We start from the raw sequence: 72089 nt of genomic DNA on the forward strand, positions 1-72089 counted from the left end.
GATAGTGTTAAGTGCTTGGCAAAAGCTATTCAAGATGTGTTGTGCAATGGACAGGTAAGCCACGCTAATTTACAATCAAAGTTATGTCCACAATTTTAGTGCTAACAAAGATTGCATGCAGTTCTATCCAGTCACTACGTAGATTCTTAGGCTCTCTACTATCAGGAACAGGGCAAATGAGCCCCAGCTTGATATTGGGTGACGTAAGTTTGATGTACATGGCCTTTCCCTTACACACTAGGCCACATGCAGCTAGCACGGGTGGGGTTCCTTTATGGAACCAATGGGATAGTGAGCTTGTGGATGTTGCATTCCTTCTGGCAACCGAGTTTCTTTTGGTTGATGGTATGGTTGTGGCGACATGTTGTGCAGAACATCTGTCCATTGTCACTTCGAAGGCAGAGGAAGCTCGATTCCAGTTGTTGAGGATATTCTACATACGGCTGCCGGAGTCTAGTTGCACGATTGTTCAAGACTATGTAGAGGGGGGGGGGGGGGGGGGGGGGGGGGTATGTTATTTTTTGTTTTGATATTGAATAGTAACTTTGATGTTAGCATTTCAAAATAACAACGTTTTAATATTATTCGTAGGTTGGTACTTTGTTGCTGGTCATTTTTTCACCCCCTAGAACCGGTGGGTGTCGGCTTCCGAGGTATGATCGAGCGGATAGAGAGATTGCAGCAAATATATGTGGCTTCTCTCCAGATGACGACATGTTGTGGGAGAAGCTACCAGGTTCAGATTCGACACAGTGGACGCTTGATCATATGGGTAGGCCTTATTGTAGAGGTGTTGAGAGGAGTCCAGCGTTTGCCAGGTGGTAGAAACTTTTTGGAAGTTTTTCTTCATGTTCCTATAAAATTATAGGTATAACAAATCTAAAGATTACTTTATTTTTGTAGATGGCTACTCGGTACCTTCACAGACATGGGAGATACTGTGTTGGATTGTTTTGCAGGAGTGGGGACATTGGCAGCACAATGTTTACTACTACGCAGGCATTGCATCAGTTGTGAGAAGGATTGGTCAGTTTTCAGTACTTGTCTAGAGCCATCTCAACACCTACGTTCCAATTTAGGCTCGACATTGATGTTTCATAGGAGTGACAGAGCTCAGGTACCTGAGCAACCAAAGCAAGTGATAGAGAAGCTTCATCTGCTGGAGCCACCTTTCCCGACACCACTAAGCAGCAGTCAGGGCGGGGCAGTAGCAACTCCATATCCCACTTTCACAGCCCCAGTTTTGGCATGGCGTGCAATTGAACCATCTCCCAGTGCATTCATTGCCTCCACATCTGAGGCCCCGCCTGGAGTTGATCCATTGTCTCTTTCCCTACCTACAGCCCCCCCACATATAGTTCGTACCCTCTGCCATTTGGATGAGTTCCCCCAGCATTTGGTGCACTGCCCCCGTTGGCACGACCTTTGTTTCCTCCTAGAGCATATGGCCCCCCACCGACCTTCTTTCATCCACCTCACCCATGATGTATCCCCCCCCATATGTATTTACTTTTGATGCAATGGAACACATAGATTTGGGGTTTGCTATATGAAATAGACCATAATTGTTTGTAAGGAACTTCTGTTTGTCTTATTAATAGTGTATTGAATGCATCCATGGTGGTTTTTGTTTGAATGTAAGTTGGCCGTGAACCGACAATCGAATTTTAGAGAGAGAGAGAGAGAGAGAGAGAGAGAGAGAAATAGATGGGTAGATTATCCCTTCTTTTGGGAACCCGCTCGCCCGATTCTTAAAAAACGCTTGCCAGAAATTCCTCACCCAAAAATTGCGCCCGTGGTGATGATAGCTTAGGTCACTAGGTTCATTTCTTGAGGTTGACACCCTCAAAGAGTCTATGTGCCCCATCCGACTCACTTCTCTGAGTATTGACATTATGTTAATGCTGGTGAGCTATGCTGCAGACGTCCGATCGCGACGACCTCTAACACACTCTAGGTACTTCGTTTGCATAACATTGTCGTTCAATAATCTGGTTGCTCCTCCCATGTGGCACATGGCCATTTCTTTGCCCATGTTTTTGTATCCACGCCTTCAACGGTCTCACGTGCGCAATCAGCAGTCACCTGGTCCGACCTTCTATAGAGTCTCCACACCACATAAGTTGGCAATCTCTCCCTCTCCCTCTCTCTCTCTCTCTCTCTCTCTCTCTCTCTCTCTCTCTCTAGCATGTAGCTCTCTCGTCCTCATGTAAGAATTATTTGTATTGTGTCTACAAAATGGCAGCACATTCACTGACATAACCGAATGTAAAGAGAAGGCCTTGTCCAATTGCATTCACCTATGCTCCCATCTTCATCTAGGTGAGAGGAGTAACATGAGATACCTAGTGAACGGGCTATTGGAGAAATATGGCACCCTCAGAAGAGCACAAAAAGTCCTAGATGAGAGTTCTCTCTGAAACATCATCTCTTAGAGAGCGAGTGATTGCAACATGCCCATTATGGCCGTGGCAAGGAAGCATTGTGCTGCTTTCATTGGATGCCAAGGGAAGGCCTCTCTCCAGATGCAAATCACCTATGCCTGCACTTTGCAGGCTTGTGGCATTACATGAGATGAGAGAATTCATAGTGAGATTGCTAGTCAAGGGCTATATTATGCCAAATGTGGTGCCCTCACAAAAGCACTAGCCTTATGCAAAATCTTTACATGGGGTTGAAAATCCACGATGAGATTGCTAGTATGCCAGACGTGATACTCTCGCGCAAATGTGGTGCCGTTATAAAAAGACATAAAGGTCTTGAGTATCCCAGACGTGATACTCTCGCTGGTTCAACTTTTATTTTATTTGCTAGAATCTCCGGAGATTCTTCCCTTACACCTCGTCACAGCAACACACACTACAGCGTACAAAACCGTTACAAGATTCTAACTCTGGCAGCCGCGTGCGCTGTCAATGCCTTTGGAGCTAAGCCAAGCCGCATGAGCGATGTCACTGCTATAAAAAAAAAATGGCGCCAAAGAAGACGCTTCGCCTATGTTACTCTTCTTCCGACAGGTGGTCGTCTCCGGTCGCAGAGCTTCCTCGCCGCTTGGATTGCAACTCACTTCCATCCGGACTCTCGCCGACTGCCACTTGCTTGCCTCACATGGCTGCCCCTACCCCACCCAAAACCGCCCGCCAAAAAGCGAGCCTGTCCCTCGTGTACGCATCTCCAACAGATTCTCGTTTTTTGACGAAATTGGTACGACGTACTCGCGCAAGCGCAAAAAAAACCATGGATGGGTTTTCTCCTCCAGATGTTGTCTCCTGATGCGCATTCAACATGGATGTGCCAAGGAAGCTTGGGCGCTGTTTTAACCAGACATGAATGGAAGTCCTTTCTTCAAATGCAATCAGCTATGCTTGTACAAGGATGGCCTAAGGGCTAGTCAAGGGCAATGAGCATTTCATCTGAAACGTTGTGTCTTGGATATTTGTTATGGCTGTGGCAAGGAAACATTGTGCTGCTTTCATTCATGGATGCGTAGGGAAGGCCTCTCTCCAACTGCAAATCACCTATGCAAGATGTCACCTTGTGTCCTTACGCAAGATGTCAACATAATTCACGACGAGATCGCCAGTCAAGGGCTGTTGGAGAAAGATAGCATGCTTGGTGGTGCCGTCACGGAAGCACAAAAAAATTCTTGATTGGCATCCTCTCTGTAATCTCACTTGGCACGTGTTGATTGCAAGATATTGCCCGATATTGCTGTGGCAAGGAAACGTTATTTTAACCAGATGCAAAGGGAAGGCCTTTCTCCAAATGCATCCACCTATGCTTGCACCTTGAGGTCATGTGGCCTTACGCAACACCTTCATATTGGTGAGAGCATTCACGCTGAGATTTCACAGTCAGAGGGCTAGTGCTGTGGGCGATACATATCCCAAATGTGGTGCCCTCAAGAAAGCACGAAAAGTTCTTGATGGGCATCCCCTCTCGGATTTGGTCTCTTGGAGTGCACTAATTGCAGGATATGCCCAGCATGGCTGTAGCAAGCGAGCATGTGTTGTTTTCGCCGGATATGTGTTGATTGAAGGATATGCCCAACGTGGTGTGGCAAGGAAGCTCTGGGCTATTTTAACCGGATGCAAGGGGAAAGCTTTTCTCTAAATGCAAGTGCATGTGGCCTTCATATGGGTGAGAGATTTCACAATGAGATTGCCAGTGAGGGGCTGTTGGAGAGACATCTTGCGCTTGGCAATGCTTTGATCGCTATGTATGCCAAATACTAATGAAAAAGATTTCAATGGGCATCCTTTCTAATATGTCTTCTCTTTGAACGTGTTGATTGCAGCATAATGCTCACCATGGCTGTGGCAAGGAAGCTCTGGGCTATTTTTCAATATGGGCATCCTTTCCAATATGTCCTCTGGGAACGTGTTGAGGGCATCCTTTCCAATATGTCCTCTGGGAACGTGTTGAGGGCAGGATACGCCCAACGGGAAGAATTTAAGCACAGACAGGAAGAGAGTTACCAGCAACAAGTTATTCTTTTCTGACCTACCTATAAGCTTGCGCTCAGAAGAAGGAATACTTTTCTGACCTTCACATGGGTGAGAGAATTCGCTATGAGATTGCAAGTCAAGGACTATTGGAGAAACATGGTGTGCTTGGCAATGCTTTGATCGATATGTATGCCAAATGTGGTGCCCTTACGAAGGCACAAAAGGGACACTAAGAGATTGCAAGTCAGAGATTGTCGGGGAAACATGTTGTGCTCGGCATTGCTTTGGTCGATATGTGGTGCCCTTCCGAAGGCATAGAAAGCTCGTCAACACCATGGTCGTGAAACATGTTGTGCTTTGGTCGATATGTACGCCAAATGCATCAATGTGATTTCTTGGAGCGTGTTTGTTGATTGCAGGATATGCCAGTGCTCAGAACAAGGATCTGTACCAAGTCGGTGGGATAACACTGAGCTCGTGGGTTTCTTGAAAAAGACGCAGATCTAGGGAGCACAAATGTGGTACCCTGATGAAAGCTCACAAGTAAGTTCTTCAAGCATCATCCATACCCATGTATATATGGTTCTGTGAAGTGGATAAATGTTTTGGGGTAATGTTCTCAATGGTGCCATTGGTTTGGTTCAGGCATGCCAAGGCATCTGGCGGCCGCTGCTGTTGTTTCCTGCTGCGAATCGGGCGATGTTTCTGCTGGTGGTACATCCTAGAAGAAATGGTGGTTGATGGATAGATTCAAAAGCGAGCAAATTCTCATCATAGAAGTGCATGAAGTCAATAACAAAGATACTGAGTCAGGCAAGGGACGCAAAAGTGTTGTGTGTTTAGAGCCTAATTTGATTAGGACTGAAAGTTTTCAACAAGCGTTCGTAGTCCAACGGTCAGGATAATTGCCTTCCAAGCAATAGACCCGGGTTCGACTCCCGGCGGACGCATCTTGCTTAGATAGCAGGATTCGTTGGGATAAGAGCTTTGAAAGCTGATCTGCGCATTTCGAATCGCCCACTTTTTTTGTTGCGGTAAATCGAGCGACTTCTTTTTGGGTTTAGGATTCGTAAGCTCACTACAGTGCTGGCAGTGCAAGGGCTTTGACCACTCTATTGAGACTCGGTAACACGAGGCCTTCTCACACCAAGGCTTAGTAAAAAATTTGCACGTAAGTCCCTTTTATTCTTTGAGCTAGGCATCTAGGACACACACAGACGGTGACATCATAGATAAAGTAACAAGGTAGATATCGAGTACTTTTAATAGCAACTAGGCTTGCCACACAAGCGCTTTGTCCACCTAGACTCATGAAGTGGAAATGATGCGCTCTCTCTCTCTCTCTCTCTCTCTCTCTCTCACTCACACACACACACACACACACACACACACGTTTCCACAAAGATGAGCCTGAAAATTCCATCTAATGTCTCGTCTTAGGATGAATTCTAGTTGAAGTATATCATCCAATTCATACAATTGAGGCACGTCTTCTTGCATTGGTTTTTTGAAAGAAGAGCCCTTGAAGGATTTAGTAGGCTTACATGAAACGGAACTTGAGAAAAAAGCATTCATTTCTTCAAAAGTCAAAGAATGAGGATGCTTATCTGTCGCTAGATTCTACCTATGCATAGAGGAGAAATTGGTGATAGAAAAAGAGAGAAATATTAAAGACATCTATTCATATTGTATAGAAGAAAAACAATAATCATTATGGACAATCTACTAACAAAAAACTCTTAAGCCTAGCTGCTCTCAAGCACATTATGTACACAATATGTAGTGTCACCTCTTGTCAGGTAGTCACCTTTAAAAGGAGGGGATGACTACTGGTATACTTGCTATTTTAATGGACCCTTTCGCACCATTTGAACATCCTATGAGTGTCCATTTTTCACATTCCCATTTCTCTCATCCGTATTGGCTTGCAATGGCTTTCCAAGTCATATTGTACTCAAAACAAGACTTGCAACAATAGCTCTATTGATAAACAAGAATCGACTTGCCATTGGACTCAACAAAATGGTCATCCACAACATAAAAATTAAACTCGACTATCCCGATGTCAATGCTAGATCATTTATGTGACACTTTACCAAACTGATCAAGATCCTAATCAAGAATGAGATCAGTCATCAACACTTACCAAGTTAGCCATAGTTGACCAACCAAAGACTCTCGAATAATACTTTGAAGGTTTTGTTTAAAAAAAACCTCCAAGATTCTTCTAAAGTACAATCGTCTTGTGCCTTCACTAATGATCCCTTAATCACCCTTAACCACAATTTTCGAAACTTCAAACCAAAACTCATGTGAAAGTAAAACATAGTATCCATCACAAAAATAATCTCCATCGTTATTAGCCCTTCAGCACTTAAGCCTCTTGTTTGACTGTGTCCCAATCTATGAAATCCATTTTTTCGTGATACAAAGTGCATCATCCGTATGAGTTGATGGATATGCCCAAGCCTTACGAGTTGCATCTACTATGAAGGTGAAAAAGTAAGAACAACACCACCTAAGTGACTTAATAAGCATATGCACACACACATCCAATTTTAGCGACTCAAATTTCTCAAGCTTCTACTTGCCTACAAACAGTGTATAACTTACTCTGGCATGCTTACTATACAAAAAATGTTCACATAGTTCAATCTTAAGAAAATGAACACAAAGACATAACCCAAACAAGAAAGAGCGTTCATTTAACCGTTCCTCAAATTTTCAAACAGGCTATACCACGAAGGGGTTATCAATGTCTTAAGAACACACCAAACAACATACACAACAAAACATTACACTTTTCATACACAACTTGATGTCCATTGCAAAATGTTCTCGATGCAATATTACACCATTTGGATGATATGCATGTACCTAAATTAACAAAAACTCAATCATTTCTGCCAAAAAATTTTGCAAGTCTTGCAAAACAATTTTTCATGAAAATTTTCATAATTTTGATTGCACCAATGCATTCAAAGTAGATCTGAGTGCGTATGAGGGAGTTCTGACAACACCGAGTCAAAAACATCCTGTATGAGTCAACTTCTTCTATAACTAAAAAAACTAGAAAGAAAAAGGGAGATGAACTTGGCCTTATCGTTCCCTTCTCCAATAGCTCTTTGAGTTGTGCATAGGGGAGTCTTTGAGGAGGTTTGTTAGGAGGATAGTTCCTGGAACAACCTCAATTTAATGGCTATCTTCACCAAAAAAGAAGGGTGTTTTGTAAATAATGGAAGCGTGCTCATCGAGAAACAATTTTTAGAAATGAATCCTCTTTATCAATGTCTTAAGAACACACCAAACAACATACACAACAAAACATTACACTTTTCATACACAACTTGATGTCCATTGCAAAACGTTCTCGATGCAATATTACACCATTTGGATGATATGAATGTATCTAAATTAACAAAAACTCAATCATTTCTGCCAAAAAAATTTGCAAGTTTTGCAAAACAATTTTTCATGAAAATTTTCATAATTTTGATTGCACCAATGCATTCAAAGTAGATCTGAGTGCGTATGAGGGAGTTCTGACAACACCGAGTCAAAAACATCCTGTATGAGTCAACTTCTTCTATAACTAAAAAAACTAGAAAGAAAAAAGGAGATGAACTTGGCCTTATCGTTCCCTTCTCCAATAGCTCTTTGAGTTGTGCATGGGGGAGTCTTTGAGGAGGTTTGTTAGGAGGATAGTTCCTGGAACAACCTCAATTTAATGGCTATCTTCACCAAAAAAGAAGGGTGTTTTGTAAATAATGGAAGCGTGCTCATCGAGAAACAATTTTTAGAAATGAATCCTCTTTATCAATGTCTTAAGAACACACCAAACAACATACACAACAAAACATTACACTTTTCATACACAACTTGATGTCCATTGCAAAACGTTCTCGATGCAATATTACACCATTTGATATGAATGTATCTAAATTAACAAAAACTCAATCATTTCTGCCAAAAAAATTTGCAAGTCTTGCAAAACAATTTTTCATGAAAATTTTCATAATTTTGATTGCACCAATGCATTCAAAGTAGATCTGAGTGCGTATGAGGGAGTTCTGACAACACCGAGTCAAAAACATCCTGTATGAGTCAACTTCTTCTATAACTAAAAAAACTAGAAAGAAAAAAGGAGATGAACTTGGCCTTATCGTTCCCTTCTCCAATAGCTCTTTGAGTTGTGCATGGGGGAGTCTTTGAGGAGGTTTGTTAGGAGGATAGTTCCTGGAACAACCTCAATTTAATGGCTATCTTCAAAATTTAAATATAAAACGTATACACAAAAATAGACTCTCCTTTTTGGATGTATCAATAGCATCTTGTGATACAACTGTAATAGTTTAGTTTTTATCAATATGAACTATCATGTCTCTACCTTTATGTTGAAACTTAATGCCTCTATTGAGCTCAATAATACATCATGATTCAAGGGGGAAAGTTTAAGGAAATCCTCTTGATCTACATACCCTTAAACGTGACTTAGGGCTTTCCATTTTAAGGAGCAACCAGAACTTCTTTCCCTTCAAAGCTCCATTTCATCTAGTATTTTTGTTGGCAATCATTTTCAATGAGGGCTTTCTAGAATCTGATAAGTAGATTTCCAAAAGATTATCTTTTCTTGCTAATGCAAGGCTTAAAGAATTATGATTTCCTCTCCTCTATGCATATGTGCACCGTGCATGCATGCATGTGTGTGTGTGTGTGTGTGTGTGTGTGTGTGTGTGTGTGTGTGTGTGTGTGTGTGTGTGTGTGTGTGTGTGTGTGTGTGTGTGTGTGTGTGTGTGAGAGAGAGAGAGAGAGAGAGAGAGAGAGAGAGAGAGAGAGTGTCTGTGTGTGTGTGTGTGTGTGTGTGTGTGAGAGAGAGAGAGAGAGAGAGAGAGAGAGAGAGTGGGTGAGAGAGAGAGAGAGAGAAACAGGATTGAACATGAAACATTCACATCAAAATTTGATAGATCATAATTGAAAAGTACATCGGCATCAATCACACATAACGAAAAAATATAATCTTGAATACCTCATCATTCTAATTTGTTAGGATATATGGGTGGATGCCACAAGGTTCTATTCATATCACAAAGTGAGTGAGTGAGTGTGTGTGTGTGTGTGTGTGTGTGTGAGTGTGAGAGAGAGAGAGAGAGAAAGAGAGAGAGAGAGAGAGAGAGTCTCTAGGCTGATTCAACGTGATAACCTACTTGATTGGAAAGCTTAACTTGAAATGAAACTTAAAAATGTATTGCCTTTGTCCACTCTCATCTAGGGCTTAGATAATCTCAAAGAAGCTTCTAGTTTCTTGAACCTTAGGCATAAGCTTAGAGTAAGCCATGTACTTAGCAGCAAATACCCTAAGATTTCTAGTGACCATGCTATTGACTTAGAGCTACGTAGGAGTCAACCATTGGGGGATCCTGAGCCAAAGAGTACATTGACCACACATTCAAAGATTGATGTCATCCGTAGATCCATTAGTTGTGCTATAGATTCTACTATCCATATGGAGCTAAGTGCTAGCCAGATGATGACCATTATACAGAGAGCTAGGAGATTGCAAATTTTCTTCTTTGCAAGAAACTCTCTTATCCCTCCTAGTTACATTAGACCTTTTATTTGTGCAAATTGACTATGGTGCACTAGACACATGCACGTAAGGTGCAGTTGGCACATATGGGGTAGGCATAATTGACAAATTGAAATGTTGACTTGTCTTGACATAGAAGCTATGTCTAGTGTCAACCTGCGGTGTGATAGGTGGTTAGCTCTTTGATAGACAAATGATCAATGTCCATGGTGTCTCAATGAGTGTATGTCAAGCTCTCTTCACATATGATCATCATCTCTGTGATGCACCATCATGTGCTCTATGGCTTGCTACACACACAATTGTGTCATCACAAGACAAACATCTATCATGAAGGCCTTTTTGGGAAACATAAACCTGTTTAATCCTATGGTAATCTCTATGAGTCAATCTATGGCTAGAATTCCTTGTGTGCCCTGCTAAAGTGGAACTACATTGGGGTGTAGAGGTCAAACTAGGCTCCAATGGCTTTGATCTGTTGTGTGGCCTCTATTGTGGTCTCATCAATGTGATCTATAGGAACCTGATGTGGCAATGTCTCACAAGTTGTATATGCCTGCTCTATGATCAGGGAATGTGGTCATGTCAATGCACAAAAATATGGCTCTATGTAAATATCTATAATGGTGTGGCTACTCTATAGATGAATCACTCAATAATGTGTTTCTCTGCTGCATATCAAGGTGGTGAGCAACACATGTTGGGTCTATGTTGTCAGTCTCGTATTGATCTAACCTATGAAGATCACTCTATGGTATGCTAAACTCTAGAGCTACATACAAGGGTGGAATAGTCCTAGGAATCTCTCTTGGAGGATCGCAATCACTCACGGGTCTCGGAGGTGATCTATGAACTCACTGGGTTGGAGCTATCAAAGATAGTCTAGCTCTATAACGTGCTTAATTAATCAATGGTCTGGGTGTGTATCTCAATTCAATAGTCAACACATAGATGGCATAATCAGTGCCTCTATATAATTTCTCTCGAGGATCTCGATCCAACATAAGCATGACACTCACACTTGAAGCTAACTCTCTAGATGTGCTAGACTCTTGTGTGTACCAACATCTATAGTCGTCAACATATATCTGCATCTGCTCAAGTCTACACAACTCTACCAATGTCGGATGAGTATGTGTATCTAAAGACTCGTCATAAGATAAAGTCTCTATGGCTTGTAAGTCAATCTCAAACATCGGCAAGTACATCGCATCATATCTCTATCAAGAGATAGAGAAGAAGAGAGCTTGAGCTCTTGCAAGCGCGCGTGCACACACACATACACACAAAGATGGAGGTAAAATACTGTAATTCTTCTTCACAAACTTAAGATAAGAGGTCTACAAAACATTAAAAAAAATACAACTTAATGGGGGAACTATGGCATGATGGTCTAGTATAAACTGCTAGTGAATAAGGTGAATAGATAAGTGTGCCATCACTCTGGTAGGTAGACCAACTCGGAGTAGTACAATTGTAGTATCACTAGTGAAGATAAGCGTATCTACCAAGGCGTTCTAGTGATGATGACTATCGGTTGTAGTCATCTATGAGTCATATACATTGAGCTTGACATCTCAACAGTCCCCCTCAAGCTCAATGCCATCTCTTGTATGCTAAGCATCGCTTGAAATTGACGTAGATTCTCCGCTCCAAGGGCCTTCGTGAAGATATTTGCAACCTATGCATCCTTTGCCATGTACTCAAGGTTGATATCTCCTGTTAAGACCCTCTCTCTGATGAAGTGATAGTGCATCTCAATGTGATTTGTATTGGTATGAAACACTGGGTTTTGTGTCAATTGTGTTGGAGCTGTATATGGATTACTAGGTCTCACCTATATATTTGTATCTTGTCCTCAATATGAATCAGTCTTTGGTGTGTCTCTTGTCTCGTCTCTCCTCTCTCTCTCTCTCTCTCTCTCTCTCTCTCTCTCTCTCTCTCTCTCTCTCTCTCTCTCTCTCTCTCTCTACATCTCAACATGATATTAGAGCAGTAAAGATCACGCAACAATTCAATTCATGGTGACAAAACAGAGTATATATATACAATTCACAAATTGCTAAAAAAATTATTTTTGAGTATTGATTCTTGTTAAATGTGGTTGTTTTGTGTTAAGAAGAATATGATAGTGTTTTGTGTGATGTTTATTGCTAATCGATATGGTGAATTGTTGATTATGTTTGCTTGTGTTACCATATACATGTGGTAGTGATGTGTGTGAACACACTAGGACCGCCGGGGCATTTTTTCCCTCTTTAGGAGGTTTTTTCCCCCGTGCATTGTATATACGCCCATCACTCTAGGGCTATCCATCTTTTCATTGCACACTAAGTAACACACTCTCTATTGTGTGCCTTGAGCTTCCTTCGTCTTCTCCAAGCTGTGTGTGTTTCTCTGCAACCCTAATTCCAACAATTGGTATCAGAGCAGGTCACGTCCTCCCGGGCTTAGTCGCCAGCTGCTCCAGCACACGCCTGCTCACTTTCTACGATTTCTGCTCAGAATTTTGATTTGGGCTCATTTCGGCCTCCGTTTCCACTACGGGCAGTACTGCACAGGCTATTTCGTCATTTTGTGTAGATTTTCTGTCAGTGCCGTTTTCTGCATAACAGGTGCCTTATAGTCTTCTACGGTTTGTGCTATATAGCACAAGTTGTTCCCGCTCCATTTCTCCTATTTTCGGGCAGTTTTCACATCAGGTGCAGCATTTACCATGGCTGACAACAACAACACAGATGTGTTCAAGATGTTTGTTGCTGAGGACAGGTTGGATGGGGACAACTACCCTATGTGGGCTTATATGATGCAACATGTTCTTGTGTCAAAAGGTGTCTGGAACATTGTGCAGGGCATTGATGTACGTCCTGGTTCTGAAGATGTAGGCGATATTGAGGATGTTGCAGGTCTTGCTGCAAGGATTGCAGCTGTTAGAGTTGTTTTGCCTACGACAGAACAAGCTCGTTGGGATGTTAAGGATGCGCAGGCTCATGCATTGATTGCGTTGTCTGTGAAGCGCACCATTATTCCTCACATCCGTTCAGCAAAATCTGCAAAACAGGCTTGGGATATTCTAGCAGGTCTTTATGCAAGCCGCAATGAGGCTAAAATTGCTTTGCTGCGTAAAGAGCTAGAGTCGAAGATTATGCATGAAGAAGATGATATGGACACTTTCCTTGCTAGTGTCAAGGATATCAATGAGCAACTCATTTCTGCAGGTGAAGTCATTTCGGACAGTTCCCTTGTGCAGACTGTTCTTGATGCCTTACCAGATTCCTACCAGACTTTTGCTAGTACTTGGAGACTGATGACCCAAGGAAATCCTGAAGTTGTCAAGTTTGATGCATTATGCACATTGCTGTTGCAAGAGTCACTTTCTAGAAAAAACAGGACTAGGCAGCGTGCAGTTGAACAGGCTTTTATTGCTTCTCAAAGAAAGGGTGGTAACAGTAATGCAGCCACTTCTTATGGTTTTGCTGCGAGTGGCAAAAATTCTGTTCCTAATGCTTCTGCTGGCAGCACTTCGTCTGGCAATTCTGGTGATAAGGGCAAAAAGAAGATGCGTTGCCATTATTGTAAAGCCAATGATCACTTGATCAAGTCGTGTCCTAAGTTGAAGGCCAAAGAGGCTAAGAAGAAAGAGGGTGGTTCCACTGCAAATGTTGGTTCCACTACAAATGCAGCCATTGTTGAGTCTTCTGTGAAAGGAGATTGTGATGCTGATGTTGATGCAGAATGGGCTTTTAGCGCAGAGTGCACTTACAATCCTGCTGTCCATGATGCATGCTTGTCAGTTGCTGCAGATTCACATGTGTGGTATTTCGACAGTGGTGCTACAAAGCACATTACCTCACATCGTGAATTGTTTACCTCTCTCGAGTCTGTCCCTCATGGGAATTCAGTCACTTGTGCCAACAACGCCTCTTATCCAGTTCAGGGAGTTGGAAAGATTGTGCTCACTGCTGCTAATGGTAGTTCCTTCACACTTGTTGATGCACTTTATGTACCTGGAATCAAGAAGAATCTCTTGTCTGTATCCGCACTTGCTAGACTTGGACTTGTAGTCAAATTTGTGGATGACAGATGTACAGTTCATGATCTCAGTTTTGGTGATGAAATTGTTGCATGTGGGCTTTTGTGCCGTGGGCTGTATAAGCTCACTTTGTATGACAAGTGTGGACAAAAGTTTGCAAATGCTGTTGCAGATTCAAGGGCTATTTCAGATGCAAAACTTTGGCATGCACGTTTTGGTCATCTGAATTTTGCCAGTTTGCTGCGTTTGCAGAAATCTGATATGGTTGCTTCTTTGCCACCTCTTGAAGCACCTGTCAAACATGTTTGTGAAGGCTGTGTTTTGGGTAAAATGCAGTGTTCTAAGTTTCCTAAGGATGGTTCAGTTAGGGCCACATGCAGGTTGCAGCTTGTGCATAGTGATGTTTGTGGGCCCATGCAAACTCCGTCCTTGGGCAATTACCTGTACTTCGTGACTTTCATTGATGATTACTCCAGGCATGCATGGGTATTTCCGCTTAAAGCGAAGTCCGAAGTTTTTATGTGCTTCAAACAATTTTTGGCTATGGCTGAAAATGTCTCAAAATGTACTATGGGCACCCTCCGTTCCGATCGAGGGGGGGAGTATATGTCTCATGAATTTAATGCATTTCTGGCTAGTCGTGGGATAAAACACCAATTATAGTGCCATACACACCTCAGCAAAATGGTGTTGCTGAGAGGAAAAATAGGTCACTTACGGAAATGGCACAATGTATGGTCAAAATTCAAGCTTTGCCGCATTCTTTTTTGCTTGAGGCCATCATGTGTGCCACTTAAGTACTAAACAAGTGTCCTACAAAAAAGCTTTGCAGTCTATTACTCCATATGAAGCATGGCATGATAGAAAGCCTTCTATTGAGCACATGCGTGTTTTTGGATGTTTGGCATATGCTTTGGTGCCACAAGCACAGTGCAGAAAATTGGATGATAAGGCCGTCAAATGTATTTTTGTTGGTTATAGTGTTGAAAGCAAAGGTTACAGGTTGTATCATCCGCAAACAAAACGTATTCTATTTTCACGGGATGTACTGTTTGTGGAAGATTCTGTTCAACCCTTGCTGTCATGTACTAGAGATAGTAATGTAAGCTCATAGGACATTTATGACACTTTGTTGTTTCTTTTTAGTGGTACAAATACGAATGTAAGTTCCAATGAGGCAAATGTACAGCCTATGGGGGTTTCTGAAAATGTTTTAGAACAGCCTATTACTGATGCAGATGTACATGATGTACTTGATGAGGAAAGGGCTGAAAATGAGTAGGCTAGAGGTATGCCAAAATGGCTAGTGCACACTTTGCGTGACAGTAAATTGGATGCACCTTTATCTAGTCGTACTCGTTCAGGCTCTCGCCATGCATCTTATGCATCAGATTGTTATGCTTTGGCTGTGTCTAGTTTACATGATGTTGAGGAGCCTCTGTCTTTTGATGAAGCACAGAATTCAGAAAATTGGATTGCTGCCATGAAATCAGAATATGATGCACTTATAGAGAATAACACATGGACTTTATGTGATTTGCCTCCTGACAAAAAGGCCATTGGTACGAAGTGGGTTTACAAGTTGAAACGCAAGCCGGATGGTGAGATCGATCGCCATAAGGCTCGACTTGTTGCAAAGGGTTATGCACAACAAAAAGGCATAGATTATGAAGAGACTTTTGCTCCCACTTGTCGTATGACTACTGTGCGTTTTCTATGTGCATTGGCAGCTCATTTTGGTTGGGATGTACATCAATCAGACATTGTTACTGCTTTCTTGAATGGTGACATATTTGAGGAAGTTTATGTAACGCAGCCTCGCGGTTTTGTCATAAAAGGACAAGAGGACAAAGTGTGCAAATGTAAGAAGGCTTTGTATGGGTTGAAGCAATCTCCTCGTGCTTGGTATGAGAAAGCTGACACTCATTTGGTTAAATGAGGCTTTCGTAACAGTCCAACAGAAAGCACATTGTATGTAAAGCGTGAGGATGATGTATTTCTCATTGTGGTTCTTTATGTTGATGATTTGCTGATCACTGGACCAAATGAGAGACATATTGCTGAATTTAAGGCTGATTTGAATGCTACTTTCAAGATGAAAGATTTGGGGCTGTTGCATCATTACTTGGGTATACAGTTTAAGCAGTGTGATGGTGGTATTGCCTTGTGTCAGAAAAGTTACATAGAGACATTGCTATGTAAGTTTGGACTTGAGGATTGCAAACCTATTGCCACTCCCATGGAAACAGGTTTGAAGTTGAGTCTACATGATGCTGGCGATCTTGCTGATGTCACTCTTTACCAAACTGCTGTTGGCTGCCTCATTTATGTATGCAACACGAGGCCAGATATTCAGTTTGCAATCTCGCAGGTCAGCAGATTTATGCATAGCCCAGGGTCTAAGCATTGGCAGGCTGTCAAGAGGATTTTCCGCTACCTTAGTGGCACTTTACATCTTGGCTTGTTTTATCCCAAGGGGGGATCATTGCCGCCAGACTTACATGCTTTTTCGGACTCAGATTGGGCTGGTTGTTTTGACACGCGAGTGTCCACAAGTGGTTTTTGTTTCATGCTTGGCAGTTCATGTATATCATGGTTGAGCAAGAAGCAACCTACTGTGGCCACTTCGAGTTGTGAGGCTGAGTACAGGGCAGTCTTCACAGCTACGGTTGAGTGTGTATGGCTCAGACGCCTTATGGCTGACTTGGGTGTTGGACAGGACACTGCCAACACTATCTACACTGACAGTCAGAGCGCATTGGCAATTGCGAGGAACCCAGTTTTTCATGCTCGCACAAAGCACATTGAGGTGCATTACCACTATGTCAGGGAGAGGCTCTCAGCAGGAGAGATCAGCTTGGCTTATGTGCCAACACAGGACAACCTTGCAGATCTTTTCACAAAGGCATTGTCTCGTGAGAAGCTTGAAGCTTTCCGCAAAGCTTTGGGTTTACTCCCTTTTGTGGACTGATCCTGTCCTCAGGGCATGGCACTTCCCTTTACTCATGTGCCAGCTCTCGTTCACCGCATCACTCTAGGGGGGATTTGTTACCATATACATGTGGTAGTGATGTGTGTGAACACACTAGGACCGCCGGGGCATTTTTTCCCTCTTTAGGAGGTTTTTTCCCCCGTGCATTGTATATACGCCCATCACTCTAGGGCTATCTATCTTTTCATTGCACACTAAGTAACACACTCTCTATTGTGTGCCTTGAGCTTCCTTCGTCTTCTCCAAGCTGTGTGTGTTTCTCTGCAACCCTAATTCCAACAGCTTGTTGATTTGTCTTTTGACACCCTCAACTTCGTCTCAATTTTTGGGGGTCTTCTGTTCAAAATTTGAAAAATGAAAAAAGTGCAATGCATCGAAGTGCAATGACACTTTTCATCCAAATCTTGTTGTCTCCTTGCTCCTTCGATTTGAGTCAGGTTTTGCATCAATCATAGTTCACAACAGAAAGTTATACTGTTTTCACTACAATCGAACTTGACGTAGGTTTTGTCCTTGTGCATCTTTGTGAAACATCTGCGATCATTTTTCTAATCTTGGCGTCAACTTTTTAAAGAAAATTTAGAGTTTTGCTATTCATATTACGATCGTCAATCTTGAGTTTCACGTCACTATCACGTCACTCTATTTTGAGGACTTTTTTATTATTAACGTCTACTTTTCCTTGCTTTTTGGGGTCACGTCCCTCACATCTTTGGACATTTTGTGAGCATACTTCTTGCGTTTATCATTGCTAGAACACAATCCATAAGGTGCAGTAGTTGGCACATATGGGGTAGGCATAATTGACAAATTGAAATGTTGACTTGTCTTGACATAGAAGTTGTATTTCATGCCAGGTGCATGGCTTACTCTAAGCTTATGCCTAAGGTTCAAGAAACTAGAAGCTTCTTTGAGATTATCTAAGCCCTAGATGAGAGTGGACAAAGGCAATACATTTGTAAGTTTCATTTCAAGTTAAGATTTCCAATAAAGTAGGCTATCACGGTGAATCAGCCTAGAGTCTCTCTCTCTCTCTCTCTCTCTCACACACACACACACACACACACACACACAAACACACTCACTCACTTTGTGATATGAATAGAACCTTGTGGCATCCACCCTAATATTTTAACTAACTAGAATGATGAGGTATTCAAGATTATATTTTTTCGTTATGTGTGATTGATGCCGATGTACTTTTCAATTACGATCCATCAAATTTTGATGTGAATGTTTCATGTTCAATCCTATTTCTCATTTCTTATTTTATTTACACCACCCCCCCCCCCCCCCCCAAAAAAAAAAAAAAAAAACACACACACACACACACACACATGCATGCATGCACGGTGCACATATGCATAGAGGAGAGGAAATCATAATTCTTTAAGTCTTGCATTAGCAAGAAAAGATAATATTTTGGAAATCTACTTATCAGATTCTAGAAAGCCCTCATTGAAAATGATTGCCAACAAAAATCCTAGATGAAATGGAGCTTTGAAGGGAAAGAAGTTCTAGTTGCTCCTTAAAATGGAAAGCCCTAAGTCATGTTTAAGGGTATGTAGATCAAGAGGATTTCCTTAAACTTTCCCCCTTCAATCATGATGATGTATTATTGAGCTCAATAGAGGCATTAGGTTTCAAAATAAGGGTAGAGACATGATATTTTATATAGATGTTACCATATACATGTGGTAGTGATGTGTGTGCACACACTAGGACCGTCGGGGCATTTTTTTCCCTCTTTAGGAGGTTTTTTCCTCGAGCATTATATATATGCCCATCACTCTAGGGCTATCTATCTTTCCATTGCACACTAAGTAACTCTCTCTCTCTATTGTGTGCCTTGAGCTTCCTTCGTCTTCTCCAAGCTGTGTGTGTTTCTCTGCAACCCTAATTCCAACAATTGGTATCAGAGCAGGTTACGTCCTCGCGGGCTTAGTCGTCAGCTGCTCCAACACATGCCTGCTCACTTTCTCCGATTACAATGAGGTTTGGCAAGCGTTCGCAAGTTGACAAATATTTCGGGAGTGCTCGTAGAGCTTAGTCTACACAGTTTGTTGATTCGGGCTCATTTCGGCCTCCGTTTCCACTATAGGTAGTACTACACAGGCTATTTTGTCATTTTGTGCAAAATTTTTGTCTGTGCCATTTTCTGCATAACAAGTGCCTCATAGTCTTCTACGGTTTGTGCTATATAGCACGTGTTGTTCTCGCTCCGTTTCTCGTATTTTCGGGCAGTTTTCACATCAGGTGCAACATTTACCATGGCTAACAACAACACAGATGTATTCAAGATCTTTGCTGCTGAGGACAGGTTGGATGGGGACAGCTACCCTATGTGCGCTTATATGATGCAACATGTTCTTGTGTCAAAGGACGTTTGGAACATTGTGTGGGGCATTGATGTACGTCCTGGTTTTGAGGATGTAGGCGATGTTGAGGATGTTGCAAGTCTTGCTGCAAGGATTGCTGCTATTAGAGGTGTTTTGACTACGATAGAACAAGCTCGTTGGGATGTAGGATGCGCATGCTCATGCATTGATTGCGTTGTCTGTGAAGCGCACCATTGTTCCTCACATTCGTTCAGCAAAATCTGCAAAACAAGCTTGGGATATTCTAGCAGGTCTTTATGCAAGCCGCAATGAGGCTAAAATTGCTTTGCTGTGTAAAGAGTTGGAGTCGAAGATTATGCATGAGGAAGATGATATGGACACTTTTCTTGCTGGTGTTAAGGATATCAATGAGCAACTTATTTCTGCAGGTGAAGTCATTTCAAACAGTTTCCTTGTGCAGACTGTTCTTGATGCCTTACCAGAATCCTACCAGACTTTTGCTAGTACTTGGAGACTGATGACGCAAGGAAATCCTAAAGTTGTCAAGTTTGATGCATTATTCACATCGCTGTTGCAAGAGTCACTTTCCAAAAAAAATAGAACTAGGCAGCGTGCAATTGAACAGGCTTTTATTGCTTCTCAAAGAAAGGGTGGTAACAACAATGCGGCCACTTCTTCTGGTTTTGCTGCTGCAAGTGGCAAAACTTATGTTCCTAATGCTTCTGCTGGTAGCAATTCGTCTGGAAATTCTGGTGATAAGGGCAAAAAGAAGATGTGTTGCCATTATTGTAAACCTAATGATCACTTGATCAAATCGTGTCCTAAGTTGAAGGCCAAAGAGGCTAAGAAAAGAGGGTGGCTCCACTGCAAATGCTGGTTGCACTACAAACGCAACCATTGTTGAGTCTTCTGTGAAAGGAGACTATGTTGCTGACGGTGATGCAGATTGGGCTTTTAGCGCAGAGTGCACTTACAATCCTGCTGTCCATGATGCATGCTTGTCAGTTGCTGCAGATTCACATGTGTGGTATTTCGACAGTGGTGCTACAAAGCACATTACCTCACATCACGAATTGTTCACCTCTCTCGAGTCTGTCCCTTATGGGAATTCAGTCACTTATGCCAACAAGGCCTCTTATCCGGTTCAAGGAGTTGAAAAGATTGTGCTTACTGCTGCAAATGGCAGTTCCTTTACACTTGTTGATGCACTTTATGTACCTAGGATCAAGAAGAATCTCTTGTCTGTATCCGCACTTGCTAAACTTGGACTTGTAGTCAAATTTGTGGATGACAGATGTACAGTTCATGATCTCAGCTTTGGTGATGAAATTGTTGCATTTGGCCTTTTGTGCCATGGGCTGTATAAGCTCACTTTGTATGACAAGTGTGGACAAAATTTTGCAAATGCTGTTGCAGATTCAAGGGCTATTTCAGATACAAAACTTTGGCATGCACGATTTGGTCATTTGAATTTTGCCAGTTTGCTGCGTTTGCAGAAATCTGATATGGTTGCTTCTTTGCCGCCTCTAGAAGCACCTGTCAAACATGTTTGTGAAGGCTGTATTTTGGGTAAGATACAATGTTCTAAATTTCCAAAGGATGGTTCTGTTCGGGCCACATGTAGGTTGCAGCTTGTGCATAGTGATGTTTGTGGACCCATGCAAACTCCGTCCTTGGGCAATTACCTTTACTTCCTCACTTTCATTGATGATTCCGAAGTTTTTATGTGCTTCAAAAAATTTCTGGCTATGGCTGAAAATGTCTCGAAATGTACTATGGGCACCCTCCGTTCCGATCGAGGGGGGGAGTATATGTCCCGTGAATTGAATGCATTTCTGGCTAGTCGTGGGATAAAACACCAATTACAGTGCCTTATACACCTCAACAAAATGGTGTTGCTGAGAGGAAAAACAGGTCACTTACGGAAATGGCACAATGTATGGTCAAAATTCAAGCTTTTCCGCATTCTTTTTGGCTTGAGGCCATCATGTGTGCCACTTAAGTACTAAACAAGTGTCCTACAAAAACGCTTTGCAGTCTATTACTCCATATGAAGCATGGCATGATAGAAAGCCTTCTATTGAGCACATGCGTGTTTTTGGATGTTTGGTATATTCTTTGGTGCCACAAGTACAGTGCAAATGCTGGTTCCACTACAAATGCAACCATTGTTGAGTCTTCTGTGAAAGGAGACTGTGTTGCTGACTGTGATGCAGATTGGGCTCTTAGCGCAGAGTGCACTTACAATCCTGCTGTCCATGATGCATGCTTGTCGATTTTGCTGCAGATTCACATGTGTGGTATTTTGACAGTGGTGCTACAAAGCACATTACCTCACATCGTGAATTGTTCACCTCTCTCGAGTCTGTCCCTCATGGGAATTCAGTCACTTATGCCAACAAGGCCTCTTATCCGGTTCAGGGAGTTGAAAAGATTGTGCTTACTGCTGCAAATGGCAGTTCATTTACACTTGTTGATGCACTTTATGTACCTGGGATTAAGAAGAATCTCTTGTTTGTATCCGCACTCGCTACACTTGCACTTGTAGTCCAATTTGTGGATGACAGATGTACAGTTCATGATCTCAGCTTTGGTGATGAAATTGTTGCATCTAGCCTTTTGGGCCATGGGCTGTATAAGCTCACTTTGTATCACAAGTGTGGACAAAAATTTGCAAATGCTGTTGCACATTCAAGGGCTATTTCAAATACAAAACTTTGGCATGCACGTTTTGGTCATTTGAATTTGCCAGTTTGCTGCGTTTGCAGAAATTTGATATGGTTGCTTCTTTGCCGCCTCTAGAAGCACCTGACAAACATGTTTGTGAAGGTTGTGTTTTGGGTAAGATGCAGCGTTCTAAGTTTCCAAAGGATGGTTCAGTTCAGGCTACATGCAGGGTGCAGCTTGTGGATAGTGATGTTTGTGGACCCATGCAAATTCCGTCCTTGGGCAATTACCTTTACTTCGTGACTTTCATTGATGATTCCGAAGTTTTTTTGTGCTTCAAAAAATTTCTGGCTATGGCTAAAAATGTCTCGAAATGTACTATGGGCACCCTCCGTTCCGATCAAGGGGGGGAGTATATGTCCCATGAATTCAATGCATTTCTCGCTAGTCGTGGGATAAAACACCAATTACAGTGTCATACACACCTTAGCAAAATGGTGTTGCTGAGAGGAAAAACAGGTCACTTACGGAAATGGCACAATGTATGGTCAAAATTCAAGCTTTGCCGCATTCTTTTTGGCTTGAGGCCATCATGTGTGCCACTTAAGTACTAAACAAGTGTCCTACAAAAACGCTTTGCAGTCTATTACTCCATATGAAGCATGGCATGATAGAAAGCCTTCTATTGAGCACATGCGTGTTTTTGAATGTTTGGTATATTCTTTGGTTCCACAAGTACAGTGCAAAAGCTGGTTCCACTACAAATGCAGCCATTGTTGAGTCTTCTGTGAAAGGAGACTGTGTTGCTGACGGTGATGCAGATTGGGCTTTTAGCGCAGAGTGCACTTACAATCCTGTTGTCCATGATGCATGCTTGTCAGTTTTGCTGCAGATTCACATGTGTGGTATTTCAACAGTGGTGCTACAAAGCACATTACCTCACATCGTGAATTGTTCACCTCTCTCGAGTCTGTCCCTCATGGGAATTCAGTCACTTATGCCAACAAAGCCTATTATCCGGTTCAGGGAGTTGAAAAGATTGTGCTTACTGCTGCAAATGGCAGTTCCTTCACACTTGTTGATGCACTTTATGTACCTGGGATCAAGAAGAATCTCTTGTCTGTATCCGCACTTGCTAAACTTGGACTTGTAGTCAAATTTGTGGATGACTGATGTACAGTTCATGATCTCAGCTTTGGTGATGAAATTGTTGCATCTGGCCTTTTGTGCCATGGGCTGTATAAGCTCACTTTGTATGACAAGTGTGGACAAAATTTTGCAAATGCTGTTGCAGATTCAAGGGCTATTTAACATACAAAACTTTGGCATGCACGTTTTGGTCATTTGTATTTTGCCAGTTTGCTGCGTTTGCAGAAATCTGATATGGTTGCTTCTTTGCCGCCTCTAGAAGCACCTGTCAAACATGTTTTTGAAGGCTGTGTTTTGGGTAAGATGCAGCGTTCTAAGTTTCCAAAGGATGGTTCAGTTCGGGCCACATGTAGGTTGCATCTTGTGCATAGTGATGTTTGTGGACCCATGCAAACTCCGTCCTTGGGCAATTACCTTTACTTCGTGACTTTTGTTGATGATTACGAAGTTTTTATGTGCTTCAAAATATTTCTGGATATGGCTAAAAATGTCTCGAAATGTACTATGGGCACCCTCCATTCCGATCGAGGGGGGAGTATATGTCCCATGAATTCAATGCATTTCTGGCTAGTCGTGGGATAAAACACCAATTATAGTGCCATACACACCTCAGCAAAATGGTGTTGCTGAGAGGAAAAATAGGTCACTTACGGAAATGGCACAATGTATGTTCAATATTCAAGCTTTGTCGCATTATTTTTGGCTTGAGGCCATCATGTGTGCCACTTAAGTACTAAACAAGTGTCCTACAAAAGAGCTTTGCAGTCTATTACTCCATATGAAGCATGGCATGATAGAAAGCCTTCAATTGAGCACATCCGTGTTTTTGGCTGTTTGGCATATGATTTGGTGCCACAAGCACAGTGCAAATGCTGGTTCCACTACAAATGGAGCCATTGTTGAGTCTTCTGTGAAAGGAGACTGTGTTGCTGACAATGATGCAGATTCGGCTTTTAGCGCAGAGTGCACTTACAATCCTGCTGTCTATGATGCATGCTTGTCAATTTTGCTGCAGATTCACATGTGTGGTATTTCGACAGTGGTGCTACAAAGCACATTACCTCACATCGTGAATTGTTTACCTCTCTCGAGTCTATCCCTCATGGGAATTCAGTCACTTATGCCAACAAGGCCTGTTATCCGGTTCAGGGAGTTGAAAAGATTGTGCTTACTGCTGCAAATGGCAGTTCATTTACACTTGTTGATGCACTTTATGTACCTGGGATCAAGAAGAATCTCTTGTCTGTATCCGCACTTGCTAAACTTGGACTTGTAGTCAAATTTGTGGATGACTGATGTACAGTTCATGATCTCAGCTTTGGTGATGAAATTATTGCATCTGGCCTTTTGTGCCATGGGCTTTATAAGCTCACTTTGTATGACAAGTGTGGACAAAATTTTGCAAATGCTGTTGCAGATTCAAGGGCTATTTCAGATACAAAACTTTGGCATGCACGTTTTGGTCATTTGAATTTTGCCAGTTTGCTGCGTTTGTAGAAATCTGATATGGTTGCTTCTTTGCCGCCTCTAGAAGCACCTGTCAAACATGTTTGTGAAGGCTGTGTTTTGGGTAAGATGCAGCGTTCTAAGTTTCCAAAGGATGGTTCAGTTCGGGCCACGTGCAGGTTACATCTTGTGCATAGTGATGTTTGTGGACCCATGCAAACTCCGTCCTTGGGCAATTACCTTTACTTCATGACTTTCGTTGATGATTCCGAAGTTTTTATGTGCTTCAAAAAATTTCTGGCTATGGCTAAAAATGTCTCGAAATGTACTATGGGCACCCTCCATTCCGATCGAGGGGGGAGTATATGTCCCATGAATTCAATGCATTTCTGGCTAGTCGTGGGATAAAACACCAATTACAGTGCCATACACACCTCAAAAAAATGGTGTTGCTGAGAGGAAAAACAGGTCACTTACGGAAATGGCACAATGTATGTTCAAAATTCAAGCTTTGGCGTATTATTTTTGGCTTGAGGCCATCATGTGTGCCACTTAAGTACTAAACAAGTGTCCTACAAAAGAGCTTTGCAGTCTATTACTCCATATGAAGCATGGCATGATAGAAAGCCTTCAATTGAGCACATCCGTGTTTTTGGCTGTTTCGCATATGCTTTGGTGCCACAAGCACAGTGCAGAAAATTGGATGATAAGGCCGTCAAATGTATTTTTGTTGGTTACAGTGTTGAAAGAAAAGGTTACAGGTTGTATCATCCGCAAACAAAACATATTCTATTTTCACGGGATGTACTGTTTGTGGAAGATTCAGCGTTCTAAGTTTCCAAAGGATGGTTGAGTTCGGGCCACATGCAGGTTGCAGCTTGTGCATAGTGATGTTTGTGGACCCATGCAAACTCCATCCTTAGGCAATTACCTTTACTTCGTGACTTTCATTGATGATTCCGAAGTTTTTATGTGCTTCAAAAAAATTCTGGCTATGGCTGAAAATGGCTCGAAATGTACTATGGGCACCCTCCGTTCCGATCGAGGGGGGGAGTGTATGTCCCATGAATTCAATGCATTTCTGGCTAGTCGTGGGATAAAACACCAATTATAGTGCCATACACACCTCAGCAAAATGGTGTTGCTGAGAGGAAAAATAGGTCACTTACGAAAATGGCACAATGTATGGTCAAAATTCAAGCTTTGCCGCATTCTTTTTTGCTTGAGGCCATCATGTGTGCCACTTAAGTACTAAACAAGTGTCCTACAAAAAAGCTTTGCAGTCTATTACTCCATATGAAGCATGGCATGATAGAAAGCCTTCTATTGAGCACATGCGTGTTTTTGGATGTTTCGCATATGCTTTGGTGCCACAAGCACAGTGCAGAAAATTGGATGATAAGGCCGTCAAATGTATTTTTGTTGGTTATAGTGTTGAAAGCAAAGGTTACAGGTTGTATCATCCGCAAACAAAACGTATTCTATTTTCACGGGATGTACTGTTTGTGGAAGATTCTGTTCAACCCTTGCTGTCATGTACTAGAGATAGTAATGTAAGCTCATAGGACATTTATGACACTTTGTTGTTTCTTTTTAGTGGTACAAATACGAATGTAAGTTCCAATGAGGCAAATGTATAGCCTATGGGGGTTTCTGAAAATGTTAAAGATGGGACTATTACTGATGCAGATGTACATGATGTACTTGATGAAGAAAGGGCTGAAAATGAGCAGGCTAGATGTATATGTCTTCAAAGCTAAGGTTGAGTGTGTATGGCCCAGACGCCTTATGGCTAATTTGGGTGTTGGACAGGACATTGCCAACACTATCTACACTGACAGTCAGAGCGCATTGGCAGTTGCGAGGAACCCAGTTTTTCATACTCGCACAAAGCACATTGAGGTGCATTACCACTATGTCAGGGAGAGTCTCTCAGCAGAAAAGATCAGCTTGGCTTATGTGCCAACACAGGACAACCTTGCAGATCTTCTCACAAAGGCATTGTCTCGTGAGAAGCTTGAAGCTTTCCGCAAAGCTTTGGGCTTACTCCCCTCTGTGGACTGATCATGTTCTCAGGGCGTGGCACTTCCCTTTACTCATGTGCCAGCTCTCATTCACCGCATCACTACAGGGGGGATTTGTTACCATATACATGTGGTAGTGGTGTGTGAACACACTAGGACCGTCGAGGCATTTTTTCCCTCTTTAGGAGGTTTTTTTCCCCGAGCATTGTATATACGCCCATCACTCTAGGGCTATCTATCTTTCCATTTCACACTAAGTAACTCTCTCTCTATTGTGTGCCTTGAGCTTCCTTCGTCTTCTCCAAGCTGTGTGTGTTTCTCTGCAACCCTAATTCCAACAATGGATAGAAAACAAATTATTACAGTTGTATCACAAGATGTTTTTGATACATCCAAAAACGAGAGTCTATTTTTGTGTATACGTTTTATATTTAAATTTAAAACTAAAACAAATCCCTTCTCTCCTCATAACATTGCCTCATCTAAAGAGGATTCATTTCTAAAAATTGTTTCTCGATGAGCACACTTCCATTATTTACAAAACACCCTTCTTTTTTGGTGAAGATAGCCATTAAATTGAGGTTGTTCCAGGAACTATCCTCCTAACAAACCTCCTCAAAGACTCCCCCATGCACAACTCAAAGAGCTATTGGAGAAGGGAACGATAAGGCCAAGTTCATCTCCTTTTTTCTTTCTAGTTTTTTTAGTTATAGAAGAAGTTGACTCATACAGGATGTTTTTGACTCGGTGTCATCAGAACTCCCTCATACACACTCAGATCTACTTTGAATGCATTGGTGCAATCAAAATTATGAAAATTTTCATGAAAAATTGTTTTGCAAGACTTGCAAATTTTTTTGGCAGAAATGATTGAGTTTTTGTTAATTTAGATACATTCATATCATCCAAATGGTGTAATATTGCATCGAGAACGTTTTGCAATGGACATCAAGTTGTGTATGAAAAGTGTAATGTTTTGTTGTGTATGTTGTTTGGTGTGTTCTTAAGACATTCATAAAGAAGATTCATTTCTAAAAATTGTTTCTCGATAAGCACGCTTCCATTATTTACAAAACACCCAGACTATTGATTAATTAAGCACGTTATAGAGCTAGACTATCTTCGATAGCTCCAACCCAGTGAGTTCATAGATCACCTCCGAGACCCGTGAGTGATTGCGATCCTCCAAGAGAGATTCCTAGGACTATGCCACCCTTGTATGTAGCTCTAGAGTTTAGCATACCATAGAGTGATCTTCATAGGTTAGATCAATACGAGACTGACAACATAGACCCAACATGTGTTGCTCACCACCTTGATATGCAGCAGAGAAACACATTATTGAGTGATTCATCTATAGAGTAGCCACACCATTATAGATATTTACATAGAGCCATATTTTTGTGCATTGACATGACCACATTCCCTGATCATAGAGCAGGCATATACAACTTGTGAGACATTGCCACATCAGGTTCCTATAGATCACATTGATGAGACCACAATAGAGGCCACACAACAGATCAAAGCCATTGGAGCCTAGTTTGACCTCTACACCCCAATGTAGTTCCACTTTAGCAGGGCACACAAGGAATTCTAGCCATAGATTGACTCATAGAGATTACCATAGGATTAAACAGGTTTATGTTTCCCAAAAAGGCCTTCATGATAGATGTTTGTCTTGTGATGACACAATTGTGTGTGTAGCAAGCCATAGAGCACATGATGGTGCATCACAGAGATGATGATCATATGTGAAGAGAGCTTGACATACACTCATTGAGACACCATGGACATTGATCATTTGTCTATCAAAGAGCTAACCACCTATCACACCGCAGGTTGACACTAGACATAGCTTCTATGTCAAGACAAGTCAACATTTCAATTTGTCAATTATGCCTACCCCATATGTGCCAACTGCACCTTACGTGCATGTGTCTAGTGCACCATAGTCAATTTGCACAAATAAAAGGTCTAATGTAACTAGGAGGGATAAGAGAGTTTCTTGCAAAGAAGAAAATTTGCAATCTCCTAGCTCTCTGTATAATGGTCATCATCTGGCTAGCACTTAGCTCCATATGGATAGTAGAATCTATAGCACAACTAATGGATCTACGGATGACATCAATCTTTGAATGTGTGGTCAATGTACTCTTTGGCTCAGGATCCCCCAATGGTTGACTCCTACGTAGCTCTAAGTCAATAGCATGGTCACTAGAAATCTTAGGGTATTTGCTGCTAAGTACATGGCTTACTCTAAGCTTATGCCTAAGGTTCAAGAAACTAGAAGCTTCTTTGAGATTATCTAAGCCCTAGATGAGAGTGGACAAAGGCAATACATTTTTAAGTTTCATTTCAAGTTAAGCTTTCCAATCAAGTAGGTTATCACGTTGAATCAGCCTAGAGACTCTCTCTCTCTCTCTCTCTCTTTCTCTCTCTCTCTCTCTCACACTCACACACACACACACACACACACACACACACTCACTCACTTTGTGATATGAATAGAACCTTGTGGCATCCACCCATATATCCTAACAAATTAGAATGATGAGGTATTCAAGATTATATTTTTTCGTTATGTGTGATTGATGCCGATGTACTTTTCAATTATGATCTATCAAATTTTGATGTGAATGTTTCATGTTCAATCCTGTTTCTCTCTCTCTCTCTCTCACCCACTCTCTCTCTCTCTCTCTCTCTCTCACACACACACACACACACACACACTCTCTCTCTCTCTCTCTCTCTCTCTCTCTCTCTCTCTCTCTCTCTCTCTCTCTCACACACACACACACACACACACACATGCATGCATGCACGGTGCACATATGCATAGAGGAGAGGAAATCATAATTCTTTAAGCCTTGCATTAGCAAGAAAAGATAATCTTTTGGAAATCTACTTATCAGATTCTAGAAAGCCCTCATTGAAAATGATTGCCAACAAAAATACTAGATGAAATGGAGCTTTGAAGGGAAAGAAGTTCTGGTTGCTCCTTAAAATGGAAAGCCCTAAGTCACGTTTAAGGGTATGTAGATCAAGAGGATTTCCTTAAACTTTCCCCCTTGAATCATGATGTATTATTGAGCTCAATAGAGGCATTAAGTTTCAACATAAAGGTAGAGACATGATAGTTCATATTGATAAAAACTAAACTATTACAGTTGTATCACAAGATGCTATTGATACATCCAAAAAGGAGAGTCTATTTTTGTGTATACGTTTTATATTTAAATTTTGAAGATAGCCATTAAATTGAGGTTGTTCCAGGAACTATCCTCCTAACAAACCTCCTCAAAGACTCCCCCATGCACAACTCAAAGAGCTATTGGAGAAGGGAACGATAAGGCCAAGTTCATCTCCTTTTTTCTTTCTAGTTTTTTTAGTTATAGAAGAAGTTGACTCATACAGGATGTTTTTGACTCGGTGTTGTCAGAACTCCCTCATACGCACTCAGATCTACTTTGAATGCATTGGTGCAATCAAAATTATGAAAATTTTCATGAAAAATTGTTTTGCAAGACTTGCAAATTTTTTTGGCAGAAATGATTGAGTTTTTGTTAATTTAGATACATTCATATCAAATGGTGTAATATTGCATCGAGAACGTTTTGCAATGGACATCAAGTTGTGTATGAAAAGTGTAATGTTTTGTTGTGTATGTTGTTTGGTGTGTTCTTAAGACATTGATAAAGAGGATTCATTTCTAAAAATTGTTTCTCGATGAGCACGCTTCCATTATTTACAAAACACCCTTCTTTTTTGGTGAAGATAGCCATTAAATTGAGGTTGTTCCAGGAACTATCCTCCTAACAAACCTCCTCAAAGACTCCCCCATGCACAACTCAAAGAGCTATTGGAGAAGGGAACGATAAGGCCAAGTTCATCTCCTTTTTTCTTTCTAGTTTTTTTAGTTATAGAAGAAGTTGACTCATACAGGATGTTTTTGACTCGGTGTTGTCAGAACTCCCTCATACGCACTCAGATCTACTTTGAATGCATTGGTGCAATCAAAATTATGAAAATTTTCATGAAAAATTGTTTTGCAAAACTTGCAAATTTTTTTGGCAGAAATGATTGAGTTTTTGTTAATTTAGATACATTCATATCATCCAAATGGTGTAATATTGCATCGAGAACGTTTTGCAATGGACATCAAGTTGTGTATGAAAAGTGTAATGTTTTGTTGTGTATGTTGTTTGGTGTGTTCTTAAGACATTGATAAAGAGGATTCATTTCTAAAAATTGTTTCTCGATGAGCACGCTTCCATTATTTACAAAACACCCTTCTTTTTTGGTGAAGATAGCCATTAAATTGAGGTTGTTCCAGGAACTATCCTCCTAACAAACCTCCTCAAAGACTCCCCTATGCACAACTCAAAGAGCTATTGGAGAAGGGAACGATAAGGCCAAGTTCATCTCCCTTTTTCTTTCTAGTTTTTTTAGTTATAGAAGAAGTTGACTCATACAGGATGTTTTTGACTCGGTGTTGTCAGAACTCCCTCATACGCACTCAGATCTACTTTGAATGCATTGGTGCAATCAAAATTATGAAAATTTTCATGAAAAATTGTTTTGCAAGACTTGCAAAATTTTTTGGCAGAAATGATTGAGTTTTTGTTAATTTAGGTACATGCATATCATCCAAATGGTGTAATATTGCATCGAGAACATTTTGCAATGGACATCAAGTTGTGTATGAAAAGTGTAATGTTTTGTTGTGTATGTTGTTTGGTGTGTTCTTAAGACATTGATAACCCCTTCGTGGTATAGCCTGTTTGAAAATTTGAGGAACGGTTAAATGAACGCTCTTTCTTGTTTGGGTTATGTCTTTGTGTTCATTTTCTTAAGATTGAACTATGTGAACATTTTTTGTATAGTAAGCATGCCAGAGTAAGTTATACACTGTTTGTAGGCAAGTAGAAGCTTGAGAAATTTGAGTCGCTAAAATTGGATGTGTGTGTGCATATGCTTATTAAGTCACTTAGGTGGTGTTGTTCTTACTTTTTCACCTTCATAGTAGATGCAACTCGTAAGGCTTGGGCATATCCATCAACTCATACGGATGATGCACTTTGTATCACGAAAAAATGGATTTCATAGATTGGGACACAGTCAAACAAGAGGCTTAAGTGCTGAAGGGCTAATAACGATGGAGATTATTTTTGTGATGGATACTATGTTTTACTTTCACATGAGTTTTGGTTTGAAGTTTCGAAAATTGTGGTTAAGGGTGATTAAGGGATCATTAGTGAAGGCACAAGACGATTGTACTTTAGAAGAATCTTGGAGGTTTTTTTTAAACAAAACCTTCAAAGTATTATTCGAGAGTCTTTGGTTGGTCAACTATGGCTAACTTGGTAAGTGTTGATGACTGATCTCATTCTTGATTAGGATCTTGATCAGTTTGGTAAAGTGTCACATAAATGATCTAGCATTGACATCGGGATAGTCGAGTTTAATTTTTATGTTGTGGATGACCATTTTGTTGAGTCCAATGGCAAGTCGATTCTTGTTTATCAATAGAGCTATTGTTGCAAGTCTTGTTTTGAGTACAATATGACTTGGAAAGCCATTGCAAGCCAATACGGATGAGAGAAATGGGAATGTGAAAAATGGACACTCATAGGATGTTCAAATGGTGCGAAAGGGTCCATTAAAATAGCAAGTATACCAGTAGTCATCCCCTCCTTTTAAAGGTGACTACCTGACAAGAGGTGACACTACATATTGTGTACATAATGTGCTTGAGAGCAGCTAGGCTTAAGAGTTTTTTGTTAGTAGATTGTCCATAATGATTATTGTTTTTCTTCTATACAATATGAATAGATGTCTTTAATATTTCTCTCTTTTTCTATCACCAATTTCTCCTCTATGCATAGGTAGAATCTAGCGACAGATAAGCATCCTCATTCTTTGACTTTTGAAGAAATGAATGCTTTTTTCTCAAGTTCCGTTTCATGTAAGCCTACTAAATCCTTCAAGGGCTCTTCTTTCAAAAAACCAATGCAAGAAGACGTGCCTCAATTGTATGAATTGGATGATATACTTCAACTAGAATTCATCCTAAGACGAGACATTAGATGGAATTTTCAGGCTCATCTTTGTGGAAACGTGTGTGTGTGTGTGTGTGTGTGTGTGTGAGTGAGAGAGAGAGAGAGAGAGAGAGAGAGAGAGCGCATCATTTCCACTTCATGAGTCTAGGTGGACAAAGCGCTTGTGTGGCAAGCCTAGTTGCTATTAAAAGTACTCGATATCTACCTTGTTACTTTATCTATGATGTCACCGTCTGTGTGTGTCCTAGATGCCTAGCTCAAAGAATAAAAGGGACTTACGTGCAAATTTTTTACTAAGCCTTGGTGTGAGAAGGCCTCGTGTTACCGAGTCTCAATAGAGTGGTCAAAGCCCTTGCACTGCCAGCACTGTAGTGAGCTTACGAATCCTAAACCCAAAAAGAAGTCGCTCGATTTACCGCAACAAAAAAAGTGGGCGATTCGAAATGCGCAGATCAGCTTTCAAAGCTCTTATCCCAACGAATCCTGCTATCTAAGCAAGATGCGTCCGCCGGGAGTCGAACCCGGGTCTATTGCTTGGAAGGCAATTATCCTGACCGTTGGACTACGAACGCTTGTTGAAAACTTTCAGTCCTAATCAAATTAGGCTCTAAACACACAACACTTTTGCGTCCCTTGCCTGACTCAGTATCTTTGTTATTGACTTCATGCACTTCTATGATGAGAATTTGCTCGCTTTTGAATCTATCCATCAACCACCATTTCTTCTAGGATGTACCACCAGCAGAAACATCGCCCGATTCGCAGCAGGAAACAACAGCAGCGGCCGCCAGATGCCTTGGCATGCCTGAACCAAACCAATGGCACCATTGAGAACATTACCCCAAAACATTTATCCACTTCACAGAACCATATATACATGGGTATGGATGATGCTTGAAGAACTTACTTGTGAGCTTTCATCAGGGTACCACATTTGTGCTCCCTAGATCTGCGTCTTTTTCAAGAAACCCACGAGCTCAGTGTTATCCCACCGACTTGGTACAGATCCTTGTTCTGAGCACTGGCATATCCTGCAATCAACAAACACGCTCCAAGAAATCACATTGATGCATTTGGCGTACATATCGACCAAAGCACAACATGTTTCACGACCATGGTGTTGACGAGCTTTCTATGCCTTCGGAAGGGCACCACATATCGACCAAAGCAATGCCGAGCACAACATGTTTCCCCGACAATCTCTGACTTGCAATCTCTTAGTGTCCCTTTTGTGCCTTCGTAAGGGCACCACATTTGGCATACATATCGATCAAAGCATTGCCAAGCACACCATGTTTCTCCAATAGTCCTTGACTTGCAATCTCATAGCGAATTCTCTCACCCATGTGAAGGTCAGAAAAGTATTCCTTCTTCTGAGCGCAAGCTTATAGGTAGGTCAGAAAAGAATAACTTGTTGCTGGTAACTCTCTTCCTGTCTGTGCTTAAATTCTTCCCGTTGGGCGTATCCTGCCCTCAACACGTTCCCAGAGGACATATTGGAAAGGATGCCCTCAACACGTTCCCAGAGGACATATTGGAAAGGATGCCCATATTGAAAAATAGCCCAGAGCTTCCTTGCCACAGCCATGGTGAGCATTATGCTGCAATCAACACGTTCAAAGAGAAGACATATTAGAAAGGATGCCCATTGAAATCTTTTTCATTAGTATTTGGCATACATAGCGATCAAAGCATTGCCAAGCGCAAGATGTCTCTCCAACAGCCCCTCACTGGCAATCTCATTGTGAAATCTCTCACCCATATGAAGGCCACATGCACTTGCATTTAGAGAAAAGCTTTCCCCTTGCATCCGGTTAAAATAGCCCAGAGCTTCCTTGCCACACCACGTTGGGCATATCCTTCAATCAACACATATCCGGCGAAAACAACACATGCTCGCTTGCTACAGCCATGCTGGGCATATCCTGCAATTAGTGCACTCCAAGAGACCAAATCCGAGAGGGGATGCCCATCAAGAACTTTTCGTGCTTTCTTGAGGGCACCACATTTGGGATATGTATCGCCCACAGCACTAGCCCTCTGACTGTGAAATCTCAGCGTGAATGCTCTCACCAATATGAAGGTGTTGCGTAAGGCCACATGACCTCAAGGTGCAAGCATAGGTGGATGCATTTGGAGAAAGGCCTTCCCTTTGCATCTGGTTAAAATAACGTTTCCTTGCCACAGCAATATCGGGCAATATCTTGCAATCAACACGTGCCAAGTGAGATTACAGAGAGGATGCCAATCAAGAATTTTTTTGTGCTTCCGTGACGGCACCACCAAGCATGCTATCTTTCTCCAACAGCCCTTGACTGGCGATCTCGTCGTGAATTATGTTGACATCTTGCGTAAGGACACAAGGTGACATCTTGCATAGGTGATTTGCAGTTGGAGAGAGGCCTTCCCTACGCATCCATGAATGAAAGCAGCACAATGTTTCCTTGCCACAGCCATAACAAATATCCAAGACACAACGTTTCAGATGAAATGCTCATTGCCCTTGACTAGCCCTTAGGCCATCCTTGTACAAGCATAGCTGATTGCATTTGAAGAAAGGACTTCCATTCATGTCTGGTTAAAACAGCGCCCAAGCTTCCTTGGCACATCCATGTTGAATGCGCATCAGGAGACAACATCTGGAGGAGAAAACCCATCCATGGTTTTTTTTGCGCTTGCGCGAGTACGTCGTACCAATTTCGTCAAAAAACGAGAATCTGTTGGAGATGCGTACACGAGGGACAGGCTCGCTTTTTGGCGGGCGGTTTTGGGTGGGGTAGGGGCAGCCATGTGAGGCAAGCAAGTGGCAGTCGGCGAGAGTCCGGATGGAAGTGAGTTGCAATCCAAGCGGCGAGGAAGCTCTGCGACCGGAGACGACCACCTGTCGGAAGAAGAGTAACATAGGCGAAGCGTCTTCTTTGGCGCCATTTTTTTTTTATAGCAGTGACATCGCTCATGCGGCTTGGCTTAGCTCCAAAGGCATTGACAGCGCACGCGGCTGCCAGAGTTAGAATCTTGTAACGGTTTTGTACGCTGTAGTGTGTGTTGCTGTGACGAGGTGTAAGGGAAGAATCTCCGGAGATTCTAGCAAATAAAATAAAAGTTGAACCAGCGAGAGTATCACGTCTGGGATACTCAAGACCTTTATGTCTTTTTATAACGGCACCACATTTGCGCGAGAGTATCACGTCTGGCATACTAGCAATCTCATCGTGGATTTTCAACCCCATGTAAAGATTTTGCATAAGGCTAGTGCTTTTGTGAGGGCACCACATTTGGCATAATATAGCCCTTGACTAGCAATCTCACTATGAATTCTCTCATCTCATGTAATGCCACAAGCCTGCAAAGTGCAGGCATAGGTGATTTGCATCTGGAGAGAGGCCTTCCCTTGGCATCCAATGAAAGCAGCACAATGCTTCCTTGCCACGGCCATAATGGGCATGTTGCAATCACTCGCTCTCTAAGAGATGATGTTTCAGAGAGAACTCTCATCTAGGACTTTTTGTGCTCTTCTGAGGGTGCCATATTTCTCCAATAGCCCGTTCACTAGGTATCTCATGTTACTCCTCTCACCTATATGAAGATGGGAGCATAGGTGAATGCAATTGGACAAGGCCTTCTCTTTACATTCGGTTATGTCAGTGAATGTGCTGCCATTTTGTAGACACAATACAAATAATTCTTACATGAGGACGAGAGAGCTACATGCTAGAGAGAGAGAGAGAGAGAGAGAGAGAGAGAGAGAGAGAGAGGGAGAGGGAGAGATTGCCAACTTATGTGGTGTGGAGACTCTATAGAAGGTCGGACCAGGTGACTGCTGATTGCGCACGTGAGACCGTTGAAGGCGTGGATACAAAAACATGGGCAAAGAAATGGCCATGTGCCACATGGGAGGAGCAACCAGATTATTGAACGACAATGTTATGCAAACGAAGTACCTAGAGTGTGTTAGAGGTCGTCGCGATCGGACGTCTGCAGCATAGCTCACCAGCATTAACATAATGTCAATACTCAGAGAAGTGAGTCGGATGGGGCACATAGACTCTTTGAGGGTGTCAACCTCAAGAAATGAACCTAGTGACCTAAGCTATCATCACCACGGGCGCAATTTTTGGGTGAGGAATTTCTGGCAAGCGTTTTTTAAGAATCGGGCGAGCGGGTTCCCAAAAGAAGGGATAATCTACCCATCTATTTCTCTCTCTCTCTCTCTCTCTCTCTCTCTCTCTAAAATTCGATTGTCGGTTCACGGCCAACTTACATTCAAACAAAAACCACCATGGATGCATTCAATACACTATTAATAAGACAAACAGAAGTTCCTTACAAACAATTATGGTCTATTTCATATAGCAAACCCCAAATCTATGTGTTCCATTGCATCAAAAGTAAATACATATGGGGGGGGATACATCATGGGTGAGGTGGATGAAAGAAGGTCGGTGGGGGGCCATATGCTCTAGGAGGAAACAAAGGTCGTGCCAACGGGGGCAGTGCACCAAATGCTGGGGGAACTCATCCAAATGGCAGAGGGTACGAACTATATGTGGGGGGGCTGTAGGTAGGGAAAGAGACAATGGATCAACTCCAGGCGGGGCCTCAGATGTGGAGGCAATGAATGCACTGGGAGATGGTTCAATTGCACGCCATGCCAAAACTGGGGCTGTGAAAGTGGGATATGGAGTTGCTACTGCCCCGCCCTGACTGCTGCTTAGTGGTGTCGGGAAAGGTGGCTCCAGCAGATGAAGCTTCTCTATCACTTGCTTTGGTTGCTCAGGTACCTGAGCTCTGTCACTCCTATGAAACATCAATGTCGAGCCTAAATTGGAACGTAGGTGTTGAGATGGCTCTAGACAAGTACTGAAAGCTGACCAATCCTTCTCACAACTGATGCAATGCCTGCGTAGTAGTAAACATTGTGCTGCCAATGTCCCCACTCCTGCAAAACAATCCAACACAGTATCTCCCATGTCTGTGAAGGTACCGAGTAGCCATCTACAAAAATAAAGTAATCTTTAGATTTGTTATACCTATAATTTTATAGGAACATGAAGAAAAACTTCCAAAAAGTTTCTACCACTTGGCAAACGCTGGACTCCTCTCAACACCTCTACAATAAGGCCTACCCATATGATCAAGCGTCCACTGTGTCGAATCTGAACCTGGTAGCTTCTCCCACAACATGTCGTCATCTGGAGAGAAGCCACATATATTTGCTGCAATCTCTCTATCCGCTCGATCATACCTCGGAAGCCGACACCCACCGGTTCTAGGGGGTGAAAAAATGACCAGCAACAAAGTACCAACCTACGAATAATATTAAAACGTTGTTATTTTGAAATGCTAACATCAAAGTTACTATTCAATATCAAAACAAAAAATAACATACCCCCCCCCCTCTACATAGTCTTGAACAATCGTGGAACTAGACTCCGGCAGCCGTATGTAGAATATCCTCAACAACTGGAATCGAGCTTCCTCTGCCTTCGAAGTGACAATGGACAGATGTTCTGCACAACATGTCGCCACAACCATACCATCAACCAAAAGAAACTCGGTTGCCAGAAGGAATGCAACATCCACAAGCTCACTATCCCATTGGTTCCATAAAGGAACCCCACCCGTGCTAGCTGCATGTGGCCTAGTGTGTAAGGGAAAGGCCATGTACATCAAACATATGTCACCCAATATCAAGCTGGGGTTCAAGCTGGGGTTCATTTGCCCTGTTCCTGATAGTAGAGAGCCTAAGAATCTACGTAGTGACTGGATAGAACTGCATGCAATCTTTGTTAGCACTAAAATTGTGGACATAACTTTGATTGTAAATTAGCGTGGCTTACCTGTCCATGAATAAAAGGTACCGGAATAATGCAAGGAAACCTTGGCGTAACTTTCCATGCAGTTGTGAGCCAGATTTTCTACTCGCATGAGTATCTTGAACAGTCCGTTACATGTTCATCCCTAATGAAGGTGACTTGCCAACATGCTCTGTCGGCACACCTGGTAAGTCCTTGACGTATGAAAGTATTGACACAATCTCCAACCCCACCACAAGAGGTGTTCAAAGTCAAAAATCGTACTTAAGCAAATTCTAGAATAGGGGGAAACTCATCAATTTAGAAATGTGTTGTGTCAACGTATGCTCTTAGCAGATCCTTTAGCCCAAGATTACTCTTTGTAATCTTTGTAATCTGCCAATCCCCTTGGATAACTGACAGTACTAAGGTGTGTTTTCCTTACGGTTTACAGACAGTCATCCCAGATGACTGGTAAACGGGAAATTACAGTAGTGTTTAACATTGGTGAAGAATCAACAATGTCCGAAATAACCATCGTGGTTAACTTGGAAAAATCCACAAATGCCCAAACCGAGCCATGACCTCTATTGGTGATTTATAGACTCAAAGGTGATCTCATAGAGATAGTGCACATAAAGTGCAAAATGCTTCATAAGCAACAACTTGAGGAATATGCATGCCGTTCCAAATCAGCCTTTGCTAAACACTAGGGCCCATAACACCTAGTGTGCATGCATTTAGCAAAAAACAGATCCAAACCTGTATTTCAATGGTAATTCTTGCCAATACTTATGGCAAATGTGATGCGCCTAGCACACATTAACAGGAATGTAAATAGTTCTGAAAAGAAACTAAATACTTTCATTTGCAATCTTTTGCAAGCTTTGCTTAAACGTCTGAATCATAATAGAAGGTGAAACAGTGACCGCTTCTAGATACAAACAATGAAACTTTTTCATTTGCTATATGTATAAACAACCATCTGTGATGTTGTTTAGCAATACTTTTACCTTAATAAGTCATTCTAAGTATCCGGAAATTTCTGGCCACGAAATTGCTCCTGATACGTCGTGCTAAAAATGGTTTAGAAAACATATGCGACCAGCACTTAGGGACATTGTCGTGACACATATGTGAAATAGGGGGCGCCAGTGTCAGTCCTAGAGACTCATATTCGCCACATGTGGAATATGTCTCAACTAAGGATGTCTGAAAAAGAACATTCTACAAGTACAAGATGTACTTGTGTGTAGAGGAACTGCAAAACACTCCGCGACGAGTGTGAGAGGGGCCCTCATTATCTTGCTCCACACTGGCTAAACCGAACTCCTTGAGTTCCTAGACCATGTTGTATCCCATGTGACAACATGTGCCAAATTGAACCCTACGAATAGGTTCGTAACAGCATAAGACAGAAAGATAGATTGGACACTTGGCCCAAAACACTTTGTGCCGACATGCCCTTGGCATGGCTCTGTAACAGTCAAGCGTACCTAGACTTTTTGAAAAACCAAGCAAAGCATACTAAAAATGGAATAACACCAAATCAATAGATGCGTACCTGGAGAGTTGAACGTAATGTACACTTACATGTATTCAAATGGAGAGGAGCATGTCCCCTACCTGAAGAAAACAAACAGCATTACACTGGGAACCCTGGGTGTTGCCTTTGCAATCCAAGCCCTTGGATGAGAATCTACGTAGTCAAACCGCTTGGTAAGACTCTTTGTAGAAACTGCTCAACTAGCAGATAACGGTAAACAACATAGTCAACCGTGTGGTAGATTGCGGAATTCTTTCCTTGAAAGTATAACTGGGAGAGATCAACTGTGATTCTCAATGCAGATCAACCTGTGATCCTGAATGCCTATGGGGTGATGTAACAATCACCTGCCGGGTCTTTATCTCAAAAACAATATGTCCCTAGATACGCCGTAGTGCTATAGTGAGAGCAAGAAATCCACATAAGTCAGATGTCTAGCTCGTACTAACAGCCATGCTGTCTCAACTATGTGCTGCCTCTAGACTCCATGGTATAGATCAGCTGATGTAAGTGCAAGAGTATCAAAAACTCAACTTGAGCATCGCACTAGAAACAAATAGGACAAAAATGACACCCTAAACAACCATAATGACAAGACTTGTGCTTGTCCATTAACGGCGATGTGTACTTCCTTGGGTATATCTTGAAAACAATCACCCAAAGAATGCCAACAGTTGGGTCTTACCCTTCTCCTGACATCGGCGCTTAGCCTGTTTGGCTCATAGCCCTTATGAAAAATAGTAGTCAATCGACGAAACGATGAAGACTAATTTGAGTAGCATCGTAGCCACATGCTAGCTGTGAGTTAGAGCACCTTGGTTCAAGCTGACTCAAGAGCAGAATATGTAGCAAAAGCTTCTTAGAAGAGTTTCGTTATTCTTGAAAGAAATAAGAAAAAGAGAGAAAAGAAGAGCATGCTGGGCTGAGGAACTTTCCTTAAATTTGTAGAGTGTGTGCTCTTAGACATCTTATGCCTGAATTGTAGCTTATCCTGTAAGCATTCCACAATCTGTCTGTATGACGCTCTCATCGAGAGAGGCAACAAAAAACACAGTTAAATCTTGATCGTCTACCGTGTAGGGTCGTGACTGTATGAGGATGACTTGAAAGGGGCTCCTTGCCGGTGAATCTAGACAAAATTGTAGGTTCTTTTTAGTATTGTTGAGTGTTGATAGCAACCATGCAACAATCCATCCGTACTCTATCCTTGACAGAGTTGCTGGGTTAGAGTAAAAACCTATTTTATACCCCCTGGGTAACATGCCTTGCATACAAAAGTGGAAGCCCTTTGGCTACCGTGAAGGCCTTAAACATAAAAACCAACACATAAGTGTCATGCAGGAGCGAAACTGGGAGGGGTTCGGTGAGATGACAACAACTGAAGCAGCTCTAGTGTTGCAGCTTACAACTCCCCACATGCCTTGTATGTGGTGCATACATATCATGCAAACTCTGCTTGATGAGAGGTTATCTTATAGACAAAAGAGTTGAACACAGCTCTTTTTTCCCACACAAAAGAGAGACCGTGTCTCACCAAAAAAAAAGGCTCAACTAGGCAAACATTGGGATTATGCCTTGCATATTCCCTGTTGAAATCTATAACACACGCTCGTAGCAGTGTTCTATGTATCTCTGGAGCAAGTAAACCGTAGTACGTGCAATCATAAGGGAGCGAGCATCTCCATGAATAAAAAAGGTGTACCCTCACTCAACATACGAGGTCATGCTCAACTCGCAGAGTATGCCTTGTCATGCGAGTAGGGTGGATACCAATTCGGGCAAGCAAGAGAGTCCCAAGCAACATGTAATGAGTCTCAACCATATCATGTGAGTGACATGATGGTTAACTTCGGACCCTCATGCATGCCTTGCATGCCATGCATGCTAAGCTTTGCCAAGCCTTCATGCTTTGACAAGAGACTTTACCTGCATGTGATTACGGCATGCTATCACGACCGGCCTTGCCGTCATGGTAGTAGGATTTGCGTTATCTTGGGATATCACTCAAATCTTCATGGATTCAGAAACCGGCCTTGATTTACCCGTACAACCATGTAAGGGAATACCATCAAGAGCTTGTATATGCCTTGCATATATGGCTCATTGGCACACATGAAAAATTCATAAAGAGTATGAGCGAGTAAACCATGGCTCATGCAATAACTAGGGACATGCCCGTATCATGAATCCCAATGCATACTTGCCTCAAGGATACAAGATTATGCCCAATCCGTGAGGGCATGTCCTCGCCATGCATGCAGAGTAGGTCAAAGTAACCTTCCACATACAAGAGTTTACTCTGACTCGAACAAATAGTGCACCTAGTGCCACAAGGATAACATACGGACACTCACAACCATGCCGTAGACACTTATTGATGAGGTCCAAATCCCTTGGAAGCATAAAAACATGCCTTGTATGCATGGATCACACCTTGTGAAAGCTTGCTTAATAAACTCAATCAACATACGAACATGCCGTGCATGCCATAAGTTGCCTATAATCCTCCTAGGAATGGACTTCTTCCTTATAGGGGGGTTTCCATAGAAAAATTATAGGTACACATGTACACCAAGGCGTGTCGTACATGTTGTCTAGACATGTCTTACATGCCTGACACACGGAGTCCTACTCTAAGGTATGCATAATAGAACTCGTAAAGAAAACGATTCCTGCATGAAATTAAGGAATCCGCTCGCATGTCGACATACTTATGTGACATCTCGTCGTCATGCGCCTTTGTGCAGTTGTCTTTGCCGGAATGGTGGGTGCTCCCTTGATCTGGCAAACCGTATAGACAAGGTGGGGGCCCAATAGCATGGTCTTGCTTCACATGAAGGTTCTATAATGCAAACATGCCATGCATGTATAGAAAACAAGGATTTCTCATCTTGCATGTAGTAAAAACCGTCCTCTTTGTGGCTTGTCAAAGCACGTGAGCGATGGCTTTCGGAGGTCGGAGACTTGGCACTGCTTTTATACTGTGAAGCAGGTGGGAAGGCACCCTTGCAAACCTTATAGGGGTTTTTTTTTAATTAAAAAAAACTAAAAATAAATAAATAACGAAACCTGCAGCGATGGCGGAACTGCGCCTTGACAGAGTGGACGACACCGTGCCTTGCGTGCAGAATTGGGAGATGAGCAGGTGTCGAAAAAGATGCAGCTCCGCCTTGCGATCCTACAGAGACCAACTCCGCCTGTTTCGGTGCAGGTCAGCCGGCGACCCTCCTCGTGTTAGCCGCCCCTCACACGGAGTAACGAGATTCCCTGCTTGTACTCAAGGGGTCATGCCCGCCCTGCAGAATCGAGGAGAGGACATACTCATGGATCTTGCCCACGACCCACCTCCATGGAACTTCGAGAGAGAGACAACGAGCGAGAGAGAGAGAGAGAGAGAGAGAGAGAGTCTTGCAAGGCCTGCCTCTTCCCTTCACCCCTCCTCCATGGCTGCCTTCGATCGTGAGCTCTGATATCAGTGTAAGAAACTAGGCAACTAGGCTCTGGTAGATCCTCCTCCAACCTCCCTTTATAGGGAGGCCCCTAGCCCCTTGCCCTAGACGGATCCCCTGTCCACACTGCCTAGCCCGGCCCTTGGCCTTAGTTCTTGCCTAGCCTAGTTCTTAGGGTACAGGCCCCGTGTCCTGACAACAACATTAACCATTTTCACGTACCTGGAGGGTTTTCTCCCACAACTCTGGCCATGTCTGATAGGTCCTCTGCAACCCTGCCATGTGATGGTGTCTTTTTATAACGGCACCACATTTGCGCGAGAGTATCACATTTGGCATTTTCAACCCCATGTAAAGATTTTGCATAAGGCTAGTGCTTTTGTGAGGGCACCACATTTGGCATAATATAGCCCTTGACTAGCAATCTCACTATGAATTCTCTCATCTCGTGTAATGCCACAAGCCTGCAAAGTGCAGGCATAGGTGATTTGCATCTGGAGAGAGGCCTTCCCTTGGCATCCAATAAAAGCAGCACAATGCTTCCTTGCCACGGCCATAATGGGCATGTTGCAATCACTCGCTCTCTAAGAGATGATGTTTCAGAGAGAACTCTCATCTAGGACTTTTCGTGCTCTTTTGAGGGTGCCATATTTCTCCAATAGCCCGTTGACTAGGTATCTCATGTTACTCCTCTCACCTAGATGAAGATGGGAGCATAGGTGAATGCAATTGGACAAGGCCTTCTCTTTACATTCGGTTATGTCAGTGAATGTGCTGCCATTTTGTAGACACAATACAAATAATTCTTACATGAGGACGAGAGAGCTACATGCTAGAGAGAGAGAGTGAGAGAGAGAGAGAGAGGGAGGGAGAGGGAGAGATTGCAACTTATGTGGTGTGGAGACTCTATAGAAGGTCGGACCAGGTGACTGCTGATTGCGCACGTGAGACCGTTGAAGGCGTGGATACAAAAACATGGGCAAAGAAATGGCCATGTGCCACATGGGAGGAGCAACCAGATTATTGAACGACAATGTTATGCAAACGAAGTACCTAGAGTGTGTTAGAGGTCGTCGCGATCGGACGTCTGCAGCATAGCTCACCAGCATTAACATAATGTCAATACTCAGAGAAGTGAGTCGGATGGGGCACATAGACTCTTTGAGGGTGTCAACCTCAAGAAATGAACCTAGTGACCTAAGCTATCATCACCACGGGCGCAATTTTTGGGCGAGGAATTTCTGGCAAGCGCTTTTTAAGAATCGGGCGAGCGGATTCCCAAAAGAAGGGATAATCTACCCATCTATTTCTCTCTCTCTCTCTCTCTCTCTCTCTCTCTCTCTCTCTCTCTCTCTCTCTCCAACGTCAAAAAGAGATCGCCCTCAATGTTCGCATTGGTGGGCTGCCAAGTGACTGGCACGGGGAGGGAGACCTCAAGTTCCATGAAGCCATTGCCCGCATCCAGACAACAAATCACATGATCGAGTGGGGTCCAACAACAATCGACTCCATCACACACGAGCATCGCACCAATCATGCGATCGTCACTTTCAAAACAAAAGTGGACCGAATTAAACTCCTTGAACAATCAAGGCTTCTCAAAGGCACTAAAGTCTGGTTCGCAGACGATCTTACCCCCGGTCAACTCAAGCAGAAGAAGGCAGAACTACAAAAGGTACGAGCAGCAGGCACGGCAGGAAAATGGGCAGTCTATCGAGGAGGAATAGCCATCATTCAAGAGTTCCGAACTCCTAAAATGGTTCCCCTCTCCCCTACCACCCCTTAGGTTTTAAGTTTTGTTCATCCCATTTTATCTTTTGTTTACCCCTCACTGGACCCTCAGTCCTTAACTGAGATGTATCTGCCCTTCACTTAGAAGGAATCTTTGTAATGCATTTTTTTTTCGGTCCCATAGGTCATATTTGACCTCCGTGGACGATAATTCAATCTATCTCTCTCTCTCTCTCTCTCTCTCTCTCTCTCTCTCTCTCTCTCTCTCTCTCTCTCTCTCTCCAACTAAAATTTGATTGTCGGTTCACGGCCAACTTACATTCAAACAAAAACCACCATGGATGCATTCAATACGCTATTAATAAGACAAACAGAAGTTCCTTACACACAATTATGGTCTATTTCATATAGCAAACCCCAAATCTATGTGTTCCATTGCATCAAAAGTAAATACATATGGGGAGGGGGATACATCATGGGTGAGGTGGATGAAAGAAGGTCGGTGGGGGGCCATATGCTATGGGAGGAAACAAAGGTCGTGCCAACGGGGGCAATGCACCAAATGGTGGGGGAACTCATCCAAATGGCAGAGGGTACGAACTATATGTGGGGGGGCTGTAGGTAGTGAAAGAGGCAATGGATCAACTCCGGGCGGGGCCTCAGATGTGGAGGCAATGAATGCACTGGGATGGTTCAATTGCACGCCATGCCAAAACTGGGGCTGTGAAAGTGGGATATGGAGTTGCTACTGCCCCGCCCTGACTGCTGAGTGGTGTCGGGAAAGGTGGCTCTAGCATATGAAGCTTCTCTATCACTTGCTTTGGTTGCTTAGGTACGTGAGCTCTGTCACTCCTATGAAACATCGATGTCGAGCCTAAATTGGAACGTAGGTGTTGAGATGGCTCTAGACAAGCACTGAAAACTGACCAAGCCTTCTCACAACTGATGCAATGCCTGCGTTGTAGTAAACATTGTGCTGCCGATGTCACCACTCCTGCAAGACAATCCAACACAGTATCTCCCATGTCTGTGAAGGTACCTAGTAGCCATCTATAAAAATAAAGTAATCTTTAGATTTGTTATACCTATAATTTTATAGGAACATGAAGAAAAACTTCCAAATAGTTTCTACCACCTGGCAAACACTGGACTCCTCTCAACACCTCTACGATAAGGCCTGCCCATACGATCAAGCGTCCACTCTGTCGAATCTGAACCTGGTAGCTTCTCCCACAACATGTAGTCATCTGGAGAGAAGCCACATACATTTGCTGCAATCTCTCTATCCGCTCGACCATACCTCGGAAGCCGACACCCACCGGTTCTAGGGGGTGAAAAAATGACCAGCAACAAAGTACCAACCTACGAATAACAGTAAAACGTTGTTATTTTGAAATGCTAACATCAAAGTTACTATTCAATATCAAAACCAAAAATAACATACCCCCTCTACATAGTATTGAACAATCGTGCAACTAGACTCCGGCACCCGTATGTAGAATATCCTCAACAACTGGAATCGAGCTTCCTCTGCCTTCGAAGTGACAATGGACAGATGTTATGCACAACATATCGCCACAACCATACCATCAACCAAAAGAAACTCGGTTGCCAGAAGGAATGCAACATCCACAGGCTCACTATCCCATTGGTTTTATAAAGGAACCCCACCCGTACTAACTGCATGTGGCCTAGTGTGTAAGGGAAAGGCCATGTACATCAAACGTACGTCACCCAATCTCCAGGTGGGGTTCATCTGCCCTGTTCCTGATAGTAGAGAGCCCAAGAATCTATGTAGTGACTGGATAGAACTGCATGCAATCTTTGTTAGCACTAAAATTGTGGACATAACTTTGATTGTAAATTAGCGTGGCTTACCTGTTTATTGCACAACACATCTGGAATAGCTTGTGCCAAGCACATGACACTAGCATGAACTTCAAGGTTGCGTGGCTCTACATGCATATCTGTATGTAGCAACATAAGATCAATTATATCTTTCAAGCAATGCTAAAAAGAACAACACAACATTAACCATTTTCACGTACCTGGAGGGTTTTCTCCCACAACTTTGGCCATGTCTGATAGGTCCTCTGCAGCCCTGCCATGTGATGGTGAACATGGAGGGGATTCTTGGATGCCCCGTGTTGGTCTAGAAGGAAAGTGTTGGTACATTGTGGCTCATAGCACCAAGGCTATGAGCACTATCGCTGACTTCTACAAAATACTCCTCAACCACATGCTCGCTCTCATTATCATTGGAAACAACAGCCCTCTTCTTTCTCTTCCCACATTGTCGGTCAGCCAATGGTGCTTGCAGGTCTTTCTTTGTGGCCTGTTTCTTTTTGTCCGGTTTCTTTGATGTGTTTGGAGATAGATCATCCTCTATCACAATGGATTTCTTCTGTGACAGAGTATGCTCCGCTAATAATTAAAAAAGAACAGTTATTGAGCCCATGTTGTATTGCTGCATGGCAAAGGTAAAAACTATATAGTATGATACCTATGTATAGTGCTTCCTCTTTGGGTGGGTACTCCTTGTCCGGTTAGTACAGCCACCAAGGACACTTGAGCCACGCTCCCTTTGGCTGCAAGTCATCTATCCACTCGTCAGGATATAAGCCCGTCTCCTCTCTCTCCGACAAGCACCATGCATCACTGGGGTGCTCGGGAATGGGGAAGACAAGAGGATCTCTTCACCATCTACAAGATAGACCACAATGTTTTGAGCCACCGAGAACAAGATTAGTCTATCCTACTATATTCTTAATTTGTCAATTAAAGATGTCAAACCTGTACAACAAGCATCATGCCGTGCAAGAAAAGTGGGGTTGCTCTTCGGGATCCTGTGTGGACTTGATCCAAGCACTCCACTTCTTGAAGGCCTTGTCAAAGTGCTTTCGTCTGTATGTCAGTAATATGTGGGCAAGTGTGCAACCATACCTACCTTCAACCTTCTTGTGTTGGATAGAAACATTATGATTCTCGCCCTCCATTTTCTCGGCCATCGCAAGCACTCTCCTGCAGCAAATAATAAGTCACAAGTTAGATTATGAACAAATTGCTAGCTGGTTCACATAATCACTAAATCTAACCTTTCCAATTGCCACCAATACACGTGATATTGAAGCCACTGGATCCAGGGCTTGTCCATCACCCTATGCCATTCTCCTTCAATGATGCATCACCACCTTGGAGCAAATCAATCAAGTGGCACTTCCTAGCAAAGGAAAAGCAAGACTTATTTTTCATTGCTACATAATAAAAAGAGAAAGATATCGAATGATTTAAATGACATTTACTTACTCTTTTAGGCTAATGCGTGCACGCGCAACCTCTGTCACTCTCGAGGTGTCATTTTGGTGGTCTTCTCGTCCCAACTTGTAAATGATATACATTTCTGGAAAAAATCGTTGCCATTCTCTGGATTTGCAATGGTGGCTATCTCAAGCCCTTTGTGCGTGAAATATTGCTCTCTTTGAGATGGCGCTAGATTGATGCTTTCCTCGTATGCGTCATGTGCCAACTCGTAGTCAAAACTCCCTTTTGATGGTAGCCCTTTCGTTTTACTACTATACATAACATCGAACTCTTCCTATCATTTGCCAAGGACTCGATCAAAATACACATAATAAGATTTCTCAATCAAAACATATTCTCATTTAGCGTTGGTTTCAAGCATACCTTCCAAATGAGTTGCGCAAGGACATCCATTGGCAATTTTAGCCACTTTGATTTGTTTGGACCCCTAAAATTGAAAGCCCTTTTTGCTGCCAGACGTGCTCTTTCGGAGAAATTTCTGCAAAAGTGAAGTAGGGTCCACCAACCCTAGCTTTCTCATCATGAAAATATGATGAGCAATTGTGTGAGGCACTGAAACCCTTGTGGCCCTGTTTAACACTTGATTGTAATTTACATTGTCAAAAAAATAAGAGGCATTTACATTCGCAAAAAAATAGTTGGGCTTACCTATTGATCATTCTCAAAAATCAATAGAAACTCCGTTGTCTCATGGGGTTGAAAATCAACAAGAACGCACTCCACCTTTGGTGCCTTCTCAATTGGGATGTCATTCTCGTTCATCCATCGCATCCATGCCTCCAACCTATGATTACCATACCAAACCAAAAAGTACCTCTCGACCATGTGACTAAGCTCGGGGATTTGACGAAGCTCTTTATCCAAATCATATGACATTGCAAGATCTCTCGAAGTGTGACCACAACAAGAAAATTGCTTATGATCCTCCTCAGGAATCCATTCACTAACAATAAATCTTGCCATGCTTGGTTGGTAGCTTTTGTTTGCAATGGATAATTGCAAATCCACCTTAGGTCATTATGCATGCGGATGGTGGAGTTTGAAAGAAGTCAACATAGAGGCAAGTATGGAAGTATGCCATCGTATGGAGCTCTATGAGAATCCACCTAGCCCAATGAAATGTGCTTGTCTACCACATTTCCAAACGCTTCATCTCTTACATCTTCAATTGTGGTAGTTGTTTCCACATGACGACTCAATCCTCCACTTGATTGTATTGTTCCATCCACTCCGGTTACGATGGACACAATCCAATCTAAGAACTCAAGGCTTGAGATTGTTCGGTCTCTTGAGTGCATTGTGGAGGGGCTTCTTGAAATGTAGTAACATCAACCTCATCCAAGGCACCAGTATTTTTGGATTGATTTCTTATTCTCATACTTGCGCTAAAGAATTAAAGAAGATAGATATAAGTATGACTTATGAGAAATTGTAGCTAAGAGTTTGAGAAAGATAAGTGAGCAAAAGAAGACTTGACAGAGAGAGATCTGTGCAATACAAGAAAATAGAGATGAGGAAAGATAGAGAAATGAAAAGAGTGTGTCAATGCTCTTTGTAAAGATTTCAAATTTTATTAATCAAAACTAAATTTTTAATTTAATTAAGTTGAAATGTGTGTGTGTGTGAGAGAGGTGGGTGAAGATGTGTGTGTGCGCATGCATGCGTGTGTGTGCATATGTGCATATGCACGCGTATGTGTGCGTACGTGCGTATATGTGCGCCTGTGCGTGTGCATATATGTGGGCTTGTGCGTGTGTGTGTGCGTGTCTTTGTGCCACAACAACATGCACACACGTCCTGGTGTGTGTGTGGGTACACACACACACATGCGCATGTCAACGTGTGTGTGTGTTTACACAAATACGCACTGCATACACATGCCAGCGTGTAAGTGTGTGTGTACACATACACACGCATGGACTTGCCAACGCGTGTGTGTGTGGACACACACACACACACACACACACACACACACACGTGGCAATCCACATGGCCATGGAGCGGCCACGCAGGCCGTCTCATGGCCACGTGGATTTGCCATGTCTATTGTCGGAAATCGAGGGTACACGTGGTGTGGCACGTTGGTGCAACTAAAGTTGGTCGAAGCTAGGATATGGTCAATGCTAGGCAGAGGCAGCAATCGAGTGCGGTGGAAAAGGCTAGGGCAGGTCCCGATGCCCTTGGCAGCCAAAAGATAGCGGGAAAGTGTGTTTGAAGCGGTTTTTTAGGCCAAAAGTGCTGGGGAATGGTACAGATGATATGACAGGTCAAGATGGCCAAAATGCCAAAACCGTGTCCTGAAAGGTAGTGCTTAGTGTGCTCTAGAAGCCGGTCCAAACGGCTCGTCAAACGGAGTCCCGGTGCTCAAGATACTGCAGTTTAAAGGTGAAGTGTGTAGCTGGGGACAGGTGGGGACAGGTGGCCCGGGTTAATATCAGTGCATATGTGTGTAGTGCTCGAGTTATGGAGCATGCCTGTCTTCTCGGATTGTGAATCGGAGCTCTGGATAGCAAGTTATGGCCATTTGAAGATTTTCCGGGGGCCGGGTCTGAGCCCACTTGGACCGCATTGGAAAGTGCGCCATTTGGCGTCTTTTGAGTCTCGCCAAGGTTCTCGGTGGAGGTGTTTACCATGCGGAGATAGCACGAGTTAACTACACGTCAATCGGATATTCGGTTAGTCGGATACAGCTAAACGAAGTTGGGATCATTTGATGGGAAAAGGTTGACAAATGTTTTTCCCGGTTTTTGGCGGCCTCAGATAGCTAGCTCGGAGGAGTCAAAATATGGTGAGGCTCGCATGGCTCAAGGCCGACTCAATGAAGATTGGACCCAACTTGGCGGTCTAGAATTGTGACTATCCGGCAAAGCATAGGGGCCGGGTAAAGGCAAAGCCAAAAAGAGGTTTTTTTAAAAAAAAAGGTTTATAGGGGTTTTTCAAAAGCCTCGAGGCCATGAACATGGAGCTGCCATGTGTCCACTGAGTGGCCCCATATGCGCAGTAAGGCAGCTGTAATGCGCACTTGATAGGGTATGCCGTGAGGCCTCATAAGGTATCACAAGGGGAAGCGAGAGCTTGGAGCTCCGTGAGGCGTGAGCCATGGCGAAAGGCGCCACCGGCGCTGCGCAGGTGGCGGGTGGCAGTTTTAGGCGGCAACCAGCAAGGCGGGGGCGGCTCTGCCCGCGCGAAGTAGGTGATGACGTGGCGCCCGCCCATGAGGGGGTTGTTTCCCGCGGACAAATTCGGTCCAAAACCTTTTATGAAGGCAATGTGAGCCCTTAGGGAGGCAAAGACGGCGCCGTCGTTGCTCCCCTAGAGGGTGCTTGTGTATAGAGTGAAGTATGAAGCCTCAGGATGAGCACAAAGCTAGTCAAAGTGAAACTGAGCCTCCCAAGGGGAATGGCACATGTCAGCAAATCATGAAAATTGCTAAAAAACTCAAAAACGAGCCTGTAAGGGGGCAAATTTTTTTTGTAAGGTCGGCTTTTGTTTTTTGGGGACTGTGCACTCAAGAGAAGCAGGCAAGAGTATGAGAGAGAGCTCAATGGAACTGTGTAAGGGTTTTTGAAGCTATCAATGGGCAACCCTCTTTGTCTTTGGCTTGGTGTCGCTCCCCCCTTCCCCTTTTCTCTTCCCCGTCTCGTCTCTTGCCAGCCACGGTGCCGGTGAACCGAATCGCTGGTGCTTTGCACACACAGAGAGAGAGAGAGAGAGAGAGAGAGAGAGAGAGAGAGAGAGAGAGAGAGAGAGAGAGAGAGAGAGAGAGAGAGAGAGAGAGGGAGAGAGAGAGAGAGAGTGTATGTGCAGAGGGAGGCAGAGCAGGTGCAGTGAGGTGTTGACTCATTTTGCGGCCCTGGATAGCGTGTGTGCGCTTGGAAGCTGAGCAGGTGAAGCGGATTAGGTGTAAATTGTCCTTTTGAAGGTGTTTTTGAGTGGATTGGGGTGTTGTGTTGACCCTAGGCTATAGAGAGGCACTTCTGGTCGTGCCAGGTGTCGTCCCCATTCCCCCTCTCCATATTCTGGTGCCCCCACGGAGGAGCACACTGATTGCTCCTAGTTGATCGAAAAGAAGCAGTTTTCGCATTGGAAGTCATGGCAGGGAGAAGCTATGGACCCATTTTCACAGGAGAAGAGAGCCTTGATGAGTGGATGTCAGATTTCGAACTGTACATGCTATCATTGCGTATGACGAACGAGGATAGCAAGATGCAGACTTTTCCTTTGGTGATGCGTGGTAGGGCTAAAGCATGGTACGACGCATTAGAAGGTGAGCCGAAGCAAGCATGGCCGGCTCTATGGGCGAGGTTTCTTCACGACTTTGGCAAGGAGACTTCCCCAGTCGAAATGGATGAAAAGCTGAAGGCGCTTAAGCAAGATGTAAGTGAAGAGTTCAATTTGTTTTTGGGTCATTTTGAAGAGTGTTGGGCAGAATTAGTGGCAGCCATGCAATTGGCCAATGGAGATTACTTCAAGCTACACAAATGCATGGCGTGTCTGCATCCCAAGGTGAGAGAAAAATTTGATTTCGAAAGCCTAGAGAATTATAATGGTGCAGTAGCCATTGCATGGTCGAAGAGTAGAAAGATAAAGAAGAAGATAGAGCAGGGCGTGTCAGGCTACGAGGCAATCGCCCATGTTCAACCGTAGAGCCCGAGGGAGGCTGGACATGAAGAAAATCAGGGAATTCGAGGTGTAGCTGTTGTGCCGCAAAATTGGGTGCGCACAGTGCAAGATTTATCCGAGCAGATGCAAGAGTTGCGGCTCAGTGTCATGGATAGAGGACAGCCAAGAGGAGCAAGGGGCAGAGCATGGCCATTGCCTGGTAGGTGTTACAATTGTGGAGAAGAAGGGCATTATGCACCTGATTGTCCTCAACCGCAGAGAGAAAGAGGAGGTATGTACCCGCTTTTTGGTAGAGGTCGAGGTCAAGGGAAATACAATGGTCCAAGAGAGCAAGCAGTGGAGAATCCTGTGCATCCAGCTCAGCAAAACGGAGGTGAGGTTCCAAGAGTGAACATCATAGGGGTAGACAAGCAGGATGTCGAAGTTTTGGCCAATAAGAGGGCAAGAATTGAGAGGAAAACAGAGGTAGAACGGGAAACTAGAGCTCGCAAGGGTAAAGAGAAGGTGTACGAAGGCAGAGAGCAGCCTCAGCCTAACAAAAGAAGGAGGCGTCGCAAGATCAAACAAGCGGATTTCCAGCTAGGACGAGGCTATCCCGAGTACAATATGGTGAGTGATGTTCAAAATCAAAAGGCAAATATTACATTTGGTCAGTTGTTAGCTTTAAATCCAAAGTTAAGAAGGCAGTGGTCCACGAGTGTTAGCACCAGGCTGCCAAGAGCTAAGGGAAATGTCCAAGCAGTGCAAACCATGGCTTTGAGAGTGGGTAGCCCCACTGATGTTCTTCCATTGGTGGATGCGATTATAGAGAAGAGGATGCAGGTACAAGCCTACATAGACGATGGAGCACATGTTTGTGTCATGAAAGAAGCAGCCATGAAAGAGACGGGAGTCAAGGCAGTAGTCAGGTCAAATGTGCGCATGAGGATGGCTAACCATACTAAAGCCAGGTGTCTGGGTGTGGCGCAGGATGTGAAGGTCAAGGTGATGGGCATAGAGTGCCTAATTGACTTCTTTGTGATGAAAGCAGGGGATAATGCTTACCCTATCATTTTGGGTAGGCCATGGATGTTGGCAATAGGTGCAAAGCAGGATTGGGAAAGCAAAGTATTCACTTTGCCTGACAAAGAGAAAGGCTAACAAATTGTGCTTCATTTGAAGACCAAGGAGAGCAGTTCTCATCCTATGGCAGTTAAAGATGAGGGCGACACGACGAGTTATGAGTACGAGACCGAGACGGGCTATGATGAAGGATATACTAGCATAGAGGAAGAGGAGAGCGAGGATGATATGTTAAAGATAGATGCTGATTTGTTCGGAGTCACCATAGATGACTCTCCACCTAAAGAAGAAGGTATGCAGCCTCAAGCTCATGGTTTAAGCATAGAGGAGGTTTCGAGCATGATAAGTGAAGACCTTACCAAAGGGGAAAAGGAGAGCTATGTTCAACTGTGTGAGTCCTATCCAAATCTGTTCGCAACGGAGTACAAGCATTTGCGAGGTGCAAAAGGAGTGGAGCACAAGATTGTTCTTAAGGAAGGGTATAAACCTAGAGCACAAAAGCTGAGGAGATTAGGGGAAATCCAAAAAGAATCCCTTGGGCAGGAAATCAATAAGCTACTGGATGCAGGCATCATATATCCTGTGTAAGAGTCAGTGTGGGTCTCACCAGTGGTCATAACTCCTAAGAAGAATGGGAAATGGAGAGTGTGTGTCGACTACAAGCCATTGAATGCCGCGACCAAGAGGAATCACTACCCCTTGCCGTTTCAAGAAGAAATCCTAAACCAGGTGGCTGGGCATGATAGGTACTCGATTAGGGATGGATTTTTGGGGTACTTTCAGATAGGGATTGCACTTGAAGACCAATTGAAGACCACATTCATATCTCCATGGGGCTGTTTTGCTTACCGCAGGATACCGTTCGGATTAGTAAATGCATATGCCACCTTCCAAGATTGGATGAACAGGGTGTTTGGCCCATACTTGGGCCGTTTTATTAGGGTCTTCATGGATGATATTGGTTGCTACAGTTCAAGGTCGGAGCACCTATCGAAGCTCCAATTATGTTTTCAAAGGCTTGATGAAGAAGGAGGTCAGCTGAATCCCAAGAAGTGCAAGTTAGCACAGCCTCGAGCACAGTTTTTAGGTCATGTGGTGTCACAAAACGGTATAGAGGCGGATCCCGAGAAGGTGAAAGCATTAGTATTGATGGAACTGCCATCAGATGCTCAAGGTTTGGCTTCGTTGTTCATAAGTTGAAGTATTTGTCACGTTTCTTTTGGATGCTGTCGCAATATGTGCATCCTCTTCAAAAAAGGGCTCAGCAAGTGCATGGTTATAAGTGGGATGGGGAAGCTCAGGAGGCTTTTGATAGGGTCAAGGAGATTCTATGTCAGTTGCCAGTGGTGTGTCCTCCCAATTGAGAGGATGACTTCTATGTGTCTATGACGGTGGGCACATTTTCTATTGGAGTAGTTCTATTGCAAAAGGTAGGGAGAAGCTACAAGCCGATATACTTTGAGAGCAGGGTGATTAGCCCAAGAGAGGCTACCTACACTGAAGCGGAGCAGTGGGTGATGGCTCTGGTCTTCGCTTGCAGGAAGTTCAAAGTCCATTTGTGTTAGGAAATAAGACGTAGCTAAATAGATAATTGAGTAGATTACTTAATGGAGAGAGACAGATTTATATACACGAGATTATAGAGTAGAGAGAGAGAGAGTACACACGATATACGTGGTTCACCCAATGTGGGCTACGTCCATGTGAAAGCACCCACTCAATGGCTTTAGTACTTCAAAACAAGAAGTAGTTTACAAAGGGATTATACCCTTAATGGAGCTCCCGCCTTGCTTCACTCTCACCACCTCACACTCACCTTGTTGCATCAACTTCACACTATGAAATGTGTGTAGAAATGGCCTCCTTTTATAGGCCAAAAGGGCTGCCCTCTCTTATGAGAGACAGCCATGTGTAGCCGCCCTTGTGCGAATAAGTCCAAATCGGACCCTCCAATCCGCCCATGTGTGGCCGCCCTTGAGAAGACAAGTCCGCTTTTGAATTCGGCCACCGGCCATTGAATTCGGCCACCGGCCATTGACTTCCAACCACCGGCCACCGGCCATTTACTTCCGACCATCGGCCATCGGCCATTGACTACAGGCCACCGGCCAACCGACCGGTTGTTTTCCGACCACTTTTCGGCCGCCGTTCGGCCATAATATTTCGGAAAAAGAATATTCCGGCGAATAAAAGAGTCAGGCCTTTAAAGTTGCCCCTGATTCTTGTCCGTGAAAATTTTGGTTTCCGGTGAGTGATTTTCCTTCACGCACGATGGCTTCTCCTCATAATGGGGGCCTTACAAATGTGCGCTTTTACCACAGAAAATTACAAGGGTAAATCAGGCTCCATACTTAACAATCTCCCACTTGGAGACTGATCTCCAAACCCAACCTGTGACTGCTTTCCATTCTGGCTTCTTATCCTTGAATGCCGATTGAAGATGAGCAAAAGCTCAACTTCTCCTTGTTGACCACCTTTGTAAACATGTCTGTAGGATTTTCACTTGTATGCACCTTTCCTAGCTTTAGTTGTCCCTCTTCCAAAAGAGTGCGTATGAAGTGATATCTCACCTCAATGTGCTTTGTCCTTGAATGGAAGGCTGAGTTCTTCGCAAGATGGATAGCGCTTTGGCTATCACTATACAAGACACAATTGTCTTGTTTGAATCCAAGCTCTTCTAAGAATCTGTGAAGCCACAGAATTTCTTTGCTTGCCTCCGTCATTGCTACATACTCTGCTTCCGTGGTAGAAAGTGAAACCACTTTCTGCAGCTTTGAAGCCCAGCTTACTGCTGTGCCTCCAACCGTGAACACATAGCTAGTAGTGCTCCTTCGAGTATCTCTGTCACCTGCCATATTTGCATCAGCATACCCTTCTAGAAAAATATCAGTTCCTCCAAAATACAAAGCATTTGTTGTTGTCCCTTTTAGATACCTAAGTATCCACTTCACAGCTTGCCAATGCTCTTTACATGGGTTGTCCATGAACCTACTCACAACTCCCACTGCATGTGCAATGTCTGGCCTTGTCCAGACCATAGCATACATTAGAGAACCTACCGCTGCAGCATATGGAACTTTAGACATATAGGCTATCTCCTCTTGTGTCTTTGGACACATATCCTTCGTTAGTTTAAAATGACCAGCCAAAGGTGTAGAAACTGGTTTTGCATTTTGCATTGCAAACCTTTCTAGTACCTTCTTGATGTAATCTTCTTGAGATAGCTTTATTGTCTTCTTCGTCCTGTCCCTTGATATTTTCATACCAAGTATCCTCTTTGAAGCACCTAAATCTTTCATTGAAAAAGATTTGGACAGCTCCTCTTTTAGGTCTTTGATGTCCTGCATGTTAGCACTTGCAATCAACATGTCATCAACATACAACATTAGGATGATGAATTTCCCATCTCCCAAATTCTCCGTGTAGACGCAGTGATCCGAGTTGCATCTTGTGAATCCATGATCCAACATCCATCGATCAAACTTCAAGTACCATTGTCTTGATGCTTGCTTTGAACCATACAAGCTCTTCTTTAATCTGCAAACCATTTTCTCCTTACCTTTTAGTTCATACCCCTTTGGTTGAAGCATGTAGATTTCCTCCTCTAAGTCACCGTGAGGGAATGCCGTATTTACATCCATTTGCTCGAGATTTAGATCATGAGCAGCCACAAGGCTTAAGACAAGCCTAATTGAGTTCATTTTTACAACAGGAGAAAATATTTCATTGAAGTCAATACCTTTCTTTTGAGAAAAACCTTTTACCACAAGCCTAGACTTGTACCTTTTCTTCCCAGCTTCCTCTTCCTTTAGATTGTACACCCATTTGTTTTGAAGTGTCCGCTTACCTTTAGGCAACTCAACCAACTCCCATGTTTGTTTGCGATGTAGTGAGTCCATGTCCACTTGCACGCTCTTTGTCCATTCTTCTTTGGATTCATGTTTCATAGCTTCTTCATATGATGCCGGCTCTCCAGAATCTGAGATCAAGAGATGGTTGAAGGAAGGAACAAACCTTTCTGGAGGTGTACTTGCTCTTGTAGATCTTCGGGGAATAGGTTGAGGCTCCTCATTTGGTTGACGTTGTTGCACATTGTCACCGTTTGCAGTCCTTGAGTCTTCACCGTCCTCAAGCTCCATGTACTCATCACCTATTTCTTTTGTTTGTTTTCTTTCCAAGTAATCTTTGTACATATTTTGTTCGTTAAAAATTACATCCCTACTCCTTAAGATTTTACCATCTTCAGGATTCCATAGGCGATACCCAAAGTCTCCTTCTCCATAGCCAATGAAGAAACACTTTTTGGACTTTGCATCTAACTTTGATCTTAGGCTTCTATCTATGTGCATGAAAGCCTCACACCCAAACACTTTGAGAAATGCATAATTCACCGGTTTACTTGTCCATGCCTCTTCTGGAACTCCCCCATCCAATGCCGTTGAGGGTGACCGATTGATTAAGTACACAGACGTACTTACAGCTTCCGCCCAAAGCTCAAGCGGTAGGTCTGCATGTAGCCGCATGCTTCGTGCTCATTCCATGATTGTCCTGTTCATCCTTTCCGAAATCCCATTTTGTTGAGGTGTCCTTGGGGTTGTCCTTTGCCTCTGAATGCCATTGCTAGCACAAAAGCTTTCAAAAGCTTGGCTGCAATATTCGCCTCCATTGTCGGATCTGAGGCATTTAACCTTGGTACCTGTTTCATTCTCCACAAAGGCTTTCCACCTTTGAAATATGGAAAATACATCGGATTTATTCTTCATGACATAAACCCATGTTTTTCTAGTCGCATCGTTTATGAATGTTACATAGTACAATGAGCCACCAAGTGATGGTGTACTTGCAGGACCCCAAACATCAGAATGAACCAACTCAAGTTTTTTATTTTTTCTTTCATTTCCTGATTTTTGAAATTTTACCCTCTTTTTTTTTACCATAAACACAATCTTCACAGAACTCTAAGTCCACTTCTTTCAAACCTGGTAGAAGCTTCTTTGTTTGAAGGATTTGCATTCCTTTGGCACTCATATGCCCAAGTCGGTAGTGCCACACCTCACTGTCAACTTCTTTAGTTGCTGCACAAGCTGAAGGTTGCGTGCTAGCAGTACACAAGTAAAGTGTACCGACTTTTTCACCCTTGGCAACCACCAAAGATCCCTTTGAGATCTTCCACCGTTTGTTTCCGAATGCAATGTTGTGACCTTCATCGTCCAATTGTCTTGTAGAGATCAAATTTTTGCGAAGAGAAGGAACATGCCTAACATCTTTAAGCTTCCATTCATTTCCGTTAGCAGTTTTGACAGAAACTGTACCTTTGCTGACAATCTCACAAGCTTCATCATCTCCCAAGTATACATACCCAAAATTACCTTTGGTGTAGTCTTGGAAATGTTGCTTGTGTGGTGTCGCATGGAATGAAGCCCTGGAATCTACTATCCAGGAATTAGACACATTGTCTAATGAGAGAATTAAAGCATCTTGCTCTACTTTACCTGCCACATTGGCCTCCGATGTTGGCTTGTAGTCTTGAGACTCTGTCTCCTTCTTCTTCTTGGACCAACAATCCTTCTTGACGTGGCCCTTCTTGCCGCAGTTCCAACATTCAAGAAATGACTTTGTGCGTGACTTGCTCCGCCTTGAGCGATCACGACCCTTTTGGTTTTTGAACCTCTCCTTAAGCCTTCCTCTTGTTTCCACTGATAGTGCAGCACTTGATGATTCTCCTGTGCTTCTCCTTCGCATTTCCTCACTTAGGAGAACACCCACAACATCATCAAACTTAAGAGTATTTGTGCCAGAGATAGAATTACTTACAGCCATCACAAGGCTGTCCCAACTATCCGGTAGAGATGATAGTATAAGGAGAGCTCGCACTTCGTCATCGAAATTGATTTTCACTGATCGAAGTTGACTTACGTTTGTGTTAAAGTCATTTAGGTGTTCTGCAACTGAACCATTCTTTGCCATCTTTAGATTGAACAAGTGCTTCATAAGAAATACCTTATTGGATGCCGATGGTTTCTCGTAGAAGTCGTCAAGTGACTTCATCAAGTCCTCCGTGGTCTTCATCTCCGAAACATTGAAGGCCACCGTTGATGCCAAGCTTAACCGGATTGTTCCCAGTGCCTTTCGATCAAGGACAATCCATGCTTCATCTTCCATTGTTGCGGGCTTCTTCGCAAGACCGCCTAGTGGCAAATAGAGGTCCTTCTGGTAGAGATAGTCTTCAATCTGCATCTTCCAATGTTTGTAGTTTTTGCCGTTGAACTTCTCAATCTTGAGCTTCCCTTCCTCCGCCATAACTCCCACTCAATTCAAGGAATCCTTTCCTTGAGATAATTTAGCTACGAGCAAACCTTGCTCTGATACCAGTTGTTAGGAAATAAGACGTAGCTAAATAGATAATTGAGTAGATTACTTAATGGAGAGAGACAGATTTATATACACGAGATTATAGAGTAGAGAGAGAGAGAGAGAGTACACACGATATACGTGGTTCACCCAATGTGGGCTACGTCCACGGGAAAGCAGCCACTCAATGGCTTTAGTACTTCAAAACAAGAAGTAGTTTACAAAGGGATTATACCCTTAATGGAGCTCCCGCCTTGCTTCACTCTCACCACCTCACACTCACCTTGTTGCATCAACTTCACACTATGAAATGTGTGTAGAAATGGCCTCCTTTTATAGGCCAAAAGGGCTGCCCTCTCTTATGAGAGACAGCCATGTGTAGCCGCCCTTGTGCGAATAAGTCCAAATCGGACCCTCCAATCCGCCCATGTGTGGCCGCCCTTGAGAAGACATGTCCGCTTTTGAATTCAGCCACCGGCCACCGGCCATTGACTACCGGCCACCGGCCAACCGATCGGTTGTTTTCCGACCACTTTTTGGCCGCCGTCCGGCCATAATATTCCGGCGAAAAAAAAGTCAGGCCTTTAAAGTTGCCCCTGATTCTTGTCCGTGAAAATTTTGGTTTCCGGTGAGTGATTTTCCTTCACGCACGATGGCTTCTCCTCATAATGGGGGCCTTACAAATGTGCGCTTTTACCACAGAAAATTACAAGGGTAAATCAGGCTCCATACTTAACAATTTGATCGTAATTAAGTTTTTTGTGTTAACGGCTAATAATCTGTTGCCGGAGGTGGTGCTACATTTGAAGCCAGGGAGGAGGATTATAAAGTGGGTGTTGGAGCTACAGGAGTTTGAGTTTGAGTTCAAAGTAGATCACACGAGTCGGTCTCACCTGGCCGACATTCTTGTCAGCAAGGCTATTGATTTACTGGCTTATCCAAGGGTGGTATGAGATGAAGCTAAAGAGGAACCCAACTTGAAGGATGCTTTTAATATGTGGTTTGATGGAGCATATCGAAGGGTAGTGCAGAAAGCAGGAGGAGGTGTGGTGATACACGACCCACACGACAAAACTATATTCTCAAAGGCATATGATCTAGAAGATGTCCACACCAATAATGAGGCGGAGTATCTCGCTCTGCATTTGGGTTTAAAGCAGTGCATAGAGTTGGGCATTTCAAGGTTGGTGGTGAAGGGAGATGCATTGTTAGTCATCAAGCAACTGTTAGGCCAATGGCAGGTAAAGCGCGATTCTTTAAAGCATTGGTTCTTTTCTATCAAGAAGATGTTGAAGTCTTTTGAAGAAGTCCAATTCAAGCATGTGAGGAGAGAGCATAATCAAGAGGTGGATCAACTAGCTAGCAGCAAAGTACAATTACATGTTGCAGGTCTATATGTGGCCCTAGCCACTTATGCAGGTAGGGAGACTCTAAAGGAGATTGAAGGCTTTTTGAGTACAAGGCAATGTTCGGAAGGTTTATCCAAGCTGCAAAAGAGAAGAGTGGTGCAAAAGGCCCGCAAATTCACACTGGTAGGTGAAGATCTCATGAATTACGGGCGTGACGGAGTGCTTAGAAGGGTGTTGTACAAAGAGGAGATAGGAACGGTGCTGGAGCAATGCCATGAAGAGAGCGGACATCAAGGCAATGATCAGGTTCTGTTTCGAGTGCTTAGAGTAGGCTTTTGGTGGCCTTCCATTGTGAAGGATGTGCACTATTGGTGAAAAACCTGCCATGAATGTCAGACTATGGGCGAGAGGAGGCTGATAGCCGAATCGCAAGGAGCTATCATTGCCCAAGATGCTTTTGAGAAATGGGGTTTGGATTCCATTGGTCCACTCCCGAAGTCGGCAAGCGGTAAAAAATACATTATAGTGGCGATTGACTACCTAACCAGGTGGGTTGAGGCCAAGGCTGTCAAAGAGGTAAATGCAAATGTGGTAGCTCAGTTCATGTTTGACAACATTTGTTGCCGTTTTGGTGTTCCATGGGTGCTGATCTCGGACAGAGGCCAAGGATTTCGAAGCAAATTGATGCGGGCTTTACTGGAAAATTTGGGTATCCAACACCGCTTCTCTTCGCCATATCACCCGCAGTGCAATGGTATGGTAGAGAGTGCCAATGGGCAGACTGTGAAGATGTTGACCAAGTATATTTATAAGCAGGTGACAAAGTGGGAGGTGAACTTGGAGAAGTGTTTGTGGGCCTACCTTACATCCTACAAAGTAGCCACAAACTTCACTCCATTTGATCTGGTTTATGGTAAAGAGGCGGTTTTGCCAGTGCATGCACAACTAGGTGCATTGAAGGGTATGTGGCATGTCAGTGCCACTCAACAAGAAGTTCTACAGGATCGAATAGCCAACTTAGAAGCTTTGCAGATGGACAGAGAGGCAGCGGCGGATTACTATGTGAAGCAAAGAGAGAAGCGGGTTGCCAAGTTCAATCAAAACCTGCCGGACAAGAAGATAGAGGAAGGAGACCTGGTCATGAAGTATGAGAGCTACCTAGATTTCACATTCCAGAAGAAGTTCAAGAAGAAGTGGACGGGTCCATATAAAGTGAAGAAGTACTTTTCCAATGGGACCTATCAGCTGGTAAGGGCAAATGGCAAACTTCTCAGGAACAGGGTAAATGGTGTACGGCTCAAACTGTATTTCGAGAGGAGTTTAGTGCCTGAAGTACAACAAATCATAGTCAAGGGGGGTGGGAAACCCACCTGAAGCATGCAATGTGGGAAAAGAAAGAAAAAATGAAGCTTTGTACATAGCCTATACATATGGTCATGGTTTTATAAATGCTTTTTATCATCGGTTTGGTGTGCCAATTTAAAAGTTTTGTACATATGCTTTTGGTCGAACATAAATGTTCGACGAGGGGGTTGGGCAACGATGGTGCAGCTAAAGTTGGTCGAAGCTAGGAGATGGTCAATGCCAGGCAGAGGTAGCAATCGAGTGCGGTGCAAAAGGCTAGGGCAGGTGCCGATGCCCTTGGCAGCCAAAAGATAGCGGGAAAGTGTGTTTGAAGCGGTTTTTTAGGCCAAAAGTGCTGGGGAATGGTCCAGATGATATGACAGGTCAAGATGTCCAAAATTACAAAACCGTGCCCTGAAAGGTAGTGCTTAGTGTGCTCTAGAAGCCGGTCCAGACGTCTCGTCAAACGGAGTCCCGGTGCTCAAGATACTGTAGTTTAAAGGTGAAGTTTGTAGCAGATCCCCGACGGACAGGTGGCCCGGGTTGATATCAGTGCATATGTGTGCAGTGCTCGAGTTATGGAGCATGCCTGTCTTCTCGGATTGTGAATTCGAGCTTTGGATAGCAAGTTATGGCCATTTGAAGATTTTTCGGGGGCCGGGTTTGACCCACTTGACCGCATTGGAAAGTGCGCCATTTGGTGTCTTTTGAGTCTTGCGAAGGTTCTCGGTGGAGGTGTTTACCATGCAGAGATAGCACGAGTTAACTGCACGTCAATCGGATATTCGGTTAGTCAGATACATCTAAACGAAGTTGGGATCATTTGATGGGAAAAGGTTGACATATGTTTTTCCCGATTTTTGGTGGCCTCAGATAGCTAGCTCGGAGGAGTCAAAATACGGTGAGGCTCTCATGGCTCAAGGCCGACTCAATGAAGATCGGACCCAACTTGGCGGTCTAGAATTGTGACTATCCGGCAAAGCATAGGGGCCGGGTAAAGGCAAAGCCAAAAAGAGGTTTAAAAAAAAAAAAAGGTTTATGGGGGTTTTTCAAAAGCCTCGAGGCCATGAACATGGAGCTGTCACGTGTCCACTGAGTGGCCCCATATGCGCAGTAAGGCAGCTGTAATGCGCACTTTATAGGGTAGGCCGTGAGGCCTCATAAGGTATCACAAGGGGAAACGAGAGCTTGGAGCTCCGTGAGGCATGAGCCATGGTAGAAGGCGCCACCGGTGCTGCGTAGGTGGCGGTTTTAGGCGGCAACCAGCAAGGCGAAGTAGGTGATGACATGGCGCCCACCCATGGGGGGGTTGTTTCCCGCGGACAAATTCGGTCCAAAACCTTTTATGAAGGCAATGTGAGCCCTTAGAGAGGCAACGACGGCGCCGTCGTTGCTCCCCTAGAGGGTGCTTGTGTATAGAGTGAAGTATGAAGCCTCGGGATCAGCACAAAGCTAGTCAAAGTGAAACTGAGCCTCCCAAGGGGAATGCCACATGTCGGCAAATCATGAAAATTGCTAAAAAACTCAAAAACGAGCCTGTAAGGGGGCAATTTTTTTTTGTAAGGTGGGCTTTTGTTTTTTGGGGACTGTGCACTCAAGAGGAGCAGGCAAGAGTGTGAGAGAGAGCTCAATGGAACTGGGCAAGGGTTTTTGAAGCTATCAATGGGCAACCCTCTTTGTATTTGGCTTGGTGTCGCTCCCCCCTTCCCCTTTTCTCTTCCCCGTCTCGTCTCTTGCCAGCCGCGGTGCCGGTGAAGCGTGTGTACGTCCGGATCGCTGGTGATTTGCAGAGAGAGAGAGAGAGAGAGAGAGAGAGAGAGAGAGAGAGAGAGAGAGAGAGAGAGAGAGAGAGAGAGAGAGAGAGAGAGAGAGAGAGAGAGAGAGAGAGAGAGAGAGAGAGAGAGAGAGAGAGAGAGAGAGAGAGAGTAAGTGTATGTGCAGAGGGAGGCAGAGCAGGTGTAGTGAGGTGTTGACTCATTTTGCGGCCCTTGATAGCATGTGTGCGCTTGGAAGCTGAGCAGGTGAAGCGGATTACGTGTAAATTGTCCTTTTGAAGGTGTTTTCGAGTGGATTGGGGTGTTGTGTTGACCCTTGGCTATATAGAGGCACTTCTGGTCGTGCCGGGTGTCGTTCCCATTCCCCCTCTCCAAGTGGCCTAGTGTACTACCACGTAGGCTACGTGCAGGCCATGTGTACTACCGTTGGTCGACAGTACACGTGGCGTGCCACATGTATTGACATCCAATGGAGGTACACATGGCCCACCACGTGGCGTGCGTGCTGCCTGCATGGCAGTACGCTAGGCCACGTGGCACTCCATGTGTACCGTCGATTGACGACGGTACACGTGGCAAATCGACATGGCCACGTGTGTGTCCACACACACACACAAACGCGCTGGCGTGCACGTGTGTGTGTGTGTGGCCGCCCATGGCCAACGCGCTGGCCAAGGGCGCGTGACCACCCTTGGCCAATGCGTTGGCAGCCCGCACACACAGGAGCCCCGTGCGCGCGTGTGTGTGGCGCCGCCCATGGCCAACACGCTGGCCAAGGGCGCGTGACCACCCCTGGCCAACGCGTTGGCAGCCCGCACACACAGGAGCCCCGTCCTTGTGTAAAGGCCGCCGACAAACAGCGCCCCCCCTACCGGGCCCCTCACACAGGCCTCCGCCCTTGGTAGCGCCTGCGCTCATGCACACGTCCCCCCCTTCCTCGCTGCCCGCACACGTCCCCCCCGATAGCCCGCCCACATGCCCCCGCCTCCCCAACCCTTCAACTAACAGCTTCTTGTCCCCCTCCCGTTAGCACACCCGACCGTGTGGGAAGTGGAGGCAAGCACCAACAAAAGAGGTTGCAGTAGCAAAGGCTCGTTTGATACGCTATTGGGAAACAAGCAAACTGGAACACCTCTATAGTGATGTCACCCAAGAGCGTTGAAAGAGAACTACAAGACACCAAAATCTTTGCAAAATCCTTTTGAAACTCCACAAGTCCAATAGGTGTAGACCCTTGGGAATTTACTAGCCGTCGCCCACCCAAGAGACTATGTCACATAGGAGCAAACCCTACCAAAGCATGGATTTACAGCACACGCCGACCAATGCATATGAAGACAAGAGCCTCTCCTTACACAATCAAACATCACAAACCCACAAATTCAACATCAATTGCACAATTCATAGATACATACCTTCCGAATCTGTCTACACACAATTTGCCACTAGGTTGCCATAGCCATAACCCTACTGAGAACTAGTCATAACCTGATGAGCACCACTCCAATTGGGGCACTTTAAAGCTTGAAAAATGACTGGCGAGAAAGCTTAAGATGACTAAAATTGATTCCATACGCCCCCATGAGCAAAATTGACGCGAACAGAGAGCTGTCCCAGCACGACTACACGTAGAGAAGGCTAGTCGGGGCAAAAAACTACATCCAAGAGCACCAAGGAGACATAACGAGCTAAAACCTGCAAATTTCTGATCTTTTTCTAAAATGTTTTTAGTTTGTACATGAGTTTAAGTTATATACAAGGCTCACTTCAAAATACTCACTCACGGGCACTTACAGTAGCCCGACAGCTGTCACTAGACTAGCGACTTGCAGTGCATGTACATGTGCTTGCTAAAGCAAGCTAAAAAAACCCACAAAAAGAAAGCCCACACACCCTTTTGACATCGGGCGTCATGTCCATATGTACAAATTTACAAAAAACGGGGTGTCAGAAATGCGCCCAACATAGTTTGCCACACCCTAGCCTGCTAGATCATTCATGATCAGCAGCACAAAAGAGATCCTGTAAACCACATGAGGGAGTCTTCAAATCATCTTCATCATTAACCACATGATCAGAAAATTCTTCAAAAGAAGGCTCATCCTCAATCACAGTCATCAACCTTGCAATATACTTCTTCAACCTGTAGCCATTCACACGTGCTTTATGCAGGGTACCATCCAAGTCAGCAAGCTGATATGTGCCATTCGGAAACCTGTTTAAGACCAAGAAAGGACCTTGCCACTTGATTTGAAATTTCTTTTGAAAAGTGCTATCAAGCTTACTATTGTAACGAAGCACCATGTCACCCTTCTTGATGTCCTTGTTCTTTACCTTCTCATTTGCCTTTGCTTGACTCTTCTTCAAGACCTGCTCATAATGCTCAAAAGCTAACACCCTATCCAATTGTACACATTGCAAATATAAAAGTCTTTCCTTGAATGCATCCTTGGGCTCTTCTTCAAGCTTTAGCATCATCTTCAAGGATGGTATCTCCACCTCAATAGGAAGTAAAGCCTCTTTGCCAAAAACTAGATGGAAGGGAGAAAAACCAGTACCTGATTTGATGGCAGTCCTATAAGCCCATAGAGCACAAGGTAGCTCTAAATCCCAAGTCTTCACATTGTTTCTTTTCATCTTTGTAAGCATCCTTATGAGCTCTCCATTAAACCTTTCATTCATGCCATTGCATTGGGGATAATATGGAGTAGTAAACCTGCGATGCACATGAAGCTTTTCACATAGATAATCCACCAACTCTCCCCTGAAACCTGGACCCTTGTCAGAAAGTAACTCCAATGGCATGCCAAATTTGCAGAAAATATCTTCATATATAAATAAGGAAACATCTTTACTCGTGATGTGCTTAACAGCTTTGGCTTCGGCCCACCTGGATCGATAGTCAACAGCAGTAAGTATGTAAGATTTGCCTCTAGCTGTCATAGGTAGAGGACCTATTGCATGAATACCCCACTTCTCAAACACATCATAAGACACAATGGTGCCTCTAATTTCTAATTTGAGAACCCTATTTGCCATGCTTTGACACTCTTGACAAGACTTGCACCAATGATGAACATCACGTTGAACACTTGGCCACACATAACCCTCCCGCAAGACTTTATGCAAAGTGATCTTTGCAGAAAAGTGACCACCACAAGAACCCTCATGATTCTCCTCTAAAATTTTGTAAATTTCCTCTTTCCAAGGCACTTTTCTCATCACAAGATCAGCCCCCTTCATATACAAGGCATCACCAAGTAGAACATACCTTTTGGCACGATGTAGGAAGGCGTACTTTTTTGGCTTTTCCAACTCTGATGGAAGCATACCTGTTTGTAGAAACTCTTCCTCCCTCTCTAAAGCTTCCCTTCCCAAATAAAGAGGAGAATCAGCCCTTATCACATACAATTGCCCAATTGAAGCTTGCGCTGCACCATGTGCTTCTTCATTTTGAGACCTGTCCACATGCCTTAAACTCCAAGCTTCAAAATGCTTAAGCAGATTCTTCACTTGAAAACACATATTTCTGAGCCTTGGATTCTTAGTTTGCCACACCCCAAGTACTTGCTTAACCACCAAAAGAGCATCACCTCTTACCCTCACACGACGGATGCCAAGCTCAAGGCAAAGGTTGAGACCTTTCTCCAAAGTAGCATACTCAGCTTCATTGTTGCTTTGTGTTGTAAGCTTCAAACTCCTTTTGGTTACCAAAGCACCTTGAGGATTATAAACTACCACACCTCCTGAAGCTTCACCATGCGCTTTCCTGTAAGAGCCATCAAAAAACAATAGATAGGCATTGTCTATGTCAGGAGCTTCCATGTGTTGCTTCTTCACCGCATCCTCCTTAAGAAGAAGAGGGCTTTCCTTATAGGTAAGCAAATCAGCCAATGTAGCCCTTGTACTCTCCTCAACAAGAAAAGAGAATTGGAATTCCTGTAGCTCCACAATCCACTTCATGAGCCTCTTTGACAAAGTAGGGCTATTCACCAATTGAGGTAGAAGAGTGTAGCTAGTGAGGAATGTGAATGGTTTAGGGAGAAGGTAGTGCATAAACCTTCTACATGCATAAATTACACTCACCATAATGAGCTCCACCTCAGTATAGCCTCTCTCCACCTCTAACTTCACCTTGCTAGCACAATAGATAGGCTTCATGTAGTGGGAATTGTTACCTCGTTGAAGAAGCATAGCTCCAATAGCATCCTCACCTACTGATGGATTCACATAAAACTCCTTATCCCAATTAGGAGCTTGCATAGCAGGAAGAGAACCAAGAACCTCTTTGATACCTTGAAAAACCTCTTCACATTCATTTGTCCATTGTAGAGGATCCAACCTTGCTACTTGTTGTAGAGGATAAAGAAGTTGAGAGGACAAAGGAATGAACCTTGCCATATACTTCACCTTTTGAATAAAAGTAGAAAGTTGCTTTGTATCTTTAGGTGATGGGAGGAGCACCAAAGCCTTCACTTTGTCAGGATCCGCTTCAATCCCATTCTCTGAGATCATATGCCCCAAAAACTTCACTCTTGGTTGAGCAAGATGACATTTCTTTGGGTTGAGTTGACCTCCACTTTCATCATATTGCTTCAATGCCATCCCAAGCTTTGCACAATGATCCTCTATAGAGCTATAAACACAAAAGTCATCAATAAGATCCTTCACAAACTTGCCAAGAAAGGGAGAGAACACCTTGTTGACGCGCTTTTGATACCACGCACAACCCTTCATAAGACCAAAAGGAAGCACACAATAACAAAAGCATCCCCATGGCGTGATAAATGTGGTCTTCTTTCGATCTTCCAAAGCCAAGGTGAGCTGAAAATATCCAGAGAATCCATCACATACGCTATATCTCTCATGCCCTGCAATAGAATCAAGTATGTCATCTATGAAAGGAAGAGGGTATGGATCCCTCTTCATGGCTGAGTTTAGAGGCTTAAAATCAACACATATCCTCCACTTTACATCCTTCTTGGGTGTGACAACAACAGGACTCACCCATTCTGCAGTGCTCACAGGACATATGAAACCTGCTTCAAGAAGCTTGTCTACCTCTTCCTTTAAAGCATTAAGTTGTACCTGTCCCATTCTCCTTAGCTTTTGGCGTACGGGCTGAGCTCCTTCCTTGATTGGAATGTGGATTTCCTCTCCCTTCAAGACTCTAATTTCCTCATAAGAAGTGATGAATAAATGGGGATATTGTTGTATCATATGTAGGTACTCACTCTTCTCATGACTAGCCATGTCGGGAGACAACATACCTTGTATCAGCTCCTGTTTGACATTAGGTTGAACTTTGGGTTGAATTAGCTCTTCAATTTGCTCATAAGGACCAGAGATATCCTCATTCTCCATAAGGCCAAGAAATCTTTGTTTCTCATCATGCTCTTCTTCAAGAAACAAGGAGGAAACATCTAGATCACTATCGCTGCTATCTTCCACTTCACTGCCCTCATCCCCATTGTCTTCTTCTTCACTTGAGTACTCTTCTTCATCACTTTTCTCATCAAAATCAGCATACAAAGATTTCTTGCTAGCCATGTCAAACCTCTTCTTATCACCCCTTCTATTGTAGAGAGTGATGGTACAATGTCCCCAATCCTGTATAGCTTTGGTTGCCTGTAACCATGGTCTTCCAAGGATGAGAGGGAAAGCACCAATACCCGTGGGCATAACATGGCAATCGACCAGCACTTTAACATCAAATACATCCACCTCCAAGTCCTTTACAACTCCCAAGCACCTCACCTTTGATTGGTTGGCAATCTTTATGCGAAAACCTGAATTCTTCACCATGTTGAGTCCCAACTTTGATACAATGATGGGAGCAAAGCGAACCCCGAACCCCGACGGCCTCTAAAACACCGGAGACCGAATGGCGCGCCTTGAGCCTTTCATGGTAAAGCAAACAGGGGGCACCACCTAGCTTCAGCGGCTAGGACGCAAACAACACACCACCATAACAAAGTTTTCATCCAAGAGAAATGGATGCTTGGGAGTAATGATGAAAAGGAAAGGGAATGAGATCAGGTGAGAGAGAGAGAGAGAGAGTGAGGGAGGGGGTATAGCGGCTTAGTACTTAGGCATCACAAGAGGATGGCGAATCCGCACACCCTTCACACATACACAAGCTCACTCCAAAACACAAGACTAGGTGGCGATTCCGCACACCTCACATGGGCAAAACATTGCAAGAAAACATACTCACAAAACCTCAAGCTTTATTTGTTAAACTAGGCGATGAAATGGGGAGCATAGGGTAGGGGAATGAGAAGGGAGAGAGTGGTAGAGCACATGGCGGATAGGTGGGAGTTGATGGCGACGACTCGCACGAGGATTATGGCCATCATCCTTCATTTAGTTGCCCTTCATCTTCCATAGCCAAGGGTGTAGAGGTCATGCTCAAGACAAGCATGGTGATTGCGGTGATGGTGATGGTGTGGGTGTGTGTGTGTGCACTAGGCACACACAGTGCATAGTGTGTTCTTTGGTGATGTTGTGTGTTTTTGTGTGATGGTGACCCCTCTTTATATAGGGGAGGAGGGGGGGGGAGAAATTCTAGAATTTAGAAATGAAGAAATCATTATCTACATAGGCCATGTGACTGTGGGCCCCACTTGTCTGGCTATGTGTATATGTGCCAGAACAGGAGTCTCATGAGAGAGAGACTAAGAGAGAGAGATGGGTTGATGAAAAAAAGTGAGAGGTGACATGGAGAATAAAGTAATTACAAGAGGGGAGAGAGAGGAGTGTGTTCAGAGGTGAATCTATGTGCAGATGTGTGTGAACACAAGAAAAATCAGGTAACCACCGGGTGGGGATGGGTGTGTGGGCACCTTTTTTAGTGAAACTGAGTGTGTGTGAGTGTAGGGGAGGTTATTTAGCTACAAGACAAGAGACATGGCACCCTTTAGAGAGAGGGGGGGGGTATTTGGGTCATGGGATATGATAGGAGAGAGAAAGGGGGGTTGGGGTATACTATTTTGG

General features: G+C 43.6%; 2 long non-coding RNA genes and 2 other non-coding genes across 4 annotated transcripts; 2 read left to right on the forward strand and 2 right to left on the reverse strand.

Annotated features, from left to right (window-relative positions):
• Nucleotides 1–3000: 3000 nt before the first annotated feature.
• Nucleotides 3001–5839, forward strand: LOC147428280 (uncharacterized). The gene is made up of 2 exons (XR_015185994.1): nt 3001–4991; nt 5094–5839. It is a non-coding gene; the product is annotated as an uncharacterized LOC147428280 (long non-coding RNA).
• TRNAG-UCC (transfer RNA glycine (anticodon UCC)) lies at nt 5327–5398 on the forward strand. Its single transcript has one exon. It is a non-coding gene; the product is annotated as a tRNA-Gly (tRNA).
• Nucleotides 5840–32806: 26967 nt separating the features above from the next.
• On the reverse strand, nt 32807–35645 carry LOC147428282 (uncharacterized). The gene is made up of 2 exons (XR_015185995.1): nt 33655–35645; nt 32807–33552 (listed from the first exon to the last, which is right to left on the reverse strand). It is a non-coding gene; the product is annotated as an uncharacterized LOC147428282 (long non-coding RNA).
• On the reverse strand, nt 33248–33319 carry TRNAG-UCC (transfer RNA glycine (anticodon UCC)). Its single transcript has one exon. It is a non-coding gene; the product is annotated as a tRNA-Gly (tRNA).
• Nucleotides 35646–72089: the final 36444 nt, after the last annotated feature.

The sequence above is a fragment of the Adiantum capillus-veneris genome, chromosome 23 (assembly GCF_014529385.1).
Source record: "Adiantum capillus-veneris isolate H3 chromosome 23, ASM1452938v2, whole genome shotgun sequence".
Lineage (NCBI taxonomy): Eukaryota > Viridiplantae > Streptophyta > Polypodiopsida > Polypodiales > Pteridaceae > Adiantum > Adiantum capillus-veneris.